General features: G+C 36.7%; 1 protein-coding gene and 1 non-coding gene across 2 annotated transcripts; both read right to left on the bottom strand.

Annotated features, from left to right (window-relative positions):
- Positions 1-16,301: 16,301 nt before the first annotated feature.
- On the bottom strand, positions 16,302-24,025 carry LOC141627241 (phosphoenolpyruvate carboxylase 2-like). Its single transcript, XM_074440611.1, has 11 exons — positions 23,761-24,025; positions 23,393-23,568; positions 22,266-22,660; positions 21,730-21,814; positions 20,040-20,262; positions 19,600-19,703; positions 19,421-19,508; positions 19,076-19,230; positions 17,756-18,754; positions 16,962-17,348; positions 16,302-16,810 (listed from the first exon to the last, which is right to left on the bottom strand). The coding sequence occupies exons 2-11, from the start codon at positions 23,558-23,560 to the stop codon at positions 16,511-16,513; spliced, it is 2,904 nt and encodes a 967-aa protein (XP_074296712.1). The 5' UTR covers positions 23,561-23,568; positions 23,761-24,025; the 3' UTR covers positions 16,302-16,510.
- A 16,980-nt stretch (positions 24,026-41,005) lies between these two features.
- Positions 41,006-41,112, bottom strand: LOC141636047 (small nucleolar RNA R71). The gene has a single exon (XR_012540688.1). It is a non-coding gene; the product is annotated as a small nucleolar RNA R71 (small nucleolar RNA).
- Positions 41,113-72,089: the final 30,977 nt, after the last annotated feature.

The raw sequence follows: 72,089 nt of genomic DNA, 5'->3' as shown, positions 1-72,089 counted from the left end.
AGTCACTTTTTCATCTCTCAGACGAGTCAATCCACAGTTACATTGTCTCCATTCCTCTTGGGACGATCCTTTCAGTCATTTAGGTGAGTGAGAGAGGCACACAGGTCTCCAGTGTCTTCTAACACCATAGAACCTTCTACTCCATTCCATTTATCACCCTCGTTCAGCATCTAAGAATTCGGGGGATGTACACTAATTTTATACGGTCACATAAGTATTTTTTTTCTATGCTATTAGTTTTGCTTAATTAGTAGAGCTTTTTACTTTAAAGAGGGCAAAACTCATTAAAATATAACTCAAATTAACAGTTCAAGTAAAAATGATAAATATTCTCCACACCAGAGATATTTCCAGAGTAATAATGTTCAGTCTTTCTACTTGGATCACATTTGGGTCAGACCCCATCTTTTTCAAAATATTTTTTTATTTTAAAAAAAAAAAAAAACTTTTTCAATACTCATTTCGAATGTTTTCAAAAATAACGTTTTGCATTCATCAGTGCATCATGTCTAGTCATCCAGGACATGCATTTGCATTTTAGTTGTCATATATTTGTCACTAACTATTCCAGATATCCAGTCGATTACTTTGTCATTCATCTTCCAGATTCATCCAAAGTGGGGGCTTTCTCTAAAAGTCTCATCTCTTCGTAAAATAAAATTTCACCATTTTTAAAATTAATCAAAAATTTCCCAGCCCTTTTCGTGAAATAAAATTTTGCGATTTTCAAATTCAACTTATTTCGAAATAAAATTTTCAAATTCTTTGGTCGGCAGGCCCTGACATGCATTTGAGTTCTTAAAATAAAATTTTCTGAACTTGCCTTTTTTGCGAAATAAAATTTTGCAATTTTCAAACTTATCGGTCGGCGGGCCCTGACACGCATCTAAGTTTGTAAAATAAAATTTTACGATCTTATCCATCCTTTTTCAAAATAAAATTTTGAAATTCTTTGGTCGGCAGGCCTTGACATGCATTTGAGTTCTTAAAATAAAATTTTCTGAACTTACCCCTTTTTGCGAAATAAAATTTTGCAATTTTCAAACTTATCGGTCGGCGGGCCCTGACACGCATCTTAGTTTGTAAAATAAAATTTTACATTCTATTCCTTTTTTCAAAATAAAATTTTGAATTCCTTGGTCGGCAGGCCCTGACATGCATCTGAGTTCTTAAAATAAAATTTTCTGAACTTGTCCTTTTTGCGAAATAAAATTTTGCAAATCCTAGTTTGTAAAATCAAATTTTACATTCTATACCCTTTTCAAAACAAAATTTTGAATCCTCGGTCGGCGGGCCCTAACACGCATTTGAGCTTGTGAAATCAGATTTTGCAGGTACACTCTTAAGTGAAACAAAGTTTTGCTCAATCGATTCTGCATCAAAGAAAACAAAGTTTTGCTTTACGATTCAGGCCGTGAAACAAAGTTTTGCCATGCCGATATCAGATTCGTGAAACAAAGTTTTACCAAACTCCATTCAGCATTGACAAAACAAAGTTTTGTCATGCGGGGCCTGCACAAGCTAAACAAAGTTTGGCTATACCAGTTCCGGACCAGTGAAACAAAGTTTCACCATACCAGTTTCATACCAACGAAACAAAGTTTCGTTGCCTCAGTTCCAGTTTCATTCCAGATTAGTAAAACAAAGTTTTGCTAAGTCAGTCCCAGTTTCCAGCTACTCCAGACAGGTAAATAAGAGGCCCAGGTACGTTTCTTATCCTTTATCTGTCCCGACCGGACTACTTTGACCTTCGTCTTACTCAGACTCGGTCAAAGTGGGGGCTTCTGTAGACACCTCAAAATGTCTACCTAGCCTTATGGGTACCCGATGATGAGGCTAAAACTAAATGACTAAATGGAAATTGACAATGTTATAGTTAAAGGCTCTCTACGCTTATTTCTCCATAAATTATTCAAAATGATACAAAACCACCCTTTAACCCTTTATTCCTATTTAGCCCACTTTGATATATTAACGGCACAAAACTGTAAATAATAAATAAATTAAAGTGATATCTAATTAAAAATGGGCCAATACCCCTGTTAACCTTACCATATTCCATTCGATCCAACGACCATTCGATTACTTGTTATCCTACTCAAATATAACTAAAGCCCATATTACAGTTGTATGGCCGACATTGTCACGCAGTTTGGCCACTTACCAAATGGACATGCAAAATGACAAGCGAAAGTTAATTAGGATGTGGAACTGGAAAAGAATACGGAGTACTTTGATTACAAGGAAAGGAGTCTAGTGTGACCGACTTTCTAGCTAAAGACGGAAAGCATAATTCCTTATCATTATTTGTTTGATATTGGATTAGGAAATTAAATAAATAATAAATAATTGCTAGATTGATTTTGCCAAGCTGGAAATTTATCTTTCCCAAACACCAATTCCTCGTATATTCCAAATAGCACAATACTATAAATATCATGCAAACACACCAAAACAGGGGGCACACAAAATATACAGACGGGGGACAGACATACAAACATACGAGACTTACACAAACAAATACCGTACATCCAATTCAAGACCAGAAATTCAATACTCCCAGACAGCCGTCTCAATTTCAAATCCAACCACACACAATAAAATTGTCCCAATTTCACATAAGCGCATAAGAGCCATTAATTAACGACAAAATCGATTTTCATTCATAGTCAACATCTATATAGGCCTGAGGGTACCGACATCAAATAAGTTTTCTTTACTTTTCTATTTCGTTGTTTTATTTATTTATCGTATAATTTATATTACTAACCTAGTTAATTTGCCTTTGTCTCAAATTTACATCGGCTTGTGTATAAAATTGTATAATTAACATTTTTAATTGTTAGTTTCGTCAAATATATAATATTACAAATAAATAGTAGAGGCCGTCAGTTTGATGGGCGGTCCGGGTGCCTAACACCTTCCCTAACCGTACCTTTACCCCCGAATCCGCAATCTTTGGTTCAGACCGGAGTGACGGATTAGTCCCCATTCCAGGGATCAAAAGGGGCCTTTTTTCCGTTAACTTTATTTTTGTATGTTTTATATAAAACCTACTGGCGACTCCATATTATTTACCTATTTTCAAAAAGGAGATTTTTTTAGGGATCTCACAACTGCCATGCCAGTGATGAAATTGAAGGATGGGATGATTAAGATGGGGATTCACATTATTCGCAAGGGAGGTGCCATCGGTGATTTGACTATCGAGCCTGAACTTTATGATGACATCAAAAGAAAACAGATACTTGATACCAAGATTCAGGAGTGGAAAGTAAGGGTAGGGAGTAGTACAGTTTCGAGATTTTCTATCCATACAGATGAGAGTGTTCGATTCGATGGGAGGTGGTGTGTGCCTAATGATACTAAGTTGAAGAAGTTGATTATGACGGAGGCTGATTCCATTACTTATTCGGTACATCCGGGCGGTGATAAACTTTATAAGGACTTGAAGAAGACGTTTTGGTGGCCCGGTATGAAGAAAGAGGTAGCATAATTTGTGGCTAGGTGTTTGACTTGCCAGAGGTTAAAAGGGGAGCAACGGAGACCACAAGGTAAGATTCAGTCACTTGAGGTACCGGAATACAAATGAGAATCGATCTCTATGGATTTTATCGTGGGCTTGCCAAGAACTCAGCAGGGTAATAATATGGCTTGGGTAATCGTCGATCGTCTGACAAAGTCAGCTCATTTTATTCCAATGAAAGATATTTGGAGTAAGATTCAACTGGCTCTTGGGTTCATGAAGTATATGGTACGGTTACACGGGGTACCAAAGGTGTAGGGTAATATCCGTATAATACCCTTTAATTATAGGATTATAACGCAAAATTTACATGTGATTATAGTCATAAAACGAAAAACATAATGAAACGATAAAGATATAGAAATAACCTTCGGTCCTAGTGCAAAAGGCAATGAGAGATCAAGGTAGATCTCCTCCTAATTGTTGCACCCAAGATGTCCGAGTAATGCCCTTGTGCTAGAGAGAATCCCCTAATTGCCTTGCAATATCGAGGGGATTGTTTTGTGAGTTTGTGTTGGATGAAAGATCCGAATTTCGGGAGGCACAATTCCCAAAACCCTAATTCTTTTTTAGCAAAATGAATAATTAGGTTAGACAAGAGGAGAAGCTCTCCTTTTGTCTATGAAGTGCTCGGCCAAACCGAGTGAGTAAGAGAGAAATGGGCTTTTCATTTCCTCTTCACTTAAACTCGTGGTCCGGTCCATAATTCGCTAAGTGTATATAACGCGGTTTCATTATAAATCACATTATCGGTTATCGGAAATTAAGGCATCAACTAATAATACGGGTTAGTTGAATTATTAATACATGTCCGACAAAACAATATTGTATAATTATATTCAATATACATTAATTAAATATAAAACGCTTATATTCAATTTTACGAATTAACCGCTTAATTCGTCTTAGCCATTATTATTTAATCCGTATTAAATAAAATATCTCAACATCACATTTTGACTAATAATTAGTCAAATAACTCGAACTAATGGTTAGTCAAATTTGGCATCTACATGATTTTGTATTTTCATACCGTCACATCACTCAAACGTATCCTATAGGTGTGACTTTTAGGGACCAGTTGATCACCGCCATCTGTATGACAATAACGTCAAACTTATCTAGCAAGCCAACCGTTATTGATAAACGTGGATCAACTGATAATAATACCAAAAGTATGCCCTTTGATCTTTTTAGAGATTTATAAGTCCTTGCACTAACTGTTAAGGACACCAGCCCCAACAAGCTCCCACTTGTCCGTACAAGTGTATGTGCAATGACGTTATCCGCACTAAGCGGAGGACACGGCTCAACAAACTCCCACTTGTCCGTACAAGTGTATGTGCGATAACCGATTCTCATATTCATTTAAAATTTCTCCCACTCAATGTAAAACAATTTGCAGATCCGGATCCACAAAGGTCGTATTTTACAATCGATCCGTATCTAGAGTGGTTTCCCCGACTAGAGAGTAACTTAACCGATAAAACGAATCCGTATCCGAGCATGGCCATGCATTTCGATTCTGACTCCTCGAGTGGCCCCGAGAAATATATAGTACACGATAAAGGCTGAATATTTCCTTCAACTCGACTCCTTCCGATCTAAGCACGGCATGAAATGACCCAGAAAAAATCTACTTGGCCCCCTATTACGGATGACCGTGAGAAAGAAACCAAAGTCACCCAAATTTGCCTTAGTCTCAAGAGACGGTCGATAGTCAAAAGAATCGACTCTTAGGATCACCATGGAAGTCCTATCCACGACCAAGGCGCGAATGTTATAAAACATTTAGGACTCCACGTTGATGTCACAATGGTGTCCTACGAAATATCCGTATAAATCGCCTCTGTGATTGGTCAGTCAACCGGTTGACTTATGGCTCGTTGAACCCACCATCAACCAACGTCACAAAATAATTGCCAGAGTTATCAGCTCATGTGGGCAATTAAGGACTGAAAAATATAATGTTCGTTCAGTTCACTTTGTGGTGTTCAAAATTTGTCGTACAAATCCACATAAAAAACAAAATATATATAAAATATCAAAACGATGATGTTGTATAGAGTACAAAAGCGAATGAATCTAATCCATAAAAGAGTACTACAACTTAGGAACACGTTTAATTCCCATGGAATTAACATGCCCTTCATGCTTATCTTGTCGTAATGCTTTAGTGAGAGGATCTGCTATGTTATCATCGGTAGCAATCTTGTCTATCACTACTTCCTTTTGCTCCACGTAATCTCGGATTAGATGAGCTTTCCGTTGTACATGTCTAGACTTGTTGCTAGACTTAGGCTCCTTAGCTTGGAAGATGGCACCACTATTATCGCAATAGATGGTGATCGGGTCATTCGAACTAGGCACTACAGATAGCCCATGTAAGAATTGACGCATCCATATCGCTTCCTTTGTAGCTTCAGACGCGGCATAGTACTCGGACTCGGTCGTAGAATTTCTTTATGTAACAGTTTGTTTGAACTCTTCCGGTGATTGCGAGCGCCATTAAGAGTAAAAACGAATCGGATCGAGATTTCGAGTCATCTCAATCCGTTTGGAAGCTAGCATCTGCGTAACCGGTTGCGCATAGCTTTTGAGGGCCTCCATAAGTCAATGCCCAATCTTTAGTCCTCCGTAGGTACTTAAGAATGTTCTTGACAGCCAGCCAATGTGATTCACCTGGATGCTGTTGGAATCGACTTGTCATACTCAATGCATATGCCACGTCCGGACGTGTGCATATCATGGCATACATGATAGATCCTATTGCCGAGGCATAAGGTATCCGTGCCATGCGCTCTTTTTCTTCCGGTGTCTCGGTGCCACGAGACTTGCTCAAATGCACCCCGGAGACATAGGAAGGAACCCCTTCTTAAAGTTAGTCATCTTTGAATCTCTCTAGGACTTTGTCTATGTAAGACTCTGATCGAGAGATAGCATCCGTCGTGATCTATCTCGATAGATACGGATGCCTAGAATTCTTTGTGCCTCTCCCAGATCTTTCATCTGGAAATGGTTTTTCAACCATACTTTCACCGAAGTTAAGAGAGGTATGTCATTCCCAATCAGGAGTATGTCGTCAACATACAATATTAGGAAGACAATCTTGCTCCCACTCGACTTGATATATAGACATGGTTCCTCGACCGATCGAGTAAATCCATTTTCTTTTATCACTTGGTCGAAGCGATGATTCCAACTCCTTGATGCTTGCTTAAGTCCATAAATGGAACGCTTAAGCTTGCACACTTTCTTAGGATGTGCTGGATCGATGAAACCTTCGGGTTGTACCATGTACAACTCTTCCTCCAAAAAACCATTTAAGAAGGCGGTTTTCACGTCCATTTGCCAAATTTCATAGTCATGAAAAGCGGCAATCGCTAAGATAATCCAAATGGAACGCAGCATGACTACGGGTGCAAAAATCTCATCGTAGTGCAAACCTGGCACTTGGGTGAAACCTTTAGCAACTAGTCGTGCTTTGTAGATATCTTGTTGACCTTCCACGGAATGCTTTATCTTGTAAAGCCATTTGCATTGAAGGGGACGAACCTTAGCAAGTAAGTCAACAAGATCCCACACGTTGTTCTCATACATGGAGTCCATCTCGGATTGCATGGCCTCAAGCCATAGCTTTGAGTCGAATCGGTCATGGCACCTTTATAGGTTGCGGGTTCACTACTCGTTAAGAGTAGAATGTCATCTATGTCATGTTCCTCGACCGTACCAATGTATCTGTCCGGAGGAATAGAGACTCTTCCCGACCTCCTAGGTTCCTCAGGAATGTTAACCGCAGCCGGGATTGAAGGAATAGGTTCCTCCAATAGTTGCTCGGTATTTGGTTCTGGAATCTCCGACAGGTCGAAGGTTCTATCACTCTTTGCATTCTCGAGAAATTCCTTCTCTAAGAATGTCGCACTAGCCGCGACAAAAACACGTTGTTCGGTTGGCGAATAGAAGTAATGACCACGTGTTCCTTTAGGATGACCTATAAAGTATGTCTTGACCGATCGCGGGCCGAGCTTATCTTCAGGTCTCCACTTGACATAAGCCTCGCAGCCCCAAACCCGTATAAAGGACAAGTTAGGGACCGTTCCCTTCCATAGTTCATATGGAGTCTTGTCAACACTTTAGACGGACTTCGGTTAAGTATTAGAGCGTGACAAAAGAGCATAACCCCACAATGAGTCGGGCAACACGGTGTGACTCATCATGGATCGAACCATATCAGGTAGTGTTCGATTTCTCCGTTCGGACACACCATTCACCGAGGTGTTCCGGTGGAGTTAAGCGTAGGGCGATCCCACGTCTTTAAGGTGTTGATCAAACTCGTGAGAAAGATACTCGCCACCACGATCTGAACGTAGTGTTTTTATCTTTCTACCAAGTAGGTTCTGTACCCTATTTTGGTATTCTTTGAATTTCTCAAAGGATTCACTTTTGTGCTTCATTAAGTAGACATAGCCATATCTACTTAAATCATCCGTGAAAGTGATGAAATACCTATAGCCTTCTCGTGCGGTGATTGACATAGGGCCACATACATCCGTGTGTATGAGTCCTAATAGGTCAGCAGCGCGCATTCCAACACCTTTGAAGGAAATACGAGTCATCTTACCGATGAGACATGATTCACACGTGCCAAATGATTGAAAATCAAAGGCCGAGATAGCTCCATTTTTAATGAGCTGTTTTACGCGTTTCTCATTAATGTGTCCCAGTGATCTTTGTCACCAACCTTTAACTTTTTATTCATTACGTGTAATATTTCGGTCGTCTGATCTAAAACATAAATTCCGTTCATGGAGACTGCCTTGCCATAAATCATATCGTGTAAAGAGAAAATGCAAGCATTATTTTCTATTACAAATGAAAAACCAAGTTTGTCAAGTGCGTAAACCGAAATAATGTTTTTCGAAAGACTAGGAACATAATAGCAGTCATATAATGACAACTCAAATCCGCTAGGAAGTTGGATCACATATGTCCCCTTTGAGATGGCAGCCACTCTTGCTCCATTCCCAACACGCAAGTCCACCTCACCCTTTACGAGGGGTTCGATGTTTTGAGCCCCCGCACATGATTACACAGATGAGAACCACAACCAGTATCAAGTACCCAAGTTCCGTAACTTGCGTGGTTAATCTCAATCATATGAATAAAAGTAGAAGAGAGAGAAGACATACCAACAGGTTTAACACGACCTGCCTTTAAGTCCTCATGATAAACGGGACATGTACGCCTCCAATGCCCAGTCTTGTGGCAATGATGGCACTCCATGTTTTCATTCTTGCTCTTTGTCGTGCCCGATGAGGTGCTCGACTCACCAGGCCCACTCTTACCTGAACCCGACTTCTTGAACTTCGGTTTACCTATCGCTAGGTTTGCACGAGCTTTGCCCTTACCTTTCCCTTTGTTGGACACAACGAGAACATCTTGTTTCACGCTCCCACTGAGCTTCATGTCCTTCTCGGTCTGTGCGAGAAGGAGTGCGATTCATGTGGGGTTTTCTTCAAATCATTCATATAGTAATTCGCTCTAAATTGCGAAAAACCATCGTGGAGTGAATGAAGCATGCGGTCGATAACAATGTTCTCGCTAATGTTACAATCAAAGGTCTCCAACTTCTCGACATTCTCAATCATCGAGAATGTGTGGGCTATGAGTTGGCCCTTCGAGTCTCGCATCAAAGAAGCGAGTGGTATGCTCATAGGTCACGATTCTCGGTGCTTTCGAGAATTCCTTGGTGAGCGTGGTGAAAATCTTGTTTGCACCATGGGCTATGAAGCGTTTTTGCAAATTGGATTCCATTGCAAAAATGAGTACGTTTTTAATCGCACCCGCTTCCATACAGAAATCATTAAACTTGGTGATTTCAGCGGCTCTAGCCGTGGGACTGGGTTTGCGGGAGGGGCTCTAATAGATATTTGAGCTTCCGTCGCCAGCGCGGCATTCCGTAATGCCGCCTCCCGGTCCCCGAAGTTGGATCCATCATTCTTGATCGAGTAGGCGATTCATCCGATTCATGAAGATCCGAAGCCGGGACTCACGGTCCCAATGTGGCACTTGGCATTGGGTTATCGGTAGAACCAGCCATTTGTTATTTGCGGTTTAAATATACGTGATCTACACCGAAAAAGAAAGAAAAACAAAAACGAAATAAGCAACTCATCAAGGTGATTTAAGTCTATTTAAAATTCATTTTAACATGTAGACTCAATGCACTTGCATAATTGATCTCCCTCAAGAATGATACAAGTGATCCCAAGACTCAATTTCTGTAAATTGATAAGCCAACTGTTTAGCTAATTCTTCCGGAAGAACTCTTGGTCGATAGATTTCCATAAATCCTATCTATAGTCCACCATAGTCACAGGATCGTACGAGTGACCATAGTGTTGAGATAAAATAGGTCAATCGGTTCCAACTTACCCGACGTAGAAGGGGTCATATTATGCCTACCGACGAAGAAGGGACTCATTGGAGTTTGACCTATAAAGACCGTTCTCAATTTTGGTTTATACGAGGAAGATCCCATCAACTTAATTATAATTCATTTTAAGTGAACGAATAACTAGCGTCCGCGTGAATGAATCAATTTAGGTGATGGCTTAGCATGATCGTGTGACATGAGAATGTCAATGAAAACTAACTCGAGACCTCTATATGTGTCAGTTTTCATGTAATTATTAGGTGGTTTGGTTTTTAGGCGGAATATGATGCATACTATCGTTACAATAAAAAAAATAAATGAATGCGATACGTAAATAAAAATTCCTAGTGTGGCCTATCCTAGTAAAAAGAACAAAATACAACTTTGGAATCCAACGTTGGACCCGAAAGCTTGTCTTGGTGTTCCATCTTTGTCCATGTAGCGGGAGTGAGCATCCGGTCTCCATCTTTAGTCTTCTCAAAAATTACAATTAAAATTTACAAATATAAACCTATTTACATTCTAAATAAAAACTGTAATTAAAAGAAATAAAATGGAGATACGAGATCTCAAAATACAACCAAGACCGTGTTCCATCATTACGGTAACACGTTCTACTAAGGCCACACTAAGTTACAACCGTTTGCAAAATAATTAAATACGTAATTAAAAGGCATTCAAAACATTCAAAATATAAACAAGAACGATAAATTAAAATGCATCAACTAAAATTAAATTTATTCGTGACATAATTCCGTAATTATGTTAAATTTTTATCCAAACCACCAAAGATAATTAAAATTACATGACAAAACCGCTTTAGTCAAGTTAATTTTAATCCGAGATAATCCGTTACAATAAATCATGTTAAAGTAACTTTATTTTACGTGGGTGAACCGTTTCACTAACAAGCGAGAGCATAAAAACCGTTTTATGCATTAAAAAGGGCCGAAAAAAAAACAGAAATTTTTTTTTTTTTTCTTCTGTACTGCTGTACGTGAACAGTACCAGGGGCCAAAAAAATTTTTTTTTTTTTTTTTTTTTTTAAAATCGGCTGAAATGCCGAGAGCCTCTAAAGGCCAAAAAAAAAAATTAATCGGCTAAAACGAGATCAAACAAGTGATCAAACAATAAAACGATTTGTAAAAACTCAATTGCAATTTAATCTAATCCGGATTAAAACAAAATTACAATTGACATGATCTTCACATATTGTTGTGATTATCGTTTAAAACAACAATTCGCAAAGAACAAATCGAAAACAAAACAGAAAATCGTCATCAAAGCAACCGTGTAAACTGGACACGATTCCCAATGAACAAAACAGGCCGAAAAAAGATTAAACCAGCCGAGACAAAAAAATGATGCCTCACGAAATTTTATGCAAAATTTTGATACATCTTTAACATATTGAAATGAATATCGATTACAAAACAATATGCAAAGATCAAAATTAAAACAAAACAACAACCAACGCCGTGTATACAAGACACGGTTCCCAACAATCACAAAAAAAAACGCAGCAAATTTTTTTTTTTTTTTTTTTTTTTAAAAAAATGCCGAGACAAAAATAGGCAGCCGTGACCAATTTTTGAACAAAAATTCATCGTTTCAACAATCGTTTGATGAAAACACATATAAAAATTTACGTGGCCTCGCTCTGATACCACTTGTGGGGTAATATCCGTATAATACCCTTAAAATATAGGATTATAACGCAAAATTTACATGTGATTATAGTCATGAAACGAAAAACACAATGAAACGATAAAGATATAGAAATAACCTTCGGTCCTAGTGCAAAAGGCAATGAGAGATCAAGGTAGATCTCCTCCTAATTGTTGCACCCAAGATGTCCGAGTAATGCCCTTGTGCTAGAGAGAATCCCCTAATTGCCTTGCAATATCGAGGGGATTGTTTTGTGAGTTTGTGTTGGATGAAAGATCCGAATTTCGGGAGGCACAATTCCCAAAACCCTAATTCTTTTTTAGCAAAATGAATAATTAGGTTAGACAAGAGGAGAAGCTCTCCTTTTGTCTATGAAGTGCTCGGCCAAACCGAGTGAGTAAGAGAGAAATGGGCTTTTCATTTCCTCTTCACTTAAACTCGTGGTCCGGTCCATAATTCGCTAAGTGTATATAACGCGGTTTCATTATAAACTGTTATCGGTTATCGGAAATTAAGGCATCAACTAATAATACGGGTTAGTTGAATTATTAATACATGTCCGACAAAACAGTATTGTATAATTATATTCAATATACATTAATTAAATATAAAACGCTTATATTCAATTTTACGAATTAACCGCTTAATTCGTCTTAGCCATTATTATTTAATCCGTATTAAATAAAATATCTCAACATCACATTTTGACTAATAATTAGTCAAATAACTCAGACTAACTGGTTAGTCAAATTTGGCATCTACATGACTGTATTTTCATACCGTCACATCACTCAAACGTATCCTATAGGTGTGACTTTTAGGGACCAGTTGATCACCGCCATCTGTATGACAATAACGTCAAACTTATCTAGCAAGCCAACCGTTATTGATAAACGTGGATCAACTGATAATAATACCAAAAGTATGCCCTTTGATCCTTTTAGAGATTTATAAGTCCTTGCACTAACTGTTAAGGACACCAGCCCCAACAAAAGGATGTTGTGTCAGATAGAGATGCGATATTTATATCACGATTTTGGCAAGAGTTGCCGGAATTGATGGGGACTACCTTAAAGATGAGTACGGCGTTTCATCCTACGACAGATGGTCAAATGAAAAGACTATCAAGACCTTAGAAGACATGTTGCGAGCTTGTGTGATGGAGTTTGGTGGGAGTTGGGAGGATAGACTTGATCTGATAGAGTTTTCATACAACAACAGTTATCACACGAGCATTAGGATATCACCTTTTGAGGCGTTGTACGGGAAGAAGTGTTGGAGTCTGGTGTGTTGAGATGATAGCGCTGAAGATTTGGTTTTAGGACCACATATGGTGCAAGATATGGTTGAACAGGTAAACTTGATTCGACAAAAGATGAAAGCAGCTCAAGATCAGCAAAAGAGTTATGTAGACTTGCATCGCAGGGATATCGAGTTCGAGGTGGGTGATAAGGTTCTTTTGAAAGTATCACCTATGCGCGGCGTCATGAGATTTGGCAAGAGAGGGAAGTTGAGTTAGAAATTCATTGGTCCATATGAGATTTTGGATCGGCTAGGTGAGGTAGCTTATCGGCTAGCTTTACCACCATCTCTCGATCGGGTGCATAATGTTTTTTATGTGTCACAACTTCGAAAATATGTGAGTGATCCGTCACATGATCTCGAGGTTGAGAATTTGAGTTGGATGAAGCTTTAAATGCGGAGGTACCAAATGAGATATTGAATTGTAAGGTGCGCAAGACAAGGAATGGTGAAACCGTCTTGCTTATGGTGCTATGGTCTAATCACAATGTGGAAGAAGCCACTTGGGAGCCGGAAGAGGCAATGAGGGAACGTTCCCACATCATTTTGAGCAGGTATGTTTGGTTACGGGGTCGTAACCTTTGTCTTTTAAGGGGGGGCGGGATATGATCGCATGTGTTTGGGGGTAGTTTTGAGGTTGGTATGGTTGTGTTTCGGATTGTGTGAACATAGTTGGTTATGGTTGGATGCATGGTTAGGGTCTTTTGAGTTAGGTGTTCTTTCGAGTTGCATGGTTAGTAGGTTGGCTTTTACATGTTGTATCAGGTATGAGGTGAACTTCGGGGTTGAATTTCGTTTTAAGGAGGGAAGACTATAATACTACGGTTTTCTGGTCTCAACTTACTCAGTGAGGTCGGTATGGTTGTGTTTCGGATTGTGTGAACATAGTGGGTTATGGTTGGGTGTAGGGTTAGTGTCTTTTGATTTAGGTGTTCTTTCAAGTTGCATGGTTAGTAGGTTGGTTTTTGCATGTTGTATCAAGTATTGTGTGAACTTCAGGGACGAAGTTCATTTTAAGGAGGAAAAACTGTAATACTATGGTTTTATGGTCTCAGCTTACTCGGTCGAGTAGGCCATACTCGGTCGAGTAGGCCATACTCGGTCGAGTAGGCCATACTCGGTCGAGTAAGTTGTCGAGTGCTTTTAAACAGGCTACTGTTTTGGGTGCACTCGGCCGAGTAGTGAGGAACTCGGTCGAATAGGTCGTACTCGGCTGAGTACTTCAGGTACTCGTGGTCTGGCGGGTTAGTTTTCCGCTGTTTTGATTAAAATAGTTGGAGAAGTATAAAAGCGTGTTTAACGGTTTCTAATCATCTTCTTAATCATTTCTTTTAAACCTAAACTACGTTCAACATTATCCAATCATTTTAATCACTTCCAAGGCTAGGGTCGATCGATTGGGGTTCTACATCTCTTGTCCGCGTAGTTTTAATCAGTAAGTCTTATATCTTCCTTAATTTGTTGCATTTGTTATAGTATGCAAACCCTAATTGGGTGATTTGGGGGTTTTGGGGTGATTTGTCATTTGATGTATGGTATATTGTTTGATTGTCGTTATAATAGGTGAGGACTTCGTAGAGGAAGCGTTCTAGCTTGTCTTGTGGTGATTGCTTGGAATATCTGATCAGGTAGGGTTTTCCTACTCAGTTGGTTGTATAATTAATTATAAGATGTGATTGTGGTTAATTGTTTGGTATTTTTATCGTTGTGATTGAGATTGTACTGTTGATTGGTTATTGTTATGGGACCATTTTCGGGAGATGGTTTCAACCCCATGTTAGCTTCTTGTGGCTCCCGTCACAAGGGGGATGTGCACATTAATGATCTGGGTTCGCTCGTTGCGATGAGAGGGGATTAGGTAGGCAAGGCTATGCCCCCCCAACTGGCGGTGTGGGTTTCCCGTTGCGATGGGAACCTGGCAGGGCTACACACTTCGGTGTGTAGTCGGTTACTGGTTACGCTTGGTGTTTTGAGGATTGATTGGTCTCAGTTGATTGGATTGTGTTTATTGTGAATCCTTATTTTTAATTATGCAGTTGATTGACCTCGTTTATTCTTTTCAAAACTGTGGTGATCCATTCGGGGATGGTGAGCAGTTGACTTAGCGGGTTTTGGACGTTGATGTAGCTCGCGGGATATGGGCGGGCAGAGTCATCACATGTTTTGTAGTACTAGCTTCTGCTGAGTTTAGATATTATCACTACTTTGGTTTTGTTGTATGCCATTTGGACCTTTGAGACTTGTATTTCCTTTTTCCTTAAAGTTAATTATTAAACTTTTTTCATTATGGTAACTATAATGCATACTTCCTCGGAAAACCGAGATGGTAGTACTTCTGTGTGCTAAGGTGGTCCTTGTTAAGGCACTTTGATATATGAGGTGTTACATCGGGTTAGTGTTGTGCTCATCTCTACCCTGCCTTCAGAGATGGTTTTGGTCAGGAGACTGTCCAAGTGTTTTTCGTTATTACTAGTTATTTTCCTACTCGCTTTACTGGGCTACAAGCCTCTTGTCCGAAGTGATGGTGTCCCAAAGTGTAGGAGTTTTCTCTCCTTTGGAGGCAGATTTCCCTGGTCTGTGTTCCGCTTTCCTTTTCTACGTCTGTGTGGCGTAAGTGCTCTTGACTCTCTCTCGATGGATCAAGGGTCCCGTTGGGGTCCGGATGTTGTGTACCATAGCAAAGAGATGAATCTCCGAGACACTCTTTTGGGTCTTGTTGCAGGTATTTCTCCGAAACTTTGTCTATTAAGATGAGTGAAGATTTGGTCTATCATTTGACCAGCTCGGTTCGTCCCTTCAAGAAGGTTGAAGATGAAGATAATTTCCGTGTTCATTCAGCCGTACGACACCAACACGTGTCTGTTAACCGATGTAGTTACTTTTTTGTCTTAACTTACGGTATTAGCAGTATAAGTGCATTTGACCATATGAGTCCAATGCCAATTGTATAAACCCTTTCCTTACCGTTGCCAGAAAAAAAAATTATTGAGGACAATTTTCATTCTTATCTACGAAATTTTCTAGGCATATATTTGGCAAATTAGATCCGAAGCACATTTTTTTCAAAAAAAGACCACCATGAATGAAGCTTCTATTTTAAGCTTCAACAACTTTACCTTATGTCTCAAGTCTCAACGAAGCTGAAGACGGGCAAAAAGCACTTGGTGCTCACTGGTAAAACGAACTCCTTGATTGAACGTAGAAAGAGCAGGGAAACAGAGATAAGGGATGTGGAGGAGGAAACAAGCGATACACACTGTTAGAAAATTTGAGGGAAAATCAAAATGCCATGTAATTGCCTCTCAGTTTTCCTCGAATTCAAAGTGTTGTCCAAACACGGGAAGCATTATATAAACAAAGAGAAAAGAGTACAGCACAAAATTATTGTAATATTCTTATTAATACCGTAGTTTGTTTGACAATAAACTCAGCTTCACTACATGCTCCTTAATTCCATAGCATGCAGTGACATAATTTACTTTTGCCATAATACGAAAAATAGAGTACAATCGGGAAAATGCATTATTTTATGAGTTAACCCAGCTCGAGCCACAAGGATAACAAGAAGTCGGGATAGATTAACCAGTGTTTTGCATTCCAGCGGCAACACCCTTCATGGTGAGGATGAGGGTGTCTTCAAGTCCTGGGGCATATTCGCTAGACGGGTTCAACTGGACTAGCTCTGCCGCATTTTTGCTAGTGGACTCCATGTACTCCTTCGAGATGTGGGGCCTCAACTTGCAAAGGTAGCTCGGGTCTCGGATCCGTTTTAGGGTGTACGCTTGGCACACGTTCAGTGTCGTAGTGTAGGAATCACGAAGGCAAAGCCTTTGCCTTAGGTAGGGATCACCCTCGAGGACTTCTTTGTGTCCTGCAATCTATAAAAAGAAGAGAGGTCGGCAAACCATGAAAAATCAGTAACTTGTTGAGAAACTAGGTAATACACGACAAGTGATTTCGAGATAAAGTCTTATGAGTGTATGAGTGTATCATTAACATAGAAAACCAGATGCTAATAATGTGTATTACCTTAAGCAGAAGGTTCTTGGTTTCTTCATATTTGGCTCTTAATTGCTCACCAAATGGCCACAACTCTTCAGCAACAAGTAGCTTATCATACAAAGCAGCAATGCCAGGGTCTCCCTTGGCAAACACCATCTCAACAAGATCAATGGTAACCCTAAAGAAAGGCCATTCATTGTACATCTGCTGAAGCATATTCAGATTCTTGATGTCCTTCTGGATAATATATCTGAATGCTGCTCCAAATCCGAGCCATACCGGGAGATGGAACCTAGTTTGGGTCCAAGCAAAGATCCATGGGATGGCACGAAGCGATTCAATACCACCACTTGGCTTTCTTTTTGAGGGACGACTCCCGATATTCATCCTACCGTACTCCAACTCTGGCGTGGCCTATGGTACACAAGCAAGAAAATGGGACCCTCGGAGATTGAGTACAATTACTTAGAATAGGGCTATGTTTTGCAAGTCTTTTTGGGTGTTTTTGCTTAATTTGCCTTATCTGACTGAACTAAAATTTGATGGCCAAACAGAAGAATAGTGAGTCTTTGACTCCAATGGACATGGAAACTATCAAGTCACTAGGTTATCATGCCCCTAAACGTCATATGCAAGTATTAACCTCCTTTTCAGTTAATCTTACCAAAAACTTAAAATTGATCACTTGACTTACAAAGTTTAAACCAACAAATATCACATCAACATTTTTTAGGTTTCAGCTGTTATTTCAGATGCCATTCCAACTAGTTTTGTCAAAAATACCCTACATTGAATTATGTTAAGAGAGATCGAACACTCACCGAACGGAAGTACTCCACAAATCGAGGTTCTTTGAACACAATATCGCGATACTCTTCAGTGGCAACAACAGCCATTTCATCCAAAAGGGCCCGCCATTCGGGTTTTGGAGGAATTGGTGGGTGCATACCATGCTCCAAAGTGGCAGCTGTAAACCTTTGAAGAGTTCTAAAGCACAAGTGCTCCTCCCCAAAAGACTGCTCAATAACCTCACCTTGAACTGTGACTCGAAGAGACCCAAGGATGGTATCCGGAGGTTGAGACAAAATAGCAAGATGGGTGGGTCCACCTCCTCGTCCAACAGTCCCACCACGACCATGGAACATAGTGAGTTTTACACCAAACTCCTTAGCCACCTTCACAAGTTCCTCTTGAGCTTTATATAACGCCCAAGCTGCAGAAAGCCGCCCAGCATCCTTACCAGAATCTGAATACCCGATCATAACTTCTTGCTTTCCGTTTATACGGTTCCTGTACCATTCGATTGAGAACAGGCGAGCCACAGCAGCTGGGGCTGATTCCAGGTCAGCAAGTTTCTCGAACAACGGGACGACCCTTAAAGGCTTATTTACATGGCATTCACGTTGAAGTAGTTCAACTGCCAGAACATCAGAAGGGGAAGTTGCCATTGATATGATGTAAGCTCCAAAGCAGTCAGAGGGAAGCTCAGCAAGGACATTGAAAGTGTCTAATACATCAGCAATCTCTTCAGTTTTTGGGAGATCAGGACCAAATAATGGACGTTTTCCACTTAATTCAGACAAAAGCCATTCCTGACGCTTCTCTTCAGGCCAGTCCTTGTATGAGCCAATTCCCAGGTGGGTGGTAATGGCATCCATGACATCAGTGTGGCGGTCTGATTCTTGACGGATATCGAGTTTGACTAGGGAGAGACCGAAAGTGGAAACTTGCCTCAAGAAATCAAGGAGGCTTCCATCGGCAATTGGCCTGTCACCACAGGCACAAAGAGATCGATAGCACAGCTCCAGAGGTTCCAAGAACTGAATCGATAGAAAGAGAAGAGGTCAGAACATAAGCTAGTGAACACAATTTGGGTAGAACTGGCAAGCGGATCATTCGGGTCAAGTCATGTCATTAAGGGATCAGGTTATTACGTACTGGGTCAATTTATGTTTCGGTCAATAAGGTCATTTTGGATCTGGTTGTTTCGGGGTTGTTCAATACAGATTCGGGGCTACTTTTGTTATAATGCTCAGTTTGAGGTGGATCATTCAGTTGGGTCAGTATTGCAAGTCTAATTTAGAGGGATTGCATTTTAAGAAACTGATGTTGAGATTGATTATGAGGAATTATTAATGTACCTGCTCTAAATTTGTGTAAGTTACATCTTCTGGAATATCTGAGGTTCCATTCGATAGTAGCTGACGGGAACGCTCACGTGTATTATATAATTTATCCCTCACATCACCAAGAACAACCCGATATGGCTCAGTGGCAGGAATATTTTTCCAAAACTCTGCATGAAAAGCGAATCAAATGAACATATATTTCATCACTGAAATCAAAGCAGGCATAGTGTAAAGTTGTAAACTAATTGCTGCAAAAAAAACATTAAATAGAAAACAGCAAGCTTTGAGCTAGACCTCAAATAGATAACACGTGGCCAAGAACAGCGAGAGAATTATTATTAATTATGGCTGAAGTACCTATATAATGTTTGGCATCCCTTCTGTTGTTGTTGTGGAGGTCTTCAGCACGAACTCGAAGTTCGTCAGTGCAACGCCACATAGATAACTGCATAGGCGTAATGATATTGTATCGAGTCAATGAGGTGGAGATTAAAATAATGAGAGATTAAAATTAAACCAAGGGGTGAGCTTTGTACCTCAAACATGAGATCCTCTATCTGAGCGAAGTAAAGTTTAGCAGCCATCATTCTAGCCAGCAAGCAAACATCTCTGGTGACCTCAGGTGTCACTCTTGGATTACCTGTAGCAACATATTAGCATATCCACTCGATAACACCACGATATACAGAAATCACGGAGAATCATGTAGCTCATGCCCTTTAACATATTACTATCTCCACCCCAAATTTATTGTCCCTTGGTGGTTAACTGATATCAACTTGGACCGCTGATTACTCAATATACATTTTCATATTATCTTTACTAAAAATTGGTACCTGTACTACTATAGTGTACTGTATAAAAATCTTTGTCAAAGTCAACATCAATTGACTAATAAAGTCAAATGGGGACAATATAAATAGCCTGAAGAGAGTACTTCGAATATATACAACATTAAAGCTAATAGAGAACTTACCATCACGATCACCACCCATCCATGAAGAGAATTGAATAAGAGGGGCATTGTAAGGAACTCGTTCATTAATGCCTATGTTCTTTAAAGCGGTGTCCACTCGGCGTAGAAACTTAGGAACGCCATTCCATATTGTTTCATGGAAATAGCTCATCCCAGCCCTCATCTCATCCTGAGGCGTGGGTGCTGTCCTACGAATCTCATCAGTGCGAAAAGCTGCTTGGATCTGCACATTGTCATAATCATGATATTGCATAGCATAATGGTGAGCAATGACTACCAATATCTTATGTGGAGAAGAACACAACAAACAAAAATACAAAGGAACTACGCCTCCAATCTTAAGGTTTTTAATGATTAGAACTACAAAAGGCAAGATGACAATATTATATGTCAAAATTGGACAGCCAATTTTTTTCCCATCTGTGTTAATTCGTTTATCTTTGCTTTGGATCGGTGGTTTGAGCAGGAACATGCAAGTGATATTGGGTATCTATAATGGGCAGATAAGAGTACACTAGTGCAACAATTGTTGCTTTCACCAGTCACATAGGAAATGTGAAAAAAAAATGACCCAGACGGACCAAAAAGGAATACTTTCTTGGGTAGGATAGAGGGACTGAGGGAGTACAAATGCCGTTTTTTTATGGAATTGCCCATGTCAGAAATCAAAATACATTAGAAACTACTGAACTAAATTTCGGGGAGACACATAGCACAAGACATCAAGTGAGACAAGAGACAGGAATAATTAAAGGTCACCAAAGTCAACACCTTTCACCATGTTTTCATTTTAGTACTCTGTTAGTTTAAATTAAACCAATAAAGCTTATAAGAATGAGGATATTCAAGAGAATTTCTTCAACAAACAGAAAATTCATATGAACTATATGTGAAACCTGCAACATATATCTCATTCATTGACTCCTGGACAAATTTAGTCTTCAAATTTTTTAATCTGACCGATCCCGTCATATATTAATGCGTCTACTCGGAAGATAATTAACTAGAGCAAAGTATGGATACAGAAAATGACTAGTCATCATTAACGAAGTTTTTTAAATATCTACAATAATTTCTGTGCTGTCTCAGCCAATATAAACCACAATCTCAGACAATAATTAATATTTTATACATGTTGATTCAATCATACACCAAGGCACACATCACCACGGAACTTCATCTATGTATAACAAAGTTGGATCCATCTCATGAATCATGACAGGAACATGGAATAGTTTAACACTTATCACATGATTACATGTGGACAATTATGTTGAACCTAACATTCTGTTTTAAATAACAAAAGGTTTCGATTTACTAGGCCTCTCTGTAGCTATTAACATAGACACTTTCAGTAAAACAGAAATCAGATCTAATAAAAACAAGTGACACACAAAGAAAGGATTAAAATATTATTTGCATCTCCTTTTCCTTCTTTTTGCTTTCCATCTTAGTAAGGTTCCATTTTATTATCAGATTCCCAGTCACATTTAAAGGTTGTACAATAATAGTACATGATTTATAGAGATAACATCTTTTATAGGCTGATGATGCTCTATATCACGAAGAAAAAGTGACAGTTTTTCTTCTTTGTAATTATTCGGTCCCTGTATTAAATGGGGAAGGCCAAAGGTCCAAAAGTACGAAGCATGCGTGACAGATTAGTTCTCTTAAGAAAATTGGCCTTTACCTCCCTCTGAAGAGCTTCATCCAGCTCCTGCTTATCATCAGGAGTAATATCCTTTGCATACAACTGGGCTAAACAGTTCCTTACTCTGAAATAAATCAACAAGTGAGAGAGGTCAATGACAACATAACTAAAGTGTCTAAAGGAATCCGCAAATGATGATATGGGAGGTAGGATCTAGGCAGCCTTAACAGATGACCCATTAAAAAATTGTGAAGAGTATTACGTCAACTAGCAGACACTTCGCAATAAAGGAGTACAAAAAGTTTAGTGAGCTATCTTGCTCTATTCCATCATAAAGGAGAACGGAAAAATAACATCTTTGGCTCCACCATAAATGGAAACTAAGCCAGGTCGACTAATGCTAGAACAAAACAATGTTCAGCTAACAACCATAGATTATAATGACAATTATAACTTATGACACTAGGAGGATGTAAATGAACAGTAACCTAAGAAAAAAACGTTTATCACAAAATCAACACTATTAAATATCGGATGTTAAAAGGGTCAAAACATGAAAAAGACAAAAAAAAAACCTTCCATGCTTTTGAAGCAAGGATCTACGAACTGATTGAGTAGGATGAGCAGTGAGGACGAGATCCACAGTTTGGTTCTTAAGAGCATCAAAAATTTCTTGTGGGGACTTTCCGAGATCCCCAACAAGCCTCTTGAATGTCTCTTCCATGTCAGATTCAGTAGCAGCAGAATTCTCATCGACAAAATCTCCCTTCTTCAACTTCTTAATTCTACGGCGATAAGCAATCTGAACCTCCTCAGCCAAGTTTGCCAAGTTAAGCATGTGTGAGAAGGACTTGGCGACAACAATGGAGTCACCTGGATCCAAGCTTGTGAGCACACTACCAAGCTCTTCAAGCTTCTTAGGATCATGTTTCCCTTCATACTCAGCTGAATGCTCATAACACTCTTGTACCTACATTAGAGGTGGATACACGTGTTAGAACATGCGTCTCTGGAGATCGTAAAACAACTTTTTGGTGCATTTATCGAATCCTAATGTTGAAAAAAATATATTAAAATCTACAATTTTTATGCAATGACTTCTGAGCTACATCAATCAACTTGACTAGTCAATGATAAGGGAAGGTATTTGATAGTTCGGAATAAAGATGCCCATATGTCACATTTACCACCTAATTTAAGGAAGAATCCATGGCTACTCAATCAACCCATGAAAAAAAAAGTAATCAACAGTCAAGATTGTCACTTGTGATCATAGTCAAGAATATAAAAAACAAGTTACAATCTTGACTAATCCACCAACCCATCAATTCAAGATGATCAACATACATGTATACAATTGTCAGCAAAGTCAACACCCTAAAAAACATTAAGATCTAGCACATAAGCATCATTTACTGCTCTCGGACGAAACGAAAGATCATATCTTTAGCCAGAAAACCAAAAGAGGAATCCATGAACCTTGAAATCAAAGTGATACACTTGAAATTGAAGTGATACAAAGTTAGAAACAAGTGAAAATCATTGATCAATCATATTTATTGATCATAAATACTAAACATAAAGTAAGATCATGATCATGTATGCTAACCTACAAACAAAGAATCAAACAAAAACAGCAAATTTCATAGAAGATCAACACCAAAAATGAAATCGAACCAAGAAAAGAGAAGCATTGACATACAGTTTCACGAATTTCTTCACCATGTAGATCCTGAAGAATGTCAAGGAAACGATCCAATAAAAGGGCATCATACTCAATCAACTTATCATCCTCAGATACTTTAGCAGGAATCAAAAGCCTGAGTTGGGCATCAATTGATGCCATTTTTTCAATATTTCTAGTCATCATTATTCAACCTAACCAATAAAGTACATACATTATAAACCCAACATTAATAAACAAACAAAAAACTACTAATACAAATATAAACTACAGTAACTAAATTACACTTTCAAACAACAGTTGTTATTGGTGTAATACCGTTAGTGTCAAAACAATTAAAAGTGGCATGTTTAAACAAGAATAGAAGAGTTAGAGCAAAAGGGTACCTAGAAGAAGAGATAAAGAGAGGAAAAGAGTTGAGTTTGCTAAGTAAAAAGAGCAAGGAAATGAGGAAGTATATATAGAGATAAGAGACTCGACTGTGAGTGATGGGGAACAAAATGGACGGTGTAGTAGTCAATTAATTTGTAGTATCAAAATATCAATAGTTGAATTTTTTATGGAATGGAAAAAAGGTAAAGAATTGATTGGTTACAACTTCTACATCCACATTCCACACGAATATGCTTTTCAGTTATTGTTGCCTTCTTTGAAGATGGTTTGTTTAATGTATGATTCGAGTTATACACCCATGCGTATAGTACATCATCTTTCTTGCCATATTTTTCCTTTATTTTATTTTCGATTCATTTGATTCAAATTTCAATTTCTATTAAGTTGATCAGAAATTTCAAATTTCGGCTCTATTGATTGATTAGTTCAGTTGATTCATTTCAAATCACCATTCATTAATTAAATATCTCACTTTAGTTTAGTTTTTAAAAACTTATATTTCATAAATTAGAAAAATTAGAAAAATATAAAAATTATACCATTATTCGTGATTTTGATTCTTCTATAATTTGAGATCACATTTGATATATTTTGGTGTTTATTTTAATTTTACTCGCATATTCACATTATATAATTGACATATTCACAACAATAGAATATTCACAATACATAGTTGACATATTCATATAAATCAAACTTCTTATTCTCAAATTAAAACTCACATACTCACCCAATTAATAAACATATTCACACAATATGATAAACATATTCACAAATACATATTCATAGCAATGCCAAATACGTAGAGGTTATCATAAATATTAATCTAACATAACATAACATATATTCACAAAGTATAACTACATATTCATAAAATATAATTACGTATTCATCGCATATAGATTACATATACGCAAAACATAAACCTCATATTGATAATATATAACATGTGAATATATCACTTATTTATATTTTGTAAATGTCGATATATTCATTTGCGGACTCGTTCAAATAAACGGAATAATAATCATGAACATTTTGTTCCATAGACGGTAGCAAAGCGAATAATGCAAAATAATTTAGCCAAAAAACATGAAATTTACGTAAGTAGTAATAGATCCATGATAGAGTTTTTATAGAGTAACATAAGTATTAGAGGAGGAGTGTAACTGAATTGCAACATAGTGGATTAGTGGGTGGTTGTTTTTATAATTTTTTATTTTTTTATTTTTTTTCCTTAATAACTCCCTGGGAGTACTATGCTCCATACTCCTGGGAGCATGATATAATATACCGGGGTTGAGTCACTACAAAAATACAAAAATATTACTAGAGGATTTTTATTTTATTTTTATGATTACTTATTTCTTTCCTTAATTATCGAAGTTTTAAAATTTTGAACAATTTTAAATTAAAATCACGTATTTTTTCCACACTAAAATAATCTTCTTACTTTCAATTTTTAGTCATCTCAAAATAATTTTCCTACTTTCTTTTTTCAATACTAAAAAGGGTTTTTTTAATCTATATGCCCACTAAGCATAACCCACTTCCCTCGACTTTTCATTATTCAGTTATATAAATTGGTTTTCGCGCATTTAACAATCAGGAAGATAATTTTGGGATGGAGGAAGTAATTTTTTAACGTATAAATGTACAAGTATAATAGAAGTGGCTAAATAGATATTACTTCTTTAATGTTCCTGATACAGTACTTTCATAACACAAATGCGAACTCTCTAATCACACTTACAATGAGATAATTATATAAGGACATGTGTAATTGAAGAACTTTTTATAAAGTTTTTTCTTTGCCGTGTCATATTTTGACAATTTCAATAATTAATAACTTTTTGTCACAATGGAAGAACTTTAAGTCCAGTTCTTTAATAGGACCATAATTAAGTTGGTATATCTACCAATTTCTTGTTTTTTTGGGAATAACTTGGTTCTTCTTTTCAAACCAAATTTGTTTATACAAGAACAAACTTTTTTGTACAATATGACACACTTTTTTTTAAAGGTTCTTATTTACAACTCCAATACAAGAACTTCCCATTGCAATTGCTCTAAGCAACTTGTCTAATTCCTTCTTGATTTATTTCATGTATTTGTAAATGTAATATGAGTATTATTTTTTGAGTTTTGTACTACATATAGGACACATTATATAAAAATATTTGTATTCATTATTGTTGATAAAATTAAGTTATTCCTCTTATGTTAATATCATTTCTTTACTTGAAAGTCAACTTTTTAATCACAAATTTGAATAAACCATTAGATAAATAAGATTTTGGTAAATTTAAATTTTATTTAATTTAAATACACAAATTGTACAATTTTCTCAATCTAAGAGCAACTCCAATGGTCAGCTATATGACCTTGTAGTTTGCCATGCCACATACTTTTTTTCAAGCAACAAAGTTTTCTAGCTACATCATTCTCCAATGGTAAGCTACAATATATGGTAGCTTGAAAGACCCCACATAACAATAAATATTATATATAAATTATTTTATTATTTTTCAATTATTATTTCTATCCGCTTTAAGAGTCAAGCTACGTAGCTTGACAAAGCTACACCTCCTTGCAAGCGGGTTTGTATTTTATTACTCCAACTGTGAGCATGCCGCTTGAAAATTTATAATAATTGCAAGCAGGTCCCTAAATACAACCATTGAAATTGCTTAGTACTCCAGAAATCAATAAAAAAACTAATTAGCTAGCAACTTCATTCTTTGTTCTCCATACGCATAAATCGTACCTAATGACTCAAAATAGTAAAATACTATGAAAAGTCCAACTTAGAAATTTAATTATATGAATTATGGAGTAGTATAATTTTTTGTAATGACATTTACGTTATATGATAATGGCGTTGTTTGGTAAACAGTATATTAGGTGAAATTAGTAGATTCCGACATAAATACTAGATTGACCAATCAATCTATTAATTTTATGGTGGTGTTTGGTAAATAGCGGATTAGTAAAATTTCAGCATATTCTAGACTTTTAGCATGTTTGACTCACCAATCTACTAATTTGTGTGTTTGGTAAATGGCATATTGAAACGGTAGATTGAACTCCAATCTACTGTTTTCCAATATACTGCTCCACCCAACAGATAGCATTAGCAGAATACGGTTGACATATTTTAGTGGCAGGTTTGAGCATTATATTAAATTTGCAAAATTAAGAAAACGTGTTGGGTAATGAGCAGATTACATGCCAAATCTACCATTTTCATGTATAAACTCAATATGCTATTACACAATGGCCCTGTTTGGTAAACAGCGGATTAATTTCAGCGTAAGCAGATTGCAAAAACAAATAATAAATGGCAGATTTTATCAGAAGGTTTGACTAGCATATTATAATTAGCAGAATTAATTTGAATATTTGGTAATTGGCAGATTACGATTAGTAGATTGTTAGTTTTCTTTGTAAAATAGAGAAAATTTTCCTATTTTACAATATACTAACCAATATGCTGGGGTAAGCAGCATATTGCAAAACAGCATATTGACCCCAAATAAATTGTTTCAATAATATGTTGTTTACCAAACACTAAAATTAGCATATTGATTGGTCAAACATGCTAAAACCCTTGAATATGCTAAAAATTGGCCAATATGTCGTTTACAAAACAGGCAAACAGCGCCATATGTTGCTATTAGCAGCATATTCAAAAACGGTAGATTCCGACCAATATGTTATCTGAATATGCCATTAACCAAACGCATGAAATTAGTAGATTGAGTGGTCAAGCTACTATTTAAGCCAAAATCTACTAATTTCACCTAAACTATGGCCCTGTTTGGTAAACAGCGGATTAATTTCAGCATAAGGAGATTACAAAAGCAGATTATAAATGACAGATTTTAACAGGAGGTTTGACTAGCATATTATAATTAGCAGAATTAATTTCAGTGTTTGGTAATTGGCAGATTACGATTAGTAGATTTTTAGTTTTCTTTGTAAAACGGAGAAAAATTTTCTATTTTACAATATGCTAACCAATATGCTGGGGTAAGCAGCATATTGTAAAAGAGCATATTGACCCCAAATATGCTGTTTCAATATGTTGTTTACCAAACACTAAAATTAGCATATTGATTGGTCAAACATGCTAAATTCCTTGAATATGCTAAAAACTGGCTAATATGCCGTTTACCAAACAAGCCTATATTATTTACCAAACAGGGCCATAGGTACAACAATCTATTAACCTAAATCTGCTAATTACCAAAACACTCCTATTAGTCAAACCTGTCAATCCAATCTGTCATTTATAATCTACTTGATCAATCTGTTTCTGCTAATATTAATCTGCCGAGTACCAAACAGGGCCTATGTGTTTGGTTAATGGCACATTCAGATAACATATTGGCCGGAATCTACTGTTTTCGAATACCCTGCTAATAACAACATATTGTAATATCATATTCATTTTATTCGTGAAAATGGTAGATTTGTCCTATAATTTGCTAATTACCAAACACGTTTTCTTAATTATGCTAATTTAACTCGATGGTCAAACCTGCTGCTAAAATCTGTCAACCATATTCTGTTAACGTTATCTGTTATTGTAAATCTGCTTCCGTCATTTGCCAAACAGGACCAATATGTGAGTAGATGAGCATATGCTTATGATATATACCAATTAGGCAATTATATGATTATTTCTTATTAAGAATAAATGAAGTATCAACTATAAGCATATTTTTTTGGCTATAAAATAAGCCTTCTTTTGTGAAAGTGGAAGTTTTAGGTGTTCTACAACGACCGACTGCCATGATGCAGCCTAACTCAAATTTTTCACAAATTCTCATTTGTGGCGGTAATATCCGTCACAACCTTGTGACGGGTTAAATAAAACCCATTTGCATAGATAAAGACAAGTTTTTTGTAATTATCAAGGCACCTTTACTTTTGTCTTTTCTAACAATGTGAGTGGTTGATAAGAAAAATACTAGTTATCGTAAATGCTAGAATTAACTACCAAATTAACAATTTATAAGCCAAAGTATACTCTAGATTACTCTAATGGATAAAGCAATATAGTGCAAGTAAGGGTCGATCCCAAAAGAAGGACTTTAAACCAAAGACTTGAATTGTAAACTATTGAATACTAAGTAAGACTCTACTAGTAATTAAGACTCTAATGACAATTTTATAAACACATAATGGTTATTAACAATGATAAACAATAGATGAACATAGACCAATAAAGGGGTTTGAGTTGATTGGTAACATGAATGTAAAAGAAAGTTGCAATCTTTTCTAACAAGTCAATATAATAAAAACTTGGTGTGCCAGAAAATTCAATATTAAAGAGAACTTGGTGTAACTCCTTTTTAGTAACCAACAATTAGTAAAGCTTGACCCTTTTTACTCTCTCAAAATTATCTACCCAATACTACCATCTCAAGATGTTGATAAATGTAAATTAAACCATCTACATATACCCTTCAAACTTAGACAACAAGTCATTAAACCATGAAAAGAAACTAAGCATGAACATTAAGATTTTAACCAAAAGATGAAGCTAGGATCAATTCCTCATAAGATTAAACCATACAAATGAGAAAAAGACATAAAATTTGTTATTTGTTATATGAATCCTTTAAACCAAATCAACATATAACAAGTTTGTTCCAAACAATTCTAGATAGATTAAACCATTTCTCTAGGATTTGCACTAAGCAAGTAAGCAATATGCAAGGGTGATCAAACCAAACATTCAATTACTTAACATAAGAAATTAAGCACAAGGAAAGAACAATAGATAAATTGAGAGAGATTTAAGAGTCTTACAATACCAAAGTTGGGAACTTTGAATGAAATTACACTAAGTAAAGAAGGATTTAGCCTTCCATAATCTTGTTACAACCCACAAATTGAAGAAAGATTAACATAAATTAGAGAGAATTCATGTCTTAATTATTACAAGCTTAAGGTAAAAACAAGCATGTTTTTGATCTCAAATATTGGAGTTTATATAGTGTTGTACGAAATTCTAGGGTAAGCCCGGAATGGGCTTTAATTTACGCAAAAAGCGGAATAACAAATCCCGAGCCTAGTACACCGGCAGACTGCCGAGTTATATGGCAGTCTGCCAAATTGCCTGAATGTTATCTTCCAAAATCCGCCTTGATGCTTGTCTTGTTGCTTCAAAGGTCCTTCTTGACTTCCCTTGACTCGTGGCATATCTCGGTCATGGTCTTGTTCACTTGATTTTTGATTGTCAATCCCAAGTTAGTCCAAATACACCACGATCATAGCCCCGATAAATGAGAATCACTTATTATCATAAGTATACATAAAGACCCATATTAAACACATGGGTGATGCTAAGAGCACTCACTTGACTCGACTCTTTTTGGCACTATCAAATACCCCCACACTTAGACTTTTGTTCGTCCCGAGCAAAACCCAAGACAACCAATTGAGCAAGTCTACAAGTGAGCATGGGTGTTGATGATTCACTCTTCTCTTACCTCTTCCTTCTTATATCTCCCTCTTGAACAACCACCAATTAAAGAGGAAAAAAAATAGACTCAAAGTTGACACAAACTCTCCTCTCACTCACCCTCCTTATATCATCCCTCACACAAGACATGACATAACTCCAACTCTGACTCATCACGCAACTCCACCCTTCTTATATCACCGAAGAAGTAGTAATGGTCACTCTTGCCTTATCCCAAGGCAATAGCAAAGTGACCCATCAATCCTCCTACAAAACACAACTCATCACTACTTATAACACCCCCTTATTTCACCATGGTTGTAAGGTTGTGCTACTTGGTCGGCCAAACATCGGAAAGAATCACAACCAAGCAACCAACTCAATTCCACCAATTTGAAACCATTTTCATGACTCAAAAAGAAATTAAATCCTAACACTAGCCTCCTTCCAATGCCTTCCTTATCAATCCCTTCTTATCCCTCCATCTTTTTGGTGGTGCATTTTTTTCAATTTTTCAATTTTTTTTTTTGAAAATCCCTCATTTTGCCTAAGGTGCCCTTTCGGTTTTTCACCTTAGCTTTTCCTTTCCTCTCATGTTGGCTCGCACTCGTTTCTTCATTTTGCCCAGAATGCCCTTTTGGGTTTTCATTCCGTCCTCAGCCACCTTTTCCAATCTTGCCTAGGTGCCCACCCTTGTGGGTTTTCACCTAGCCGGAATTTTCAAATTTTTTTTTGATTGCATTAAAATCCAAGAAGTTTACATATTTTACAACTCATACTCCTCCCCCACACTTGCTTTCCACATTGCCCTCAATGTGGAGGAGGTCACAACCTTCTCTTCAATCACGAGAACCCGAGGCACCCCCTTGATCATAGGTGCCTTGGTTCTTCCATCTTCTTTCCCTTCTTTCTCTTTCTCTCGTTGCCCGTGCATAGCTTTGGTCCACAAATTCTTGAGTGATGGAGGGTAAGGTGGTTGGATGAAGAGACATGCTAAATAGTCCACTAACTATCCCAAGTGTATCCTCTTGAGTCCTTGCATCGTGGTACGAATCTTGGACATACTCGCGATGTCTTTCATTTTGGACTCCAAATTGGTGGTCCACTTTGCTTCTCCACTCATTTTGTTCTTTCCACAAGGCCGCATTGGCCATCATTCTTTGGTCATGTTGTTGTTGCCAAAGACGGTCGGCCTCTTGGTTTGCAAGAATGTTCTTCATCATTTCCGTTTGAGCCGATGCGGCCTCCGTGATCAACTTCCCCCGATCATCTACTACACTCCTCCAATGATCCAAGTTCTCCAACCTTGGCCCTTGTTGTTGTTGCCAATAGTGGATATCCTCCACACTGTTGGAATAAGTGTCCTCCGACAATAATGCGATCACAACTGTCGATCATGATGATCACATGTTTAAATCTCATTTTAAGAATACATGTGGGATGTAATATTTTTACAGTCAACTGGTCCACACGTATCGGTAATGATTGGCTGACTAGAGTTTGACATTACTGTCGTGCGACGGTGGTGATCAGTTGATCCCCTTAGGTTATACCTAAAGGGTAACACTCTTAATTGAATATTTAATTGGTCGTATGACGATACGAGTCAATTAAATTGCTTAAAATTGACGGACGATTTTGGGAGTAATATTTACGTGTCTCGTTGTAATTTGATTAAATTAGACACGGTCTAAGTAATCGAATTGTTTTATTGCTTAGATGAAATTATTGTTTACGGAAACAATTGAACTTAATGAATAATTTATTATAAATACAAGATGTTGTAATTTATAATTGGTAAAGTGTTTTGGTACAAGTAATTGTGAATTACTAAGTCGATTTTGTACATGACGTATTTTATTAATACGTTGATTTTTAATACGTTAAAAATACATGACAATTTTACATGACTTGTGACATGTGACAAATTGACAAATTGACAAAGATAAAATGGAATCCATTTTATCCCATATGGACCGAAATATGGAGGGAGTATGGTGTTTATATTATGTTAAATTATTTGAGTGTAAACAAAATAATTACACCTAGCTTTAGCCATACAAGCCTATGTTTTCTTGGATAGAAAAACTTGACCATGCATTAGCTCCCCAATCCCTCCTTCCACCGGTTTTTGAAAGACCAAATAGAGAGTCTTTCTCTATTTTTTTATTCATTTCATAATTCACATGAAAATTTCTAGTGTAAGAAATTAAAAACTCTCTAAGAAAAACTAGAGAAATAAAACTCCAAATATCTTCCTCTCTTGGCCGAAACACAAGAGATAAAACAATAGTTTTGGGTCAATTTTATTAAGATTAATATTGTTCTAGTATTAATAATATTAGTCTTTTAGGAGGTTATCTTGGGTATAATTCCTTGGGAGAGATTCTATTCTTGAATCTTTGTTCATCCATTTTAGGAGAGCTCAAGAACAAGTAAGAAGGAGATCTTACTTGTGCCCTTTGATCCAAAATCTCAATGTAAGGATGATAATTTCTTCTCTATATTTTACTTATATTTGCATGCATAAGATCTAATTAATTTTATGACTAAATTAAATTGAAACATATACGAATATGTTGAGTATAATGAGATATAGATTTCTAACACACACGACCACTAATGGTTGTAAAAACCTCCCTTGTATCCTTGAAATAATCAAACATAGTTTGTTGCCATGGGGCAACTGGAACAATAGACCTCCCCCCCCCCCGCTTCATACATGGGAGTGTCCATGTGAGGGGTTTCGCTCGGTGCCTTCTCTTCTTCCTCATCAGAGTCAAAACCCAATAAATCCATGGCACAAAAGAAGTTCCTACTAAAGTTGCCGCTTGGCAAAGGGGAGTTTTTAGGCCGAGGGAGTCTCAAGTATTTTGGTTGTTCGGCCCCAACCAATACCCTTGAAGTGGATTTTGCCTCACCTTCTTGAACATCCTACATTCCTCTAGGACGACATCATTGTACAAGGGAAAACCTTTTGTTTTAAAGATGTATTAGGAAGGGTCGATGTCAACCTCAAAGTGTTCAACAAAAAATGTGATTGCCCCTCCACAATTAATGCTCCCTCCCGGGCTTTTAGTTTTGTGCACCATGCAAGCATCAATGAAAAGTTGTACCCAATCGGGCACCCCCACCCTTTCCGGAAGCATGGTCCACATGGTAGTGCGGATTTTGGCATTGACTTTGATTCTCCTATGGCATAGAAGATGGTAGTGATGAAGCGGGTGAGGAGTTGCACAACGGGATTGGTTACATAGGAGATCATATTATCATGCTTGGCATTGGCGGTTCCCATAATTTCGGTCCAAGCCACGTCACTGCTATGGCCGAGCATTCGAATTGGAGATGAGGCTTTTAAGATGTTCAAAACCTCTCTTACTTGGGAGTGAGTAAGGGTGTGACACTCCCCATTCACACGAAATCAGATTTTATTCTCCCTCCCCTCCGCCACATTGCACTCCGTCAAGGTTGCAAGGAACTCTCAGGTGTGGGATGTGTATGTGTAAGTCCATAAGTTATCTTCAAAATATGCTTCTAGACCCACTTTAGCAAGCATACTTTGAGTGAGTGTACCCATACCAAGAGCATTTAGGGTGTTGGGAGAAAGGAAGCGGGTGGTTTTGATTGGTTATTTTTGTGGGAGACCGAGTTTTTGAAAGATTTTTGATTGGGCGGCATCTAACCCTTCCTCCCCGGTGAAAATTGGTTCCTTAATATTTTCGGTCTCCTCTACAATCCTTTTCTTGGATGGCCTTCGGAATGGGTTCTGCAGTGGAAACCTTATGGACAGGCAAACAATGCAACTGGCTTGCAGGTCACCTTAAAAATATCAAATGACCTTGGAAAATTCTGAATTTTCGTGACAATTAAGTTTTAATAATGTTCTAAAACTGTACCAAATTTCAGGAATTTAAAAGAACTCTAAGTATTTTTAAACTCAATTGGAACAACCTGAAATTCTGAGATTGCAGACAAATGACTCAACTGGTTTTGTGACTTGTTTGTGTAACAAAATGATATAGTTAAGACCTTAAATTTCCACAGAAGATTCACAGGAAAACTATTATAAATTAACAAATTTCAGACTCAAATCCATAGTTGAACACATGATTAAAGTTTGAACTTTGCTCAACACAATTAAACTGAACCACAGATAGACACAGGTTCAACTTAATGATGCCAAACTGACTTTGTTCAATTAACCACAGAGATCACAGGTTAATCACCAGGCCAGGGTTCTAAACTACAGTTTAAATACAAGTTTGAAAGAAATGAGAGAAGTCTCAAGGCTAATTTTCATTCAAAAATAATCTGCCTGAAACAGATGAGACATAGGTCCTTATATAGGCCTTGTCTTGGCATTACAATTCGAAACCCTAGCATCCAATGGTACATAATTAATCTAAGATGAGTATAAACAACATAAATTATCTTACAAACTGGTAAATAAGGTGAACAAGTAAAAATAAAAAGCAAACGGGTAAAATAGACTGAAATAAAGCATTGTTGCAGGCTGTCACTGTCACTTGTCTTCTTGTGCACAGTTTGATGTTCATTTGGTGGCTAGTTGAAGTCAAGGCTTCTTGTTGTTACCTTGTGGCAGGCTTTGTGGGAATGTTGCAGCAACTCTTTACAGGAGCCTCACAAATGCCTCACCAAATAAGGAAATGTTGCTTTATGCTTTAACTCCAACATGTGACTGCTTTGCTTTCCTGTTGCTGAAATTTCTACTGAATTACATTGCATTTTAGGATGACTGGTGTAGATGCTTAGGGACCCTTGCTTGGACTTTTAATTGAGACTCCTTTCAGCTGGCCATGGTGGCAGCTGAAAGCTTGATCTTGTGAACCTCTTGACAGGCATCTCTGGTGGTGTAGTGGTTGTTGCCTGGACCTGGTCTGTGGTTTGGTCAGGATTGGGAGCCCCTGATCCAGCTCCTACTGCAGCCTCCCCTTCTTCAAAAGGGCTTGACCTCAAGCCTGGTCCCTCTTCATCATTAGACTCACCATAGTAAGGACTCAGGTCTCCCACATTGAATGTTCCATGCACCCCATACTCACCAGGAAGGTCTATCTTGTTAGCATTTGGACCAATTTTCTCAATAAATTCAAAAGGACCCTCTGCCCTAGGTATCAGCTTGTTCTTTCTCTTAGAAGGGAACCGTTCCTTCCTTAAGTGGATTCATACAAGGTCACCTGGCATGAATTATTTCTTCTATTTAGGACTCTTGGCCTGTTTCTTATATCTGTCATTGGCCTTCTTAATTTGTCTCTGTAGTTTCATGGAGCTTCAACATCTGTTCCACCCTCTTCTTAGCATCATAGTTCATTTCTTCCTTAGGTACACTTGAAAGATCTAAGGGCATCAGAGGATTGATCCCATAAACCACTTCAAATGGACTGTGACCAGTTTAAGATGAAGGAGCTTTGTTGAAAGCAAACTCAGCTTGTGGCAGTTTCAAATCCCAGTCTTTCAAAGACTTGCTAACAATGCACCTCAATATCCTTCCCAGGGTTTTGTTAGTGAACTCAGTTTGGCCATCTGTTTGTGGGTGGTGGGAAGTGCTAAACAACAATCTGGTGTTGAGGAACTTCCATAGTGTCTTCCAAAAATAACTCATGAATTTAACATCTCTATCTGACACTATGGTCTTTGGGACTCCATGTAGCTTGACAATATGACTGAAATAAAGTTCAGCCATACTCACAGCATCCTCAGTTTTCTTACATGCTATAAAATGGGCCATCTTACTGAACTTGTCAACAACAACCATTACTGAATCATGTCCTCTCTGAGTTCTTGGCAATGCCACTATGAATTCCATGCTCACATCATCCCATGGTTGGTTTGGCACTGGCAATGGAGTGTAGGGGCCTGCCTGAAAGGAACTCTTGGCTTGCTGGCAGATGGAGCACCTCCTGAGTATCACTTGGACATCTCCCATCATTTTGGGCCAATAGAACTATTCCTGCAAGATATCCAGAGACTTTTGGACTCCAAAATGACCTCCTAACCCACTAGAGTGAGCTTTTTTTTTTTATCAACAGATCCCTATGTAAGCCTCTGGGGACACATAGCTTATTTTCATGAAACTAGAACCCCTTTTGTAGCAAGAATTTGGTTCCCTGGACCTTAGTTCCTTCTGTTTGAGCCAGCCAGTCCTCATAAAAATCAGGATCATCTTTGTACAGCTCCTTCATGAACTCAAACCCAAGAACTTTCTGTTCCATCACTGACAGTAAGAATATCTCCTGGACAGTGCATAAGAAACAATATTTTGCTTACCCTCTCTTTGTGCTTGCTTGAAAATGTGAAGGATTGCAAGAATTCAACCCATTTAGCATGCCTGTGATTTAGCTTGTGCTAGCCATTGATATACTTCAAAGCTTCATGATCTGAGTGCAACACAAAAGCTTTTGGTTTCAGGTAATGGCTCCAATGCATAAGAGCCCTGACAATTGCATAGAACTCTTTGTCATAAGTGGAGTAACTCAGCTTGGCTCCACTTAGCTTCTCACTAAAGTAGGACACATGCTTCCTTTCCTGAATTAATACAGCTTCTATGCCAACACCACTGGCATTACATTCTACTTCAAACAAACAGTTGGAATCAGGTAACTTGAGAAAAGGTGCCTCACACAGCATTCTTTTGATCAAGTTAAATGCTTGTCGAGCATTCTCAATCCATTTGTACTCTTATTTCTTCATACACTCTGTGATTGGGGTAGCAACAACACTGAAATTTTTGATAAATCTTCTGTAAAAGGAAGCAAGACCATGGAAGCCTCTTACTTTAGTGATGCTCTTAGGGATTGGCCAAGATTTAATGGCATCAATCTTATCTTGATCCACAGAAATTCCCCTCCCGGAGATGATATATCCTAGGAACTTAATCTCAGAAGCCAAGAAGGTACATTTCTCCAATTTTCCAAATAATTTTCTGCCTCTCAGGATTTGGAATACATTCTCAAGGTGGCTCAAGTGCTCTTCTGTGGACTTGTTGTAGATGAGGATGTTATCAAAGTACACCACATCAAATCTCCCTAAGCAAGGCCTCAACACTTCTGTCATCAATCTCATAAAAGTATTGAGGGCATTTGATAACACAAATGGCATAACCAACCATTCATAGAGCGCTTGCTTAGTTTTGAAGGCAGTCTTCCATTCATCCCCTTCTCTGATTCTCACTTGATGATAACCCTGCCTAAGATCAATTTTAGAAAAGATCCTGGCACCACTTAACTCATCCAGCATGTCATCCAACTTAGGTATAGGGAACCTATACTAGACCGTGATGTTGTTGATAGCTCTTCTGTCAATACACATCCTCCAAGTGCCATCCTTCTTTGGTACCAACAGTGCTGGGAGAGCACAAGGGCTCAAGGATTCCTTCACAAATCCTTTGTTCATCAGCTCATCAATTTGCTTCTGCAATTCTCTTGTAGCATCAGGATCACACCTGTATGCAGGTCTATTAGGGAGTACAGATCCTGGCTTAAGGTCAATCTGGTGCTCAATACCTCTTAGTGGAGGTAACCCACTAGGAAATTCAGTAGGGAAGACATCCTGGTATTGCTCCAGTAATGGTCTAACCTCTGCTGGCACTTGATGCTCCACATCTTCATGAATTTCCTTGGACAACAAGATAAGAAGAGGCTGTTCTTGTTGCATTTCCTTGACCATTTCTGCTTCAGATAGAAATAAAACCCCATTGAGTCCATCAGTCACACTTGGACTCCCATAGTTCTTTTGATTAGGTGGTAGAGGGGTCAATGTGATCTTTTTGCTTCCTTGTTTGAAAGAATAGGTATTGCTCCTCCCCTGGTGGATAAAATTCTTGTCAAATTCCCATGGTCTACCCAACAGTAGGTGGCAAGCATCCATATGGACCACATCACACAAGATCTCATCTCTATAAACATTGCCAATTGAAAATGGAACCAGGCATTGTTTATCCACCTTGACCTCTGCTCCCTTGTTTACCTATCTGAGCTTGTAAGGATTGGGGTGCTCCTGGGTGCTGAGATTAAGCTTGTTAACCATGGTGACAGATGCTACATTGGTGGAGCTTCCACCATCAATGATCAAGTTGCATACCCTTCCCTGAATAGTACATCTACTCCTTAAAATGAGGGATATTTGGTCCTCCTCCAAAGGTGCCTGTTGCGAGTGCATTACCCTCCATAGAACCAGACTATGGCTTGTATCAGGGTGATCCATGACCATTTCCTGGTAGGGTTCCTCCTCAAGGGTTGTCTCCTCATTCACTGGCTCCTCCTCATACTCCACGGAACCCTCTCTTTCCCACTCCTCTACTTCCATTGCTGTCAATGTTCTCTTGGAAGGACAGTCCTTCCTGAAGTGGCCATACCTCTGGCATTGGAAGCATTTAATCTTTTCTTTGGTCATAGGTGGGTTAGACTTAGGGAACATAGGTGCCTTCCCCTTGTCTCCTCCTGTTTGGGACACTGGTTTAGGTGTTTCAACAATTTTAACACCTGATAAGTGCCTATTTTATACATTTTAACCCCTTATATTAGCTTGATTTTACATGTCTTTAGCACTTATCTTAAGTGTTTTATAGCTAATATTTTCATTTCTAGTTGTTTTGGATGTTTTGACATATTTTGTAGAAATAAGCTTTTTGGAGCTAAAATACTACAAAGTTGCTAGGAATTGCAAGCTAAGTGGAAAGAAGACCAAATGGACTAAGAATTGGATGTTGCATGAACTTTGTACTTCAAGTTGCATGGGTTTTTGCATGAGGGATATATTGGATCAAAATAAAAATGCAAGAGAAGTCAACAATCAAAGTCAAGCCCAATGTTCAAGTCCAAATCAAAGAGGAAAGAATAGGATTCCAAGCTACCTAGGATGCCAAGAGATGAAGTCTTAAACCAGGTGATTAATCACTAATTAATCACCCACATAGGATACTCTTGCCATTTAATATGGGATTTATTGGAAACGGAAAAGAAACACACGACCCCGATCGGGGCTGCATGCTCATTGATTTCTTACGTTTTCTTCTTCCTCTCCTATAAATAGGAGAGGCATTCCAAGGCTTATGGCATCCAATTTTACGTCTCATTTTACTTTACAATAGCCTTAAGCACTATATTTCTCTCATTAGTTTTCTCATTTTAGTTTACAAATTGTTAAGCTTTCCCTTAGTTTAATCTTTCAACACTTTGTTCTACAAGTTATTGTTCAAGCAATTGTTATTCAAGCTTTTGATTCTATTTGTTCTTCCATATACGTTCTCTTCTGTTAAGGTATTTCTAATTTTAGTTTGCAAACTTACATTACTATTTTAGTTATTACATAGTTCATAATTAAGTACTTTTTCATCTTACATTAGCATCATTTCTTTCACATGTCATATCACCTAATCTATATAAATCATAGAACCATGTCTAGCATTTTTTCCAATATAGTTTGCAATTTATACTTAAATATGAGTAGCTAAATTTCCTAGTCTAAAGGCTAGGGGAGCCATACAAAATCGAATATATAACATGTTTAATTAGGTTGTTAATAATATTGTTCAATTGTTTCTATCTCATGTTTGCATTGTCACGATTAATCTTTGGTTATCGGCCGTAATCGTAGATTAAGTTTGTTCATTCGTTCTAAAGTCGAGAGGCACGAAATTGAATTAGACTAAGCATGTGTAGTAGGACGACCTAGTCATGGACGAGAGTTTCTCTAGGACCCGGTCTAAGGTTGATACTATATCTCTAAGCCTAAACAATTGACAAAATTATTAGTACCGAATTTATCATAATCATATGTTTACCTTTGCATGTGTGACCCGAACCCTTTAGACTCCCTTTTAATTATATAATTTACATTATAATTTTTATTAATCATCAAACAAACAAACCAAACCAAAATCGAAATCGACCTTGATAAGAATCTACCCATAGCAATTCACGACGTAATTCCCGTTTCCTTGTGTTCGACCCCTAATGCTACATTAATTTGCGTCTAGGGAAAACATCTTTGCGTAGGTACACGATAAGCCTATCAAATTTTGGCGCCGTTGCCGGGGAAACGGTTTTATTGCGTTTTGAATTGTCGATTTTTATCTTGTTTTCCCTTGTCTTGGGGAACACTTGTTCCTTGAGACCGTTACTTATCATTTCTCTAGAAATTGTTGTCTTATGCCCAGGTCCTCTTGTCGTGGAGAATTGCTTTCACTGGATTCCGATCCCCAGAAAACCTTTAAGAGAAGACGACGTTTTCGGAAGGAAGTGAAAGAAGCCTCTTCTCCCGTACAAGCCGAAAGTGCTAGAAAGTCTTACTTAGACGATCTAGAAGCCCTTGAAGAGGGGGAGGTTTCAAGTTCATCATCTCCACCACCACCACCACCATCTACTACCAAAAAGATGGTGAAACTTTCCGATCACTCAAAGCCCACCGCGGCCATGCTTCCTGCCGGTATCGCAACCACTCAAATCACCGCGCCGGACTTTGAGATCAAACCGGCTTTCATTAGCCTTGTGGAGAGGAAGAAATTTGGGGGAAGTCCTTTGGAGGATCCCAATTTGCATGTGCAAAATTTTTGTGACTATTGCTCCATGATCCGTCAAACGGGCGCCACTCAAGCCCAAATAAGGGAAATACTTTTTCCTTTCTCTTTGAAGGACAAGGCCAAGCTTTGGATCAATAGCCTTGATCGCACCGCCATGGGAATCACCAATTGGGAGACTTTGGCTCTAGCCTTCTATCAAAAGTTTTTTCCACCGGAGAAAACTCAAACTTTGAGGAGCCAAATAACAGGATTCCGTCAACAACCTCTTGAGAGCTTATATGAGGCTTGGGAGAGGTACAAATAGCTTCAAAGACAATTCCCACATCATGGGTTAGATGATTGGTTTCAAGTAATAACATTCTACAATGGATGTTGTGCCGAGTCCCGAAGGATTCTTGATTCCGCCAACAATGGGCGGTTTGATCAAATTGACACCGACCTTGCTCATGCCACGATCGAATCTATGGCGACCCATGATGCACAATATGTCAATTCTCGAGTTGTACCATCCAAAGGTAAAGAAGAATCCTCCAACTCCGTTTTGCTAGCCCAAATTGCCTTGCTTCAACAACAATTGGTGGAAAGGGATGCTAGAGATTTCGTTCAACAACTCAATGCCATATATTTAACAAGTCAAATCATCGTTTGTGATGGTTGTGGAGGCGCGGGTCATTATGCCGCTCATTGCCAAGCTCCCATTGAAGAGGTAAATGCTTTCCAAGCTTTAAGACAAAATGCTTATCCACCGGGTACATTCTCAAACACATATAATCCAAATTCAAGAGTTCACTCGAACTTGTCTTATAGAAGCAACAATGTGCTTAACCCTCAACCACAACCCCCATCACAACAAAATGTCTATGTCCCTCAACAACAAAAATATGTCCCTCCACCGGGTTATAAAAATCAACAAAGGCCCCCACAAAACAATTTCCAACAAAATCAACCTCCACCACAAAATGCCCAACAAAACAACCAAGAAGAAGGTAAGCTTGAGGGCTTGATAGTCCGTATGCAAAAGGAATTGTTGGCTCAAATCTAAAAGAATGAGCAAGCTCAAAATGCCGCAATCAAGATGTTGGAACAACAAATGGCTCAATTGGCCTCATCTAGCTCTTCAAGGAAATCGGGTCAACTACCTCCTCAAGGTGAGAAACCACATGCTACCCTTAATGCTATCTCCTTAAGAAGTGGTATAAAATATGATGGGCCATCCATGCCCAAAGAAGATGAGGAGGTGCTTGTTGAGTTGGAGATCCCTTCAAATGATAAGGAAAGTGAGGAAGTTCCCAAGAAGGTGGATGATCCACTTGTTGTTGAGAAAGTCAGGGAAGTGGAGGATGCTCCTCCAAAGAAAGATGTTGAAGCAAAGATTCCGAAAAAAGTCAAAGTGTCATTTCCTCATAGATTAGCAAAGCATCAAAAGAATTCTCAATTCGGTAAATTCATGGAAGTTGTGAAGAATCTCCAGGTAACTGTTCCTTTTACCAAATTAATCACTCAAATTCCATCTTACACTAAGTTCATGAAAGACATTTTACCTAAGAAGAGGACTTTTGATGAGGTTGAAACAATAGCTCTCACCGCCGAGGTGAGTGCTCTTTTGCAAAACAAGTCCCCTCCTAAGTTAAAAGATCCCGGTAGCTTTTCTATTCCATGCACAATTGGCACCTACCAAATTGACAAAGCTTTATACAATTTAGGTGCTAGTATGAGTGTAATACCTTACTCTATTTGTGCTAAGCTTAATATGGGAGTCTTAAAATGCACTAGTGTCACATTGCAAATGGCAGACCATTCTATAAAACGCCCTTTGGGAGTTTTGGAGGATGTTCCCGTTAAGGTTGGTAAGTTTTTTATTCCGATTGATTTTATTGTTCTTGACATGGCCGAAAATGCCCAAATCCCAATCATTTTGGGATGACCATTTTTACACACCGCGAATTCGTTAATTGATGTCAAGAACGGTAAAATTACATTGGAAGTGAGTGATGATAAGGTCATATATAATTTGAATAGTGCCATGAAGAGTCCAATGATAGAAGAGTCTTGTTATTCTATTGACATTTTGGATGTTGTTGACATTGTTATAGAAGACTCTACACCTCGATCTTTATCTAAAGATTCCTTGGAGGCACTCTTACTTTTAGAATCATTTGCAGGTGACGATGAGATTGGAAATAAGGAGATTGATGCTTTGGAGCAAGAATTGGATGGAGAGGAGCTATCATTGGAGGAGAGCTCACAATTTATAGGCTTGGTTGCTACACCTCAAGATCTTGAGGTACAAAAACCCGAGCTTAATCCCCTCCCTTCCAATTTGAGGTATGCTTTTCTAGATGATGAGGGGATGTGTCCGGTAATCATTAGTGCTAAATTAGACGAGAGTCAATTGGCTAAATTGCTTCATGTCTTAAGGTCTCACAAGAAAGCCATTGGTTATAAACTTAATGATTTAAAAGGCATAAGTCCCGAATTTTGCATGCACCGAATTAATCTTGAGGAAGATCATAAACCATGTGTCCAAGGTCAAAGACGACTAAATCCTAACATGCAAGAAGTGGTAAAAAAGGAAGTGCTTAAATTGTTAGATGTGGGAATTATCTATGCGATTTTCGATTCTAAATGGGTGAGTCCGGTCCAAGTGGTCCTTAAGAAAAGAGGAACCACCATAGTCAAAAATGATAAAAATGAGCTAATTCCAACTAGAATTGTGATGGATTGGAGAATGTGCATTGACTATAGGAGGCTAAATCTAGCCACCAAGAAAGACCACTACCCATTACCTTTTATTGACCAAATGTTGGAAAGGTTGGCATGTCACAAATATTTTTGCTACCTAGATGGTTATTCCGGGTTCTTTCAAATACCCATTCACCCGGATGACCAAGAGAAGACCACGTTTACATGTCCCTATGGTATATTTTCCTACCGTAGAATGCCTTTTGGTCTTTGTAATGCCCCCATCACTTTCTAACGTTGCATGATAAGCATCTTTTCCGACTACATTGAGTCTATCATGGAGGTGTTTGTGGACGATTTTAGTGTCTATGGTTCTTATTTTGATGCATGTTTGACTAACTTGTCCAAAGTTTTAAAGCGTTGTAAAGAGGTTGATTTGGTGTTGAATTGGGAAAAGTGCCACTTCATGGTAAATGAAGGAGTGGTACTTGGTCATATTGTTTCGGAAAGAGGAATTGAAGTGGACCGTGCTAAGGTCCAAGTTATTGAGCAACTACCCCCACTGGTAAATGTGAAGAGTGCAAGGAGTTTCTTAGGCCATGCGGGTTTCTACCACCGTTTTATTAAAGATTTTTCTAAAATTGCCAAACCCCTTATAGAGCTTCTTTTAAAAGATGCTCCCTTTGTGTTTACTAACGATTGTCTTGAGTCTTTTAATAGGATCAAGAAGGCTTTGATTTCCGCACCTATCATCCAATCACCGGATTCGAACTTGCCTTTCGAGCTCATGTGTGATGCAAGTGACTATGCGGTAGGTGTCGTGCTAGGACAAAGAAAGGACAAGGTTCTCCATGCTATCTACTACGCTACCAAAACCTTGGATGCAGCTCAAATTAACTATGCCACGATTGAGAAAGAGCTACTTGCCATTGTCTACGCCTTAGAAAAATTCTGCTCTTACTTGATCGGTTCCAAAGTCATTGTTCAAACCGATCATGCCGCATTGAAGCATCTCCTAGCCAAACAAGAAGCTAAGCCAAGGTTGATAAGATGGATCTTGCTCTTGTAAGAATTTTATCTTGAGATTAAAGACAAGAAGGGGACTGGAAATGTTGTTGCCGATCACCTATCCCGTTTGAAGTTCAATGATGGAGGTATTGAGTTACCTATCGATGATTCCTTCGCCGATGATGTTCTAATGATGTTGGAAGCCAATACTCCTTGGTATGCCGACATAGCCAACTACCTAGTTGGAAGAGAGTTGCCACCAAACCTTTCATATCAACAAAGGAAGAAGCTCTTACATGATGCCAAGTTCTTCCTATGGGATGATCCACATTTGTTCAAACATTGCTCCGATGGGCTATTCCGGAGATGTATCCCTCATTGGGATGTGAAAGGGGTGCTATAAGGATGCCATTCTTCTCTTTATGGTGGTCATCATGGACCATCCAAGACCGTTGCAAAGGTGTTACAATCCGGCTTCTATTGGCCAACTATGTTCCAAGATGCTAAGAATTTCGTGATGGCTTGTGATGCTTGCCAAAGGACGGGCTCCATATTAAGGAGGCACGAGATGCCTCTAAATGGTATCTTGGAAGTAGAGGTGTTCGATGTTTGGGGCATAGATTATCAAGGACCGTTTCCTTCCTCAAAAGGGAATCGGTATATTTTTGTTGCCGTTGATTATGTCTCTAAATGGGTAGAGGCAATTTCTACTCCAACCAATGATGCTCGCACTATGATCAACTTATTCAAGAAGATCATATTCCCAAGGTTCGGTGTTCCAAGAGCAATCATTAGTGATCGTGGTACTCATTTCGGTGAGAAACAACTTGATGCTTTGTTGGAAAAATATGGAGTCTATCATAGAAGAGGCTTGGCTTACCACCCACAAACTAGTGGCCAAGTGGAGGTTTCCAACCGTGAGATAAAGTCCATACTTGAGAAAGTTGTTGCCAAATCACGAAAAGATTGGAGTATGAAGCTCGATGACACCTTATGGGCCTACCGTACCGCGTTTAAGACACCTATTGGTACCTCACCATATAGGTTGGTCTATGGAAAGGCGTGCCATCTTCCCATTGAGATGGAACAAAAGGCTTTTTGGGCAATTAAGGAGCTTAACATGGACCCGAAATTGAGTGGTGAAAAGCGGTTATTGCAACTCAATGAACTCGATGAATTCCGCTTACAAGCTTACGAGAGCTCCCGTCTCTACAAGGAGAGGACAAAAGGATGGCATGACAAGAAGATCTTGAACAAGGAATTTCAAATTGGTGATAAGGTCTTGCTATTCAATTCCTGTTACAAGCTATTTCCGGGAAAGTTACGATCAAGGTGGACCGGTCCATATACCGTCACAAATGTCAACAAGTTCGGTTCCGTTGAAGTGATGACCACCAAGGGCGAAAAATTCAAAGGGTCATCGTTTGAAGCTCTACCATGAGAATGTGATCGTTGGTGTGATAGAGGAAATGACCGTTCAACCTCTACCAAATAAAGCTTAAACGGACTCAAGCTTTTTCGTCGTGCGGGACGTTAAACCAGCGCTTCTTGGGAGGCAACCCAAGCTTTTTATTGATTTTATTTATTTTTGTTTTAAATTTTCTGCAATTTTTTGTTTTTCGTAGATTAGTAATAAAATACTCGACTTGACGATGTTCCTTTTTGTGATTTTTAGGTGAAAATGAAGAAAGGAGAATTTGGAGTTAATTCGACACGCTTCCCCATGCAAGAACCCCGTTCGGGGACGTGGTTTTCAAAAAACGAGAAAAGAATTAGAGCCCATAAACAAGCAGGTCAAAAACAGGATTTAGCAGTCAACCCTGATCGGGGTCGTGGTTCTGTGGTTACTGTTCGCTGCTTTTTACGGGTAAGTAAAAAAGAAAAGAAAATTTCTATCATTCACTTGCAAACCCGACGGTACTCTCCTCTTCTCTATCTCCATTATTTTCTTCAATCCTCCACCTAAAATCACAAGGAAACATCAATTTCTTCATTGATTTGTAAGATTCAATCACCCATTAACATCAATTGGTAAATTTTCTTCTCTTTTCTCTTTTAATTCATCCATTTCAATCAATTAATTGGATTATGCAAACCCTAACTCAATTTGGGGGAATTCGATTTTGTGCTTTTTAATGCTAGAAATTGGTTGTAGAATGCTTATTACATGTTTGTAGTATGAATTAGTTCACTAATTCATGCTATTATGCCTATTAGGATGAATTTTGGTTTGCCTTAAGATGAATTTTTGTCTTAAATTTCAGAAAAATGGCACCAAGAAGACCTCATACCCAAGGTGCTTCTAAGAGAAGGAGAGGTGAGGCGGAATCCTCCTATGCTGCGGAGGATGTGCAAATGGAAGAAGTCCCGGAGTGGCAAGACCCGGAATTTTCGGGTGTGATCTTCAATTCACAAGCTCAATACAACAATTGGGTCATCTTGAAGAGCAAATGTATGAAACCAACAAAATTTATCAACCAAGCTTCTTTAAACAACATTGGAATTGAGAAAAATGTGAAAGCTTTGTTTAAAAATCTTGGTATGAAGCATTGTTACACAATGAATTATAAGATTTTTCCCGAGCTCACCCTTGAGTTCTTGAGCTCTTTCGAGTTTCATAGGTCTAGGAAACCCGGTTTTATTGTTTTTGTTACCTTTCGCTTGTTTAACGAAGACCATATGATGGACATAGCGGACTTTGCCGCTATCTTTCAATTGCCTCACAAGGACTTACCCACCGAATCACCCGATGATTATAACCCCATTTTGACTTGGAATGTCATTTCTCACTTGCCCTTTCCGGGTTGGGATCATACCCCTCATAAATTTATTCATTACCCCGACATAAGGATTTGGCAAAGGTTTATGGGATGGACCTTTTTTTGGGAGAAATAAACCTCATTCGGTGAGGAAGATTGAGGTAGAGATTTTGGGTGCTTTCTTGAATGTTAATGGTGATGATAAGTGGGGAATCAATATCCCCTACCACTTTGCGGTCCATTTGACCAAACAATGCAACGCTAAAAATAATTGTATTGTCTTGAGGGGTTTGGTTACTAAGATTGCACACCACTTATGTAGGTTTAACCAAGAGAATATTTGAGACCATTGCTTGAGTCTAGGGAAAAGGGAGTTGGGCTTGATTATGAATATTTTCTTTCTTGTAATTGGTTTAGGGATGCTTACCCTAACATGGTTTGGAAGATAGGTAGGCAAGAGTCCATTAGTCTACCCGAAGAAAAGAAAGAAATTAAGGCTTTGGTTCACATTAAGCCTCATCGTGGAAGTAACCCCTTTACTAGACCTACCTACCATTTAGACCTAAGAGGTGAGATGCCTACCACCGTTGAGAGGCACGCGGGAGGTCAACCCTCTCAAGCACGTCCCTCCACCTATAGCATTGAGTCACCCTCTAGCATAGAAATGATGAATATGATGCGGGAAATGAACTTAGGTGTAAATCAAATTCGTGATGACCAACGACTTGCATTGCATCCTATTTATGATCATTTTGCTAGGCAAGGAGTTGTCCAACCCGAGGGACCACACCCTTCATTCTATACTTATCCTCCGGGTGGATTTCCTCCTCCTTCCCCTATTCCCCCTCCTAACGATGATGCAGGTCCACTTGCTACATATGAACCCGGTCCGGATTTTTGTGGTTTGGATTATGGTGTTGAGGCTTTACAAGGAGGCTATGGTGGATATGGTGGGATTAGTAGCTATGATGATGGTCTTGGTAGTGGCCAAGATATTGGTGAGTATGTCACTCCTCTTCAAGAGGATTATTCAAGTGGAAGTGGCCACCAAGGTGAATCAAGTGGTAGTGGTAAGAAGAACAAGTAGAAAGGGGGGCTAGCAAGTTGAGTAAGTTTTTAATTGCTTTGCATTTTAGTTTAAGTCTTGCAACCCATTAAACATAACCTCTAGTCCTTCTTGTTTTGTGCTTTGAGCCATTTTTATGGTTTGATTGGGTAATTTGAATTGTTGGCACATTGAGGACAATGTGATGTTTAGCTTGGGGGGAGATTGCATTGGCATATAGTATAGTTTGCATGTAGTGTAGAAAATTTGAAAATTTTTGAGAGAAATTTTTGCTTTGTGCTTGCTTGTAGCCTACTTTCCTCTTTGCTTATCCTAATAATGGCTTGTTGCTAATGATTTATTCTTTCATGATGGGATATTAGCTACATGGGGATGTCTTGACATAGTAGGTGGGAGATGGAGAATGAACCGAATAGGCTTGATCTTGACTTGTGGCAAGCTACAAAATGGAAAGGTAGAGCCTCTTTTTGACCGATGCATCCATATCCGGTCTCTCTTAGGTGAGTGTAGGTGTCTTCTTATAATTTGTGTTTCATCAAAACGCACAAGTATGGTTCTCATGTCATCTCTTGGTAAGAATGCATTCATTTGTTATAGCATTTTGGAGCCATTCACATGATATTTTAGCCTCTTTGACCCCTTCACAAAATTTATCCCTAACTACATCATTGAAATTGCCTACCCTTGTTAAGCTAGTAGCTTAGTTGGATAATGTTTGGGTACTCATTGGGATATGGTTTATTGTTTGAAGTCATGTGAGCTTGGTCTTAATGCTCAAGAAAGAAGAAAAAAATGAAAAAATGAAAAATTGAAATGAAAAAAAATGAATGAGAATGAAAAAAAGAAAAAAAACGGAATGAAGAAAGAAAAAGAAAAGAAAAAGCATGAAAAAAAAGCTAAGAAGTATGCATTGAAAAGAGAAGAAGAAGAAGATGTGAAAAATTCTCATGCATTATTCATATTATTTTGGAGAATTTTCTGATGATTTGAATTGAAAATTGGGTTAGAATTGGGATTGAGCATCCTAGGATTTTGGTAGTTGCTAGCTTGACTTAGCTCTACATTACCATAACTCTTTTGCTCCCTTTTCTTACCCATGCTTATTTGCCTTCTTCCTACCCATTTGGCTTCTTTGTCATGCTTATATTTGATTGTCTTTGCTTGCTAGTTTTGACATGTTTACCATATTAGATTGCGGGCACATTATTATAAGTTGAGGATAGTCGAGTGTTCATTCACAAAATTGTCCTCTCACATATAAAAGAGTTTGAGTGTCCCGTGAGAGTCTAAAAGTCAAAAGATCATGCAAGAGCTTAAAGGTTCATTTCAAAATTTTCTATGCTACGCCGTCATGTAAATCTCATCCATGTTTTGCTTTATTCCTTGCCCATGTTGTTACGGGGTTTTAAATCATTATGCTTAGCTTGTTGGGATATTGCAATTGATGGGATTTGATTTCTTGCTTGAGGACAAGCAAGGATTTAGCTTGGGGGAGTTTGATAAGTGCCTATTTTATACATTTTAACCCCCTTATATTAGCTTGATTTTACATGTCTTTAGCACTTATCTTAAGTGTTTTATAGCTAATATTTGCATTTCTAGTTGTTTTGGATGTTTTGACATATTTTGTAGGAAATAAGCTTTTTGGAGCTAAAATACTACAAAGTTGCTAGAAATTGCAAGCTAAGTGGAAAGAAGACCAAATGGACTAAGAATTGGATGTTGCATGAACTTTGTACTTCAAGTTGCATGGGTTTTTGCATGAGGGAAATATTGGATCAAAATAAAAATGCTAGAGAAGTCAACAATCAAAGTCAAGCCCAATGTTCAAGTCCAAATCAAAGAGGAAAGAATAGGATTCCAAGCTACCTAGGATGCCAAGAGATGAAGTCTTAAACCGGGTGATTAATCGCTAATTAATCACCCACATAGGATACTCTTGCCATTTAAGATGGGATTTATTGGAAACGGAAGAGAAACACACGACCCCGATCGGGGCTGCATGCTCATTGATTTCTTACGTTTTCTTCTTCCTCTCTTATAAATAGGAGAGGCATTCCAAGGCTTAGGGTATCCAATTTTACGTCTCATTTTACTTTACACTAGCCTTAAGCACTATATTACTCTCATTAGTTTTCTCATTTTAGTTTACAAATTGTTAAGCTTTCCCTTAGTTTAATCTTTCAACACTTTGTTCTACAAGTTATTGTTCAAGCAATTTTTATTCAAGGTTTTGATTCTATTTGTTCTTCCATTTACGTTCTCTTCTATTAAGGTATTTCTAATTTTAGTTTGCAAACTTACATTACTATTTTAGTTATTACATAGTTCATAATTAAGTACTTTATTCATCTTACATTAGCATCATTTCTTTCACATGTCATATCACCTAATCTATATAAATCATAGAACCATGTCTAGCATTTCTTCCAATATAGTTTGCAATTTATACTTAAATATGAGTAGTTAAATTTCCTAATCTAAAGGCTAGGGGAGCCATGCAAAACCGAATATATAACATGTTTAATTAGGTTGTTAATAATATTGTTCAATTGCTTCTATCACATGTTTGCATTGTCACGATTAATCTTTAGTTATCGGCCATAATCGTAGATTAAGTTTGTTCATTCGTTCTAAAGTTGAGAGACACGGAATTGAATTAGACTAAGCATATGTAGTAGGACGACCTAGTCATGGACGAGAGTTTCTCTAGGACCCGGTCTAAGGTTGATACTAATGCCGTAAGGTGGGTATCTCTAAGCCTACAAAATTGACAAAATTATTAGTACCGAATTTATCATAATCATATGTTTACCTTTGCATGTATGACCTGAACCCTTTAGACTCCCTTTTAATTATATAATTTACATCATAATTTTTATTAATAATCAAACAAACAAACCAAACCAAAATCTAAATCGACCTTGATAAGAATATACCCATAGCAATTCACGATGTAATTCCCGTTTCCTTGTGTTCGACCCCTAATGCTACATTAATTTGCGTCTAGGGAAATTATCTTTGCATAGGTACACGATAAGCCTATCAACACCAGTGTAGGGTCTAAAGATAGGTTTGGGTTTAGGTGTAGCAGGTTTAGACTTTCCCATTTTCTCCACTATGAGTGCCAAGTTGACAACATCATCATAAGACCAAAGTGGTTACATTCTAACCTTAGTAGCAATATTCTTATCAAGCCCTTCTAAGAACCTAACAATACTTTGCTCAGGCTTCTCATTTATCTCACACTGTAAGGTTAGCTGTTCAAATTCCCTCAAATAGGTTTCAAGGGGTCTCTCATCCTGCCTAAGCTTAGACAACTTAATGAACAGGTCCTGGGTATAATCTTTGGTAACAAACTTATCCAACAGGTCCTGGGTATAACCTCTGATGTTTAAGGTTATCATACCATAGTGATGCATATCCTTTTAATTTCAACACAGCAACTTTACACGCCTTAGCATCATTGTAATTTTTGAACTCAAATATTTTTTCAACATCCCTAATCCATTCTAGTAAGTCATCAGGGTTAAGACTACCATAAAAATCAGGAATTTCTACCTTTAGATGCTTGTCTGCTTGTTCAAGAGCCTCCTCTTGTGTTCTGATGCTCTCCTCTGAATCTGATTCATATCTATGATGTGGCTGTCCTCTCCCTGCTCCCATGAAGAACCCTCTGCATCTACCTCTTCCTCTGGCAGGTGGATGTCTCATTGGATCATGGTTTGGAAACCTCTCTATCACCATATGAACAACATTGAGCAGTGTGTCTACATTTCCTGCAAGTGTTTCTATTCTGGTCTCAATACCAGCAAGTCTCTCTTCACTCATGGTTGTTTTTGTGTTTTTAATGTAGGTAGGGATAATGATCTCATAGCTTCTGTCAACCCAAGACTAACACAAAGGTGGAATTGTGTTAAACCTGAGCTCTGATTACCAAAATGCAGTGTAAACCTTATGGACAGGCAAACAATGCAACTGACTTGTAGGACACCTTAAAAATATCAAATGACCTTGGAAAATTCTGAATTTTCGTGACAATAAAGTTTTAATAATGTTCTAAAACTGTACCAAATTTCAGGAATGTAGAAGAATTCTAAGTATTTTTAAACTCAATTGGAACAACCTGAAATTCTGAGATTGCAGACAAATGACTCAATTGGTTTTGTGACTTGTTTGTGTAATGAAAGGATATAGTTAAGACCTTAAATTTCCACAGAAGATTCATAGGAAAACTAAGATAATAACTTCACAAATTTCAGACTCAAATCCACCGTTAAACACAGGATTAAAGTTTGAACTTTGCTCAACACAATTAAACTGAACCACAGATAGACACAGGTTCAACTTAATGATGCCAAACTGACTTTGATCAATTAACCACAGAGATCACAGGTTAATCATCAAACCAGGGTTCCAAACTACAGTTTAAACACAATTTTGAAAGAAATAAGGAAGTCTCAAGGCTAATTTTCATTCAAAAATAATCTGCCTGAAACAAATGAGACATATTTCTTTATATAGGCCTTGTCTTGGCATTACAATTCGAAACCCTAGCATCCAATGGTCCAGAATTAATTTAAGATGAGTATAAACAACATAAATTATCTTACAAACTGGTAAATAAGGTGAACAAGTAAAAATAAAAAGCAAACGGGTAAAATAGACTGAAATAAAGCATTGTTGCAGGCTGTCACTGTCACTTGTCTTCTTGTGCACAGTTTGCTGTTCATTTGGTGGCTAGTTGAAGTCAAGGATTCTTGTTGTTACCTTGTGGCAGGCTTTGTGGGAATGTTGCAGCAACTCTTTACAAGGAGCCTCACAAATGCCTCACCAAATAAGGAAATGTTGCTTTATGCTTTAACTCCAACATGTGACTGCTTTGCTTTCCTGTTGCTGAAATTTCTGCTGAATTACATTGCATTTTAGGATGACTGGTGTGGATGCTTAGGAACCCTTGTATGGACTTTTAATTGACACTCCTTTTAGCTGGCTATGGTGGCAGCTGAAAGCTTGATCTTGTGAACCTCTTGACAGGCATCTCTGGTGGTGTAGTGGGTGTTGCCTGGACCTGGTCTGTGGTTTGGTCAGGATTGGGAGCCCCTGATCCATCTCCTGTTGCCGGTTCAAGTTTGACATGCTTGTACCTACAAAAGAGCTTTTCCAATGCAAACAACACAAAATATGGAACTCAAAAGATTTTTCGCTCTTTGTGACAATTCACCAAACACTTGTTGTGCAGTTGCTTAAGACGGTTTCAAAATCTTGTGTTTTTTTTTTTTTTGGTAAAATGTGAGTAGTTCCATTAATAAAGATGAAGATTGTTACAATTCGAGCATTTCATACAATTCCATTGACTACAATCTAACAGCTAATATCAATATTCGAAAGCCACTGAGCATCTTTTTGGGGTAGGAGACACTTAACTCTCCCATGAATCATGCGTTTTAGCTGCTTAATCACCAAATCAGGTTTCTTCACTTGCAGTTCAATCCAGCTACTGTTTCTCTCAGTCCAAACAGTGTACAAATAAGCCATCTTCACCATGGAATAGACTTTCTGTTGAAGTTTAGAACGATTACCAATGTTGCCTGTTAGCTTCAGTTTCAGCCAATTTTCCAACTCAGTCAAAATTATCAGGCTGAAAGGACATTCTGCAAACAGATGAGCATGAGTTTCCTTTGCAGCTTCACACAAGACACAAAGATCAGTATCACAGACGCCTATTCTGAACAATTTCTCTCTAGTGTTCAAAGCCTCCCGTTTAATTAACCAACCAATCATCGAGTGTTTGGGCACACACCAACCTCCCCAAACCTCTCTATACCACTGTACAGAGGGGTGCATCCCCTGCAACCAGTGGTAGCCAGAGTGAATAGAATAACCTTTGGCATTTGCAGTCCAAAGATCATTCTGATAACCACCAACAAACATACCCTTGACTTTACAAATGTTCCTCCAATTCTAATTGGAATCAGGAGGGGGTTGATATACAGTCCAATCAGTGCCTTTTATATAAATGTGGTTCACCCATTGCACCCACAATCTATCAGCCTTAGTGAAAATCCAATGCACCAATTTACCAACAATCGCAATGTTCCATAAGCTAGCTTCTTTTATCCCAAGTCCTCCACATTTTTTACTTCTACAAACCTCTTGCCAGGCCACCAATGGAGCTCTAGTATACTCAGTATCCCCAGCCCATAGATAGTTACGACACACTGCCTCAATCTTCTTGATCACCAACTTTTGAATTAAAAAAATAGACGCCCAATAGTTATGAAGAGTATTAAGAACTGAATTAACTAATGTCAGTCGTCCAGCATAGCTTAATTTCTTGGCACCAAGACTTCTAACCTTGGCCACTATCTTATCAATGAGGATGTGACAATCCAAAAAAAAAAAAAAAAAAAAAGAAAGCATTAAAATGAAATTTGAGTTTGTTTGTTATACCTCCCCGAATTCCACAAATAAATGCTCCTTGGTGCTCTTAGTTGCTCCTAAACCCGTCTTGAAACCTTAAATTTCAACCCTTGAGCTTGAATTTGTAGATCTTGAAAGTTAGGGTTCTTGAAAATTTGGGGTAAATTTCTGATTTTGGTGAAAAAGAGTGTTAAATTGTGTTGTAATTGGACTGCTTGATGACAATGGGGTGAAGGATGGAAGATTTGATGGAGTTTTGGGGAAATTGGAGTGATTATGGTGGAAAATAGGGTGAGTTGTTGAGTGTGGGGGTGTTGTTCTTGTTGGAGTATGTGTTCTCAACATTAGTGCGATCACATGATTTAATATCACAATCAAATCTCATGTTAAGAATACGTAAGGGATGATTCATTTATATAATCAACTGATCATCATTAATCGGTAATGATTGGCTAACTAGAGTTTGACATTACTGTCATTTGACGGTGGTGATCAGTTGATCCCTTAAGGTCATACCTAAAGGACAATTCCCTTAATAGACAAATTGATTAATTGTATGATGATACAAGTTAATCAATTCCTTAAAATTGAACAATTCAATTGTGAGAGAGATTATTTATATCTTATTGTAATGGGATTAAATAAGATTTATTTTAGTAATTGATATACTTTATTACTAAAATTGATTATTGTTTGTGAGATAATTGAGATAAGAATGAATGGTGAATTATAATTACATGATACATTTTATTTATATGATCAAGTATCACTAGTCAATTTGTTGTATGCGATTTAATTAATTTATAAAATGATATTTATTTGATAAATATGCATTAAATTAATTAATAACATATAACATGTAACATACTACATGTGACATATTGTGTGACAAGTAACAAATTGACAAAATAAAATGGAGGTCCATTTTATACAAATGACTGAAAAAAATGGAGGGTGGTAGGCATTAATGGGTGATTTATTTTATGTGCTAAGAATAAATTAATAAAACCTACTCTACCTTCTTACACACCTATATATTGATAAGAGAAAAAGGAAAAGCAAAAGATGCTCTCCTTGGCCTTATGCTAGCCGGCCACAACCCTCTTTTAAGAGGAGTTTTGGTTCATTTTTCTCTATCATTCATCTTGCATGCATACTTGATTTATGCTTCATTTTCTCTCATCTCTCTCAAAATCTAACTAAATAGTTTTAGAAATTCAATAAATTGTTCATCTTAAATTCTAAACATAATATAGGATTACTAGTGTAGTAATAAGTATATTATTAGAATTAATTTTAAGGGTACTACTATATTAATCTAGTTAATTAATATACTAGTTTAAGGGATTCGTCTTGGGTGCAATCAAAGGAGGATCTCTACATGGGGATTTTGGAGGATCATCCAACATATTATAGCTCAAGAATAAATAAGGAAGATGACCTTATTTGTGCCCTTATTTTCGAACCACTCTACAATGTAAGGGACATTGTTTTTCTTATTAATCTCTTATTTTGTTATGCATGCACTAGATCTAAAGAACATATATTAAGAAGTTAATTAGTTTACTATTAGAAGAGTCTAATTATAGGTATATGAACCTAAAAATTGGTATCAGAGCCAGGTTAATACATGCATAATCGGTTTGGTTTTTCCGAGTTAAATGTAACTTAATTAAAACTAGAAATTTGTGATTTATAAGAGTAAGTCACGAAATCATAATGCATGTTATATATTCTGGTCCTAAAATATTTTTAGGTCATTTTTATGATTTATGGTAATTTATTGCTCATTTTTATGATTTTTAGTGAAATAATTACATTTTTATGAGTAAAATGAACTTTTATTTACTAAAATAAGTTAACCTTCACTACTGGCCATGATTTTTTAGTATGACCTCACATGAATATTTTATGTATTATATGTAAAGTTTCATATTAATGTGATTAATATTTCATGATTTATGATTTTTATGTGATAAAAATGGCATAAATGGAGGTTAAATGACTAAAAATGGTTATTCTTAGTTTCTGACCTTGAAACTTTTATATGATCTCACATGCATATTTTACTTATTGTATGTAAAATCGCGTATCAATTTGATTAATATTACATGATTTATGATTTTTATGAGATAAAAATGGATTAAAAGGAGGTAAAATGGTTAAAAATAGTTAAATTTCGAAATGGCCCATGAGATTTTAATATGTTGTCACATGCATGATTTACACACTGTATGTAAATTTTGAAATTAAATGATTTCAGTTAGCATGATTTATGAATTTTTAGTGTAAAAATGGCATAAATAGTGACTATTTTAGCATAAATAGCTATAACGAATTACATGACATGAGAAAATTATTTTAGGTTGCATAAATATCCATCAGATATAAAGTTGTAAAATTGATTGGATTAATTTTTGGATACTTTAAATGTTTTATGTGATAAAACAGATAAATTGCAACTATATTTTTCTCGAAATTAATTAGAAAATTTTAATCATGATTTTTGATATTATGAGTGTCATGGAATTATTACAGAATGTTAAAAAATTTAAAATTTGAAATTTGAAATTATTGTAATTTAATTTGGATTTATTTCATAAATGTTATGATTTTAAGGTCAAAATTGAGCATAAAATTATATCAAGTTGAATTATTGTCAAAAATTGAGTGATAACTAATTTTTGAGTCATAATAGTGCTAGGATAATTAACTTGAGCTTAAATTTGATTTAAGTATTGATTTGTGATATTAAGAAGTTATTATCAAACATTTTCATAAAACCGGGTTATATAATCGATATAAATTAAATAGGGCGATTTGGCACATAATATGGCCTGATAGACACATATTAGAATTCTGCATATTTCAATTGTTGAATGTCTTTTTATTTATATAATTTCGAATTATGTAATTTTATCTTAGTATGACCTTAGTTTTAATCGATATTACCCGTAATGAAAGAGAATATTGATTCGGTTGTAATTTAATGTGATCTCGTATCACTTTTATTTTTACTAGTTTTTCCATTTTACAAATGTATAATAGGAATAGTTTTGTATTTTTATTATTATTTGTAATCATGGAGTTTCTTCAAAACGGTGCCATTCACAAAGGAATTCCGACGAAGACGGTGTTCTTGTAAGGCGTGCCACTTGAAGATTCAAGGGACCAAAGGAGTTGGTTTCCGAATATGTAATAGATTATTTGATTTTCTATTTTAGGAAGGCCGTACTAGGAATTTATTATTATTGCTTTGCATTTATTTTAATATGTTGCATGCATTGTCAAATCGCCATAACAATACATGCATATCATATCGAGTCATCGACCGTGTCAATTATAATTATCGTAGTTCACCGCTTTAGTTCACTTAAAACATGATAGATAATAAATTGAAAAGACCTCTCACTAAATAATAATTGAAGATTAGCCTTACCAAATAGTAGAAACCATGAGTCCCAATTTCATAAGGAAGTAGGCTCGGCTCACCGGGGTGCTAAACTTGTTACGTTGGGTAAGTGGGTAATAAAATGTTATTACATCGAAATTTAGATTGAGCTCAATGGAAGTATTCGTGACCGTAGTTGCATGTGTTCCGGGGTAAAGATAAATATTAAAGTAATTTTTATCGACCGAGAGGTCTAGAAGTAGAATCGATTAAAGGGTTAATCCACCAAATTATATTAATAAGGGATGAATCGGCTCACCGTGCCCGAATTGATATGAATTTGGATCTCGGGATCATTTATAATAGTTGGGTAGAGGTCACTATATAAATGCTTAAAACTTGTTTAAAATATTTACAAGTATTATTAAAACGATAGATGTTTATTGATTCCTTCACTTCCTATTTTTTAGTCGAAATTGTTTTCTCAATTGCAATGGCAACTCCAATCACATCCGCAACCACTAGCTCAAACACTCTCAACAATGTTTCATGGCTCCGATCCTTCATGGATCGTTGTAAGTTAGAAAAGAATGGGTTCAATTTCGCCGATTGGGACGCGCAACTTCGTTTGTCCGCGGAGGGTGACGACAAGCTTCGTTACCTTACTGAGGCTTCTCCCGCCGAACCTAATGCTAGGTCTGCCACCGCCGCTAGGGAAGCCTATGAGGTTTATCAAAAGAAGTCGGCCGCGATCAAAAATGTGTTGATCTTTGCAATGGAGGCCGAACTCCAAAGGAATGCTATAAAAATTAGCACCGCCTATGAGATCTATACGAAGCTTGTGACCATGTTTTCACAAACTCCTAGGATCATTCAATATAAAGCGGCATCCGCATTCTTTGATCTCAACATAAGGGAGGGCAAAAAAGTTAGCCCTCATGTGCTCAAGTTGATGGAGCATGTTGAGACCTTAAAATTGCAAAAGGTAGAGATTCTCGAGGAACTCGTCATTGATCGAATTCTTCATTCCCTAAACAAGGTTAAGGCATATGTTCAATTCAGGGTGAATTTTAATATGCAAAACAAGAAAGTTTCCCTTGATGAGTTGCACAAAATGCTTGTGCAAGCCGAGAGGGTCATGGGGCTAAGTGTTAGCACCACCAAGGATGTGCTCAATGTTAATCATAAGAGCAAAGGGAACTTCAAGAAAAGTTACAATAAGGGAAAGAAGCGAACTCCCTACAAGAACAAACGAAAGGCTTGTGAAGCTAGCTCCTCCAAGCCTAAGTACAGTGCCCCGTCTGGGGACAAATGCCACTATTGTAGTGGTGTCTGGCATTGGAAGAGAAATTGTTCAAAATACCTTGGCGATATCAAAGCTGGAAAGGTCATTCCAGTAGGTATATAACTATCCTCATCTTTTATGTTTCGATATCAACTTTGGTATTTTGATACAAGTTGTGATGATTACCCTTTTTATTGTAATTAGGGCATCCTAGCAAGGACAAGGGCAAAGAAAAGCAAGCCTAGAAGATCTTAAGGGAAGCTAGATGTAGTCGCCCATGATGCTAGATCTATGGAAGCTTGGATTTATATTGCTTTGTCTTTATTTTCATGTTGTATTTTGAGATTTTAGAACTATTTTGATTTCCTCGTTTGACTTGGAAATTTGTTTGTATCCTTTAAATAATGGCTGTATTTTGGATATTGGTGACTTGGTTTATAACCCAAGTCGCTTACTTTATCATATCGTTTGTTCTCAAATTTATCACCATACACTACTTGCATCGAGAAATATAAGATTATCAACTTAAATTGATCAAATTGAAAATTATAATGATTAAATCATTATATGTCCATAAGCTATGAATTCGATTCTTCTTATGTCATTGTTACTAAAAGTAACAACTTACTTATGTAAGATCAATTATAAAGTTATGTTGAGCTATTGAACTCATATATTATGGAATTTGCGATACAAAACGGACATATTATTCTAATCGGATGGTCAACCAGGAGATACCTAAAATAGAGAGTTTATTTAAACATATGACATGGATCAGACTCGCATATTACATGAATCAAACTGCCATGAAAGAGCTGGTCTTTTATGAGCTAATCTAGAGAAACTTCTAATACTCCACCATATGTATGTTTGTAACTCACAAAGTTATATCTCAAGAAGATAGATGTATTTCTGAGAGATAGATGGGAGTAGATTGGATCGTCACAAACATGTCTTATAGTTAATGTGTTACTTTGTGAAAGTAATGGAACTATAATGTATAAAGATAGAGTGGGAGTATAGCACACGTCTTATTGTTAGAATATTGCTTTTCGAAAGTAATGGTATTATGACCTTGTCCCAAATCGACCTTGTTACAAACGAGCCATAGCATTACTGTTGGAATATGTGTCCTCCGACAATAATGCGATCACAACTGTCGATCATGATGATCACATGTTTAAATCTCATTTTAAGAATACATGTGGGATGTAATATTATACAGTCAACTGGTCCACACATATCGGTAATGATTGGCTGACTAGAGTTTGACATTACCGTCGTGCGACGGTGGTGATCAGTTGATCCCCTTAGGTCATACCTAAAGGGTAACACTCTTAATTGAATATTTAATTGGTCGTATGACGACACGAGTCAATTAAATTGCTTAAAATTGACGGACGATTTTGGAAGTAATATTTACGTGTCTCGTTGTAATTTGATTAAATTAGACACGGTCTAAGTAATCGAATTGTTTTATTGCTTAGATGAAATTATTATTTACGGAAATAATTGAAACTGAATGAATGATTTATTATAAATACAAGATGTTGTAAATTATAATTGGTAAAGCGTTTTGGCACAAGTAATTGTGAATTACTAAGTCGATTTTGTACATGACGTATTTTATTAATACGTTGATTTTTAATACGTTAAAAATACATGACAATTTTACATGACTTGTGACATGTGACAAATTGATAAATTGACAAAGATAAAATGGAATCCATTTTATCTAATATGGACCGAAATATGGAGGGAGTATGGTGTTTAAATTATGTTAAATTATTTGAGTGGAAACAACATGATTACACTACCTACACCTAGCCTTGCATGCCTATATTCTTGGTTAGAGAATCAAGCCCATGCATAGGGCACCCTCCACACCAACCGGTTTTCCCCCCTCTATGACAATTGTAACACCCCCGGATTTAATAATACAAATAAGCTAGATAAATATTGCATTTTATATTAATAAAAGTCCATGGTGGCAGAAACACCATGACGATAAATCCGGGTGCTACCGAAATATATAAAGTAATAGTTAACTACGCATACAACTACTCTCGGGAATGAAAACCCGTCCAAAATAAAAACAACAAGGTTCGATTACTAAACATCATAACTATTATTTATTATCTCTCTCTCAAAACCCATCCATGACCAAGAAGCACATCAACCTGAAAAAAAATATCAACAACCACCGACAGTGGGGAGTAACTAGGAGTCCTCCCAGCCATGACTTAAGAAAAATCAGGCGACAATTATGAGCAAATAATAAGAGACAACATATAATCCATTCAAAATATGAAAACATGTGAACTTCATGGAAATTAAATATCAAGGTATATAATCACAAATGAGTGAGTAATAATGATACCATAGGATTAATTAAAATGTGTAACCAACTTACAAATTTCATGTCACTTACATGATTATATGAAATACGGTAAAAGAAGGTGGTCATAATAAAAAAAAGAAATAACACCAATTTACCTGAATGACATATGAAATGAGTAATGATAATATACGAGTGGTAAACACATCCAAATCTTGGACCATAAATACATAGAATAACACGAGATAAGAACGAGCACCGTCTAGGGCCAATAACCTGAAACTCTAAACCTTGGTGTCAATAACCTGGCACCAAAATAACCCTACGGCGGGACACATAACCGTGAACCCATGTCTAAGACTGGCCAGACTCTCGAGGGACATAATGTCTAGTTAAGGCGTAAATGTGCGGACCCTTAACCAGTCAAGGCGTAAAAGTGCGGACCCTTGACCCCCAAACGACATATCCATAGACTCATAAGAGTATCCAAAAAGGACGGTCAACCCATAGCAGGCCAATAACCTGAAACCATGCCAGGGTACTAGGTAGGCCAATAACCTGAAACCTACCCAGTTTGGTATTGCTCTTCTCAAGTAGACCAATAACCTGAAATCTACTCGATATCTTATACTCTAGCTAAACCATATATAAAATGGAACAAGGTCCAAAAGATAACAAATGTGCACCATGAATAACCTCATGTTAACATGCCAAAATGCTCATAACTGAGCGATAAATAATATCAAATGAAATTCAATAATTGTCGTCAAAGCTAGAGTATAAGTTTAACTTTTCCAATATAAAACAAAAGACACTCATGTCAATATATAATTTACGAAAGGCAATATCACAAAAAGCATATACATGACATTTAGCATTGTAGAAGTGACAATCAATTCATAACACATACATTATTGTAATCTCACATTATAAACATCTTTATGGAGAATATATTCACAAGACATGATAACGTCAAATATATTATTACTTATTTCCTTAATAAACATTTATTAATTCAAATAATTAAACACCTATTAATTCTAAACAATTAAACAAAAGTTATATTCTGCCCATGCAAATTAATAGACATTTTAAGGAGCTATGAATTCAATAAAAACAGTACCTAATAAATTATTTAACCTCATTTTATATATTTAACTTAAAATAACATTTAATAGGCGATTTCATGCAAAAATAAAGAAATAATTAAGCAAATTGTGTCACGACTATTAATAATTTATTTTTCATAAGTATAGGACAGAATATGCATAAAAATAAATTGTAAATATTTTATTTATATTTATTTATTATTCTAACACAATTAAACCTTATTTATGGACTAATTAGTTATAAAATTCAAAAGTGATTATAAAAATTACAAAATGGACATGAAAAACTTTAATACACTAAAACAAGTCATATTATGATAAAACATTCAATTTTAACATTTATTTAAATATTTTACATATTAACTTGAGATTAATTGCATAAAACACGAATATATATTAAATAAGAGCAATAATAATTATAAAAATAAAATAATCAATTTAAATATTATATAAATTATAATAGGCCAGAATAAAATTAAGGAAGTAAATTTTTCGAAATTATTTTATGTTTTATATATGTATTAGACGATTATCACATAAAACCGTGATTAAATATCAAATAACAACAAATAAACATATGATAGTTATAAAACTAAAATAATCATATGCAAACTCATAAATAATGATAATAAATCAGAATATAATAAAAAATATAATTTCTATAATCATCCATATATTTTACATATTGATTAGATTGTTAAATCACATAAAAATACAAATAAATCATAGAAAACATTAAAGAAGTATATATTCATCACAAAAAATAATAGAAACTACTATTTATTATATAAATCATGAATCTCATATATTTCCATGATTTTAAACATCATATATATTATCAATCTTATTATAACCACATAAAAGCACTTGAAATTCAAAAATCATAGGAAGGAGAAAACCTAGTTACCTTGATAGAGATTATTACTAGTAAATAGGTAGGACAGTGTTATAAGATCAACCCAAATGATCTCCCTCCACCAAAGTATCTTGCTCACCTCCTTGAACAAACATAAGAATTAAAACAAATAATTAAATACTACTCTAAATAAACTAGTAGAAGGATGACAATTAAATAATTACCTACACTTACAAATGAGCAAGATGAAAGAGATGTGAGAATGAAAGAAACAAAGGTTGGAAATGGATGTTGAAAGCTACGGCCAAATGAAGGGTTTTAGAGAGGAAATTTTGTAGAATGATTATGTCTAACTTGTAGGTAATCGGAAGCTAATAAAGAGTGGGTGGTAGAAATGATTAAGGCTAGTCTTTAGGCTATTACTCTAGGTAAATTAGTCACATGCCTAAGAGGGTAGGCCTTGGGCTCCAAGGAAAAAAAAATCAAGTTGCCAACTTGCCATGTGCCTAGGTGATGAGGTAAATGATAACTCAAAGTGAAAAGAGGAATAACGAGTGTGGTCTTGTTCGCTGATTTCTGCGACAGACTTTCGTATTTCGAGCATAATTTCCTCTACAGAACTCCGACTGAGGTGTTTTTGGTGGCGTTGGAAAGCTAAGAGAAATATCTACAACTTTCATTTTACGACCAAGAGCTAAATATGTATTTAAAATATCATAAAATTAGCATCAACAACGAAGTAGTTATTCGTCGGCATAAGGAGTGTAAGTTTAGGATGGGTATTTGCATATCATTGTCGAAAAATAATAGATTTTAAAGGATAAAATTTTATTGTGACTCATTCTTATTATTTCAAAATATGAGTTTTATTATTTAGGATGACGTGTAAATTGCGGGGTGTTACAACCCTACCCCCTTAAGAAAAGTTTCGTCCTCGAAACTTGAAATAGAAGGGTTACCCAAATCGAATAGTTGCGGATATCTCTCCCGCATAGATGCTTCAGTTTTCCATGTAGCCTCTTTAAACTTTTGGCTGCGCCACAAAACCTTTCCAGTGGAACAACCTTATTCCTTAGGGTCTTATCTTTTCTATCTAGGATACGTACTGGTTGCTCCTCATAAGTGAGGTTTGGTTCCACCTCGACCACATCTGACTGAAGTACGTGGGAGGGGTCACTACGATACCTCCTTAATTGAGACACATGAAAGACATTATGAACCTTAGATAAATTTGGGGGTAACGCTAACTTATAAGCCACCTCTCCAATCCGCTCAAGTACCTCATAAGGCCCAACAAACTTTGGGCTCAACTTGCCTTTAATACCAAATCTCTTCACGCCTTTCATAGGTGACACTTTTAAGAATACATTGTCTCCAACTTGGTACTCAATCGGCTTTCGACGCAAGTCGGCATACGACTTTTGTCGGTCCTGAGCCGCTTTCATCTTTTCCCGAATTAGCTTAACTTGCTCAATGGATTCTTGAATCATTTCGGGTCCGAGAACCGCAGCTTCACTTATATCATCCCAACACAACGGGCTTCGAAATTTTCTCCTATATAAAGCCTCAAATGGCGCCATCTTAATGCTGGAGGGAAAACTGTTGTTGTAAGAGAACTTAACCAAGGGAAGACTTTTCTCCCAACCGGCTTGAAACTCTAATGCACAAACTCGAAGCATATCCTCTAACGTTTGAATAATACGCTCCATCTGTCCATCTGTAGCGGCATGAAAAGCCGTACTCAACTTTAGCTTACTACCCAAAGCCTCCTGAAGTTTCCTCCAAAAATGCGAACAAAATCGTGGGTCATGATCGGATACTATATCTTTAAGAACACCATGAAATCTAATAACATCTCTTTGGTATGCCATCGCCATCTCATCCAAACTCCACGTTTCTTTCATCGGAATGAAATGAGCTACTTTAGTCAACCGATCAACAACAACCTAAATGGCATTCTTTCCTGTCGGCGTCCTTGGCAAGCCCATCAGAAAGTCCATGGAAATTGAATCCTATTTCCACACTCCTATTTCCAACGGCTGCAAAAGACCATCGGGTCTTTGATGTTCAAACTTCACCTTTTGATAAGTGAGGCATTTGGCCACAAAATCGGTTATCTCTCTTTTCATATTAGGCCACCAAAAGAATTTCTTCAAATCTTTATACATCTTATCCCCACCCGGGTGAACAGAGTATGGTGTACTATGAGCCTCTTGCATAATCTTTCTTTTGAGCACATTACAGTTAGGAACACACTATCTCCCATGAAATCTTAAACTCCCATCTGCCCAAATCTTGAAGTCCTTATCTTCCCCAGCCTTGGCACGTAAACCTTCGAGTATTACATCCTCTCATTGCTTCACTCGAATTTCATGATAGATTTCAGGTTTAGCGGTCATTGCATTCAAGTTGGCACTCCCTTGACGGACCGCTTCCAAATTCAGCTTTTGAAATTCACGGGAAAGTTCATTAGGCAACACTAAAGCCATGTTTAACGTGTGTTTTTCCTTCCTACTTAATGCATCAGCCACCACATTGGCCTTAGCTTCATGATACTGTAGCTGAAGGTTATAATCATTGATCCACTTTAACCATCTCCTTTACCTCGCATTTAGATCCCTTTGTGTGAAAATGTATTTTAGCTTTTGTGATTTGTATAAAAGTTGTATAAAACTCCATAGTGGCAGTGTCTCCAAATCTCGAGAGCAAAAACTACCGCTGCCAACTCGAGATCGTGAGTCAGATAGTTCCTTTCACTTTCCTTTAATTATCTCGACGCATAAGCCACAACCTTTCCATTCTGCATTAGCACACAACCTAGTCCATTCTTTGACGCATCACTATAAACATCAAATCTGACGCCTTCCTCGGGTAATGTTAGAATTGGTGCTGATGCCAATCTCATCTTCAACTCTTGAAATGCCTCTTCACATGCACTAGACCACGCAATTTTGATTCCTTCTTTACTAAAGCAGTCATTGGTTTTGCCACCTTAGAAAAATCGTTAATTAACCTACGATAGTAGCCTGCCAAACCCAAGAAATAAACTTCTAATCTCACTCACATTATTAGGGTTTTCCAAATCCACTACTGCTTGAACTTTAGCTGGATCGACACTGACGCCATCACCAGAAATGACATGTCCTAAAAATGCAATTTCCTTAAGCCAAAGTTCGCATTTCGAAAACTTTGCAAACCATTTTTCATTCCTTAGAGTCTCCAATACCAAACAAAGATGTTACTCATGTTCATCCTCATTCTGTGAATAAATCAGTTTATCATCTATAAACAAAACTATACATTTATCCAAATACTCGTGGAAAGTCATGTTCATCTGAATCCATGAACACGGCTAGGGCATATCTACCTCTTATTCCTCAGGCATGTGAGTCACCACGAACAACTTCTCTAGTTCACGTATCCAACTCTCTAAGATGACTCGGTCGGTGACTCCTATGAAGACCGGAGGTTGGTGGTGATTGAAACGCTAAAAAAAAAACACATCTCCCCCTTTCATTTGGTTGGGCATTGATCTCCTTCTCCAGTAATTTCAATAAAGCCGTTTCAATCAAACAAGTCCTCTCATTTTCGCCATTACCATGGTTGTTTTCATGCTGGGTGTTCATCTTCAACAAAATAATTAGATAACTCACGTGGTAGAAGCCTAACTACCACTAGCAAGAAACTACTCAGCCTACAACTAGCAAGCAACTACTCAGCCACAAGTAACAAATAAGCAAGAAAATACTCATATGTAACTAAGAGCCCCATAATATAAACATAAATAGAACCCTTACTTGTTTCTACCTCACTCTCTTTTGGTCATAATTAATCTTTGTTTAAGTCTTATTTCAATCCGAGAGTGTTGGGAGCGTTCTGGCTCTGATACCAACTGTAACACCCCCGGATTTAATAATACAAATAAGCTAGATAAATATTGCATTTTATATTAATAAAAGTCCATGGTGGCGGAAACACCATGACGATAAATCCGGGTGCTACCGAAACATATAAAGTAATAGTTAACTACGCATACAACTACTCTCGGGAATGAAAACCCGTCCAAAATAAAAACAAGGTTCGATTACTAAACATCATAACTATTATTTATTATCTCTCTCTCAAAACCCATCCATGACCAAGAAGCACATCAACCTGAAAAAAAAATATCAACAACCACCGACAGTGGGGGGTAACTAGGAGTCCTCCCAGCCATGACTTAAGAAAAATCAGGCGACAATTATGAGCAAATAATAAGAGACAACATATAATCCATTCAAAATATGAAAACATGTGAACTTCATGGAAATTAAATATCAAGGTATATAATCACAAATGAGTGAGTAATAATGATACCATAGGATTAATTAAAATGTGTAACCAACTTACAAATTTCATGTCACTTACATGATTATATGAAATACGGTAAAAGAAGGTGGTCATAATAAAAAAAAAAAGAAATAACACCAATTTTCCTGAATGACATATGAAATGAGTAATGATAATATACGAGTGGTAAACACATCCAAATCTTGGACCATAAATATATAGAATAACACGAGACAAGAACGAGCACCGTCTAGGGCCAATAACCTGAAACCCTAAACCTTGGTGTCAATAACCTGGCACCAAAATAACCCTACGGGGGGACAGATAACCGTGAACCCACCCATGTCTAAGACTGGCCAGACTCTCGAGGGACATAATGTCTAGTTAAGGCGTAAATGTGCGGACCCTTAACCAGTCAAGGCGTAAAAGTGCGGACCCTTGACCCCCAAACGACATATCCATAGACTTATAAGAGTATCCAAAAAGGACGGTCAACCCATAGCAGGCCAATAACCTAAAACCATGCCAGGGTACTAGGTAGGCCAATAACCTGAAACCTACCCAGTTTGGTATTGCTCTTCTCAAGTAGACCAATAACCTGAAATGTACTCGATATCTTATACTCTAGCTAAACCATATATAAAATGGAACAAGGTCCAAAAGATAACAAATGTGCTCCATGAATAACCTCATGTTAACATGCCAAAATGCTCATAACTGAGCGATAAATAATATCAAATAAAATTAAATAATGGTCGTCAAAGCTAGAGTATAAGTTCAACTTTTCCAATATAAAACAAGAGACACTCATGTCAATATATAATTTACGAAAGGCAATATCACAAAAAGCATATACATGACATTTAGCATTATAGAAGTGACAATCAATTCTTAACACATACATTATTGTAATCTCACATTATAAACATCTTTATGGAGAATATATTCACAAGACATGATAACATCAAATATATTATTACTTATTTCCTTAATAAACATTTATTAATTCAAATAATTAAACACCTATTAATTCTAAACAATTAAACAAAAGTTATATTCTGCCCATGCAAAATTAATATACATTTTAAGGAGCTATGAATTCAATAAAAACAGTACCTAATAAATTATTTAACGTCATTTCATATATTTAACTTAAAATAGCATTTAATAGGCGATTTCATGCAAAAATAAAGAAATAATTAAGCAAATTGTGTCACGACTATTAATAATTTATTTTTCATAAGTATAGGACAGAATATGCATAAAAATAAATTGTAAATATTTTATTTATATTTATTTATTATTCTAACACAATTAAACCTTATTTATGGACTAATTAGTTATAAAATTCAAAAGTGATTATAAAAATTAAAAAATCGAAATGAAAAACTTTAATACACTAAAACAAGTCATATTATGATAAAACATTCAATTTTAACATTTATTTAAATATTTTACATATTTACTTGAGATTAATTGCATAAAACACGAATATATATTAAATAAGAGCAATAATAATTATAAAAATAAAATAATCAATTTAAATATTATATAAATTATAATAGGCCAGAATAAAATTAAGGAAGTAAATTTTTCAAAATTATTTTATGTTTTATATATTTATTAGACGATTATCACATAAAACCGTGATTAAATATCAAATAACAACAAATAAACATATGATAGTTATAAAACTAAAATAATCATATGCAAACTCATAAATAATGATAATAAATCAGAATATAATCAAAAATATAATTTCTATAATCATCCATATATTTTACATATTGATTAGATTGTTAAATCACATAAAAACACAAATAAATCATAGAAAACATTAAAGAAGTATATATTCATCACAAAAAATAATAGAAACTACTATTTATTATATAAATCATGAATCTCATATATTTCCATGATTTTAAACATCATATATATTATTAATCTTATTATAACCACATAAAAGCACTTGAAATTCAAAAATCATAGGGAAGGAGAAAACCTAGTTACCTTGATAGAGATTATTACTAGTAAATAGGTAGGATAGTGTTATAAGATCAACCCAAATGCTCTCCCTCAACCAAAGTATCTTGCTCACCTCCTTGAACAAACACGAATTAAAACAAATAATTAAATACTACTCTAAATAAACTAGTAGAAGGATGACAATTAAATAATTACCTACACTTACAAATGAGCAAGATGAAAGAAATGTGAGAATGAAAGAAACAAAGGTTGAAAATGGATGTTGAAAGCTACGGCCAAATGAAGGGTTTTAGAGAGGAAATTTTGTTGAATGATTATCTTTAACTTGTAGGTAATAGGAAGCTAATAAAGAGTGGGTGGTAGAAATGATTAAGGCTAGTCTTTAGGCTTTTACTCTAGGTAAATTAGTCACATGCTAAGAGGGTAGGCGTTGGGCTCCAAGGAAAAAAAATCAAGTTGCCAACTTGCCATGTGCCTAGGTGATGAGGTAAATGATAACTCAAAGTGAAAAGAGGAATAACGAGTGTGGGTCTTGTTCGCGGATTTCTGCGACAGACTTTCGTATTTCGGGCATAATTTCCTCTACAGAACTCCGATTGAGGTGTTTTCGGTGGTGTTGTAAAGCTAAGAGAAATATCTACAACTTTCATTATACGACCAAGAGCTAAATCTCTCTTTAAAACATCATAAAATTAGCATCAACAACGAATTAGTTATTCGTTGGCATAAGGAGTGTAAGTTTAGGATGAGTATTTGCATATCATTGTCGAAAAATAATAGATTTTAAAGGATAAAATTTTATTGTGAATCATTCTTATTATTTAAAAATATGAGTTTTATTATTTAGGATGACGTGTAAATTGCGGGGTGTTACAAGAATGAAATGGGTTGTTTTTCATTATTCATTCATACTCTTCTAATTTCTAGTGTAAGAAATAGCCTTTCTCTCTAAAACATCTTAAGAAAAATAAAAGAGAGAAAAACTCCAAAATCCTCCTTACTCTTGGCCGAATAAACAAGAGTTCCAACAATAGTTTTGGGTCATTTTTAGTTAAATTAATATTATTCTAGTATTAATAATATTAATTTTTAAGAGGTTATCTTGGGTATAATTCATTGGGAGGGATTCTAAGCTTGAATCCTTGTTCATCCAATATTAGGAAGCTCAAGAACAAGTGAGTAGGAGAACTCATTTGTGCCCATATATCCGAAATATCAATGTAAGGAAAACAATTTCTTCTTTATCCTTATTCATGTTTGCATGCATAAGATCTAAATTAATTTTATGACTAAATTAATTGTAACATATATGAATATGTAAAGTAATGAGATATAGATTTCTAACAAGCGGTATCATGAGCCTTAGGTTGTTTGCATGCAAATCGGTTATTGTTTTTCCGAGTTATACGATTAACAAACAAAACTTATAAATTTGTGTTTATTATGATATATCTCGAAATTTATTATGAATGATAAAGTTTCTGGCCCTAAAATGTATTTAGGATATTTTGGTTAATTTATGGATTTTTATTGTTCATTTTATATTATAATGGCATTAAAATGTGATTTTATGATAAAAATGTCATTTTTTGACTAAAAATAGCTAAACTTCGTTTTTTCAATTTGTTTTTGGATATATTTTCACATATATTATCTTTTGATAACCTGTAAATTTTCATAATTTTATGAGTTATTATGCTCGAAATATGGATTTTTCATGATAAAAACGAATTTAAATGAAAAATAGGTTAATATGAGTTATATTTCGAATATGGTCATAGAAATTTAGTATGTTGTCACATGCAATTTTAAAAGATGTGTGTAAAATAATTGGCTATAATGAAGTCTTTATGCATGATTTCTGAATTTTTGAATAAAAATCACATAAATAGTGACTTTAATTAGTAAAAATTGCTAAAACATATTTCATGACTAAGGAAAAACGTCACATGTTTCATTTTATCACATATTTCAGATCTAAAAGTGAAAATTAAATTAAAATAATTTTTCTCATATTTTTATGATAATATTTGATAAATCCGATAAACCGTAACATTGTTTTTCTCGATCATTTTCGA

This window comes from Silene latifolia, chromosome Y (assembly GCF_048544455.1).
Source record: "Silene latifolia isolate original U9 population chromosome Y, ASM4854445v1, whole genome shotgun sequence".
Taxonomy (NCBI): domain Eukaryota; kingdom Viridiplantae; phylum Streptophyta; class Magnoliopsida; order Caryophyllales; family Caryophyllaceae; genus Silene; species Silene latifolia.
This window is presented reverse-complemented; position numbering and strand designations above follow the sequence as displayed.

Bases quoted from the DNA above. Each gene is read 5' to 3' on its own strand.
- LOC141627241 (XM_074440611.1), bottom strand. From the start codon at position 23,560: ATGATGACTAGAAATATTGAAAAAATGGCATCAATTGATGCCCAACTC. The intron at 22,661-23,392 runs GTATGTCAATGC...CCTCTAATGTAG, and splicing joins GTGAAGAAATTCGTGAAACT to GTACAAGAGTGTTATGAGCA. The intron at 18,755-19,075 runs GTACATTAATAA...CTATCGATTCAG, and splicing joins CTTACACAAATTTAGAGCAG to TTCTTGGAACCTCTGGAGCT.